We start from the raw sequence: 60,948 nt of genomic DNA, 5'->3' as shown, positions 1-60,948 counted from the left end.
CTGTAGTTGCCCGGATCCTCCTTCTTGTCCTTGAAAACAGGCTTGACAGTTGCTTTCTTGAGTCCTCTGGAACCTTGCCCATGAGCTTAAAACTTTAAAGCATAATTGAGAGTGGCCTCACAATGACAGCGCCAGCTCTCCCAGCACTCATGGTGACATCTCATCAGGTCCCATGGAAGTGTTATTTCCAGTTTGTTTAAAGGTTTCTTAATGTGATCCTCCCTCAGAGTAAATCTTTTTTTGCTCCAGACTTTCCTACTGGTCTCCAGGGCCTGCGATTTCAGAAGGGAGAACAAGTTAAAGAAGGTGCTTTGACGTTTTTCGTATCTTTTTACCAGGTACCCCGCGCCATTCAGCAACAGGCCTGCATTTCCTGAGCCTTCCTTACACTGCTCATATACCTGTACAAGGTATCCTTTTGGCCTTCATATCCCTCACCAGATTCAAGTCCAGGTGGACTTCGGCTTCCCTAACCCCATCCCAGTACACCCAAGTGGTGTTTCTGTATCAGGTGTGTGCACACACTTGATGTGCCCCACTTCACCTCTTTTTTTTTGATTATAAGATCTCTATTGCCCATATCATTCTGCATCCTTGGCTTGCAAACCCTGACCACTACTTCCTCACTCAATTGCAGGTCACCACCGCCCTCTCCCTTTGTTCCTATCTAAGCCTTCCTTTAGTAAATTGACCAGCCTGTTGGTGAAGATGCTCTTACCTCACATAGTGTCAGGTGGATCCTGCTCCCCTCCTCCCCCCCAGTTCTTGATCCTCAAAGGTCCTATGAATGTAAAAGCTTAGTTCCAGCTTTTTAGACAAGCTGCACAACCAGTTGTTGTCCTTGTTGATCTGACTATACGTCCTCAACTCCTTCCCCTTCACCAGCAGGATGAGGGAGACACCACCTGGTCCCCAGGCCTTGGCCCTCATACTCCAAGCAATGTAGTTATGTTTCATATGCTCCTGGTCTCCCCTGACCATATCCATGGTGCCTATATGGAAGAGCAGCTGAGGGTAGTAGTCTGAGGGCCAGGCTACCACCAGCCTGTGTAGTAGCCTATCCATGGTATTTAGGACCCAAGCTTCTGGCAAGCAGCAAACCTTGCCAGGTGACAGGTTGGGCCAGCAAAGGTGCCTCTGTCCCTGCAGCTGGGAGTTTCCCACTACTGTTCCTTGCCCCATCCTGCCTGCATTACCACAGGACTCGGGCACAGCCAGCTCGGAGGTTTCACTGGACAGAGATCCTTGTCTGTGCCTGCAGCCAGGGCTCAGTAGATCAGAGCTGCAAGTGGAGCAGGAGCCGTCCTCCTGGTGCTGAAGCTTGCAAGCTCTCAGGCTTCACCAGACTTGGCATCTCCATGCCCAGCTGAGAAGCTAAGGCTCTGCCTGCGTCTCCTTGGTGCAGTGGGGCTTCCTGTAGCTGCAGGGTTTTGGAGGAGGTCTAGTCCATCTCCTTTTCAGCATCCCTGATGTACAGTCTGCTCACCTCCTCCCACAGCTTGTCTGCTTGATGAGACGGATCCTCCATCAGTGTACGCTTAGAAGGATAAAAATAAAAATGTTTTTCAATTCTAAACCTGCTGGATGCCAAAGCTAACTTACCACAGAGGCACATTAAGAACTGGCAGATTCAGGAGTATAATACGTCATTTATATGTCTAGAGACTGTACATACATATGTAGTCTGTTGTATACATGGTATCAATATACTATGGTGCATACATGCTATATATAGTAAAATTTATAAAGAACAGTAAATACAGGCCTAAAGAGTTTTTATCGTTATCATTAACTTAAAAACAGTTTTAAGGGCAGTGTGTCTGTATTCAGTATGCAACATGGGTTTATAAAACAAGTGTTAGCAAATTTTATGCATATTTAGGATAAAAATAAGCATTTAATACTCTGCTATACTTAAATGGGAACACTGTTGCACTAGAAGACAGCAAACAAAGGGTGATCATAAATAGCGCATTGCAGAAGTATGGAAAAAGGTCAGACAGCTTATTTGGGTGTGATTTTGATTAGAGATCTAGAAAAAGACGACAAGATACTAATGAAATTTGTGGATAATATTAAGGAGTGAAGTTGTGAATGCAAGTGAGGATAGACAAACATGAAATGAGTAAGCAAAACCCCTGGAAACAGAGATATCTGACTGATAATCAAGATTAAATTTCAATGCAAGAAGTAGAAGCTGAAAGGAATGGAAGGAAATCCATCTGAAATGGACAAGTTCCCTGAAGCCCAGAAATCAAGGGAAACTAATGGGTAGGAGAGTAGCTTGGGGTTTATGTATATGTTGCAATATTAAGATACTTAAGTGAAGGCAGCCTGACAAAGTAACAGTAGTAATCCTTCCCTTGAAGGTTCTGCTGAGTAGTGCTCTCAGCTTCTAGTGCTGCGTTTTCATGAAGGTCTGTTCATGAAGCTCTGAAGTGCATACTGTAGGGCTTGGTGGGGTTTCTTCAGTCTAAAACAAAAAAGAACCCAGCACACTGTAAGAATAGAAACCTTGGTGTTTTAAGTGTGATTAAAAACTTAACCTCTTAATGGTCTACATGAAAGTTGTTAGGGTAATTGTTAGGGTAATGTGTTTCCTTTCTCTATTGGTTTGCTATAAATGGCATGAAGGAGGTTTTTAAGCAGGGAAGAATGACAAATTCCTAGGGAAGCTTGTAAAAGTTTTAGCATACAAGCTTTTAAAAAATAATCTTGAAATGTAGTTGGGAGACTGCGATAGATAGGTGGGGTGAAACCTTGTATAATATAAATAATTTCATGTATTTATTTGCTTTGCAACCTGTTTATTTTGATGGGAGACTTCTTTAACGTTTATATCCTTTGCTGCTGCCAGCTGGCTGCCAGTTGCTTGCTTTACCTCTTACTTAATAGTTTTCCCAGGTAGTTGTTTTACTTGCATCTTGATGATAAAAGTTACTTTTTAGCAAGATATAACTAGTTAATGAAATCATAAGCTATTTCTTTGCCTGATACTTGAACAGTGTATGTGAAATGTCTGTAAGTTTTCATTTAATTTCTTAAATCAATAGCTGACAGCTTTTTTCCTGTTTGAATGTATGTGGAAACCTGTAGGTTCCATGATACTAGTTAGTTAATTTACTCTTTTTTTTTAATTATGTCTCTAGGATAATCTTTTCTCCCTGCGTCGTGACAGGTCGTTACCTGTTTATGTTCAATGGGACGACGAATTCACTTTGTGGTTGACCCTCAGGGTTGGTGCTGCATGGGCCTGATTATCTTTGTCTGGCTGTACAATACAATCTTCATTCCAAAAGTCATCCTTTTTCCTCACTATGAAGAGGGACATATTTCAGTTGTGGCAATTTTGTGTAAGTCAATTCAACTTAGCTCTTTTTTTCTACTAGTAAAAATAGTATCTTTGGGCAGTAGTTAACATATATGAGAAAGGTCAGAAAATAAAGAAAAAGGTGAAGAATAAGATAAGGGATAAGAGTACTGGGATGCATCCTACGTTTTTGTGTTCTGAGAAGTTGAGACACTTCGTTAAGTTCAAAGGTGTTAGATGAAACTTGTTTGTGTGGAAACTGGGGAAAAGTATTAATACGGCTTTCAGATCCTGTAGCTAGAACTTGTTGACAAAATTTCAGACCCACAAATCTTAGTGCTTGTCAGGATTTGGGGTGGTAATACTGATGGTTGACAAACTGAGTTTCGTTAGTTTAGTCCTATGTCCCTTGATGGGTCAGCTGATACAAGTTATGCTAATAGGTTTTGCTGGTGAGAAGGCTTGAATGACAACTGGAACCAACTTTAAAGATGGACTGTTGGGAATGTCCTTTCACGTAGAGGCTTTGAGGTGTAGAATGATTTGGGCTTATTTGACAAGACAGTGGAGGAAATTACCAAATACAGTAGTAAGGTCATAGTGACATCCTGCTGGTGCTATCAAAACAGTGTTCACTGCTACCTTTTCCTCCTCCTTTTTAAGACTGGGGAGTACTTAATTTTGTAGACTGTATAGTACCAAAAATATATCTGGAACAGAATGAGAAGGCTGAGTAATTTCCAACTCAGTGTTGGAGCACCTGTATTTTTGATGCACTGTATAGTAGATATTTTGTACACCTGGAAAAAAAATTAACAAATGCTTATTTATATTTTCAGGTTATTACTTCTGCTCATTCTTTTGTATAGCTTCATTACTAAGAGCCTCAGTAGCTGATCCAGGAAAGCTACCTGAAAACCCAAAGATACCAATTATAGGTACATTAAGTTGTTTTGATATAATTGAATAAAAGTTATTTTAATGTTCTCAAAAAATTAGGAGTCAATTTGATGTTGTGAGATTTGATGGAAACCAGGAGCTGTCTGTGCTGAAGTGTATACTGTTAATGAAATTAAAATCGGTATGTCACTGTTTTTAACTTGTAACTTTCTAGAACTTTCCCTTAGATAGACTCAGAACTTGTTTTTCAAAACTTGTATTCCATCAGAAGTTATGTAGAAACTTCTGGTAGGAAGTTTTTCCCTGGGAAGAATTTTTTGGCATTCTAGACTTTCAAACACACTGCATATACTTCTAACTTGATAATATTTAATAAAAATTGTTTAGAGGTGGTTAGTCATTATTATTCTACAGGTTTCTTTCTGAGTAAATTTATAAGATGTTGAAAGTGGTGGTAGGAGGTACTATTATGCTTGTTTTACCTGTGCATTTTTTACAAATTTTTTTTTCAGTGAATTATGTTTGTATGGGCTGTTAACCAAGCAAATGTGATGCTAATTACATTGCATTGCTATAGAGTAGCAGCTTAATAAGTTGAGAATTCCCTTCTGTCCTTGTGAATTCATCCCAGAATTACTGTGTGGTATCTGATGCTTCAAAAATGGGAGGAAATTTGAAACCTTAATAATTCTCTGCAGAGAAAGCCAGTATTTTTATGAACTGTTTGATGCTGTTAAGGTCCTTGTCTCATGCATAGAGATTTTACATACCAGTTTAGAATGAAGTAGGCCTATTAAACAGCATGAGCTTTGTCACGTTAACAGAAAGTACTTTTTGAATGTAAAAAATGCAGTGAGGGGTGAATATTTCAATCTTGTCTTGCAACATGGTGGATGCCAGGAGCAAGATTTTGCTCTCTCTTCCTGGCCTTAGTGAGAATCAAGGATGATGTGTTTGCAGACATGATCTGTTTAGCCTCAGCACTGATGTTACGATGTGCACAAACTAGGCAGCAGATAGTAGGAAGAGATCTATCTCCCTGGGGTTCAGATGTGAAACACCGAAGAAGAAAATCTCATGTTGGTGTTCTTTCTGTTCCTGGTAACTGAGCCTTTGATCCAGTGAAAGGAAAGGTGGCTCAGGCTTGGGTTCTGCAGTCACAAGTTCTTGCTGTGGGAAGAAGAGCATGGATTCTGCAACCTGAGCTGGAGAATGGAGACGCTCAGTACAGTTACAATTACATTTATGACTGAATGCTCATTTACCTGCAAAATACCAGGACCAGTACAAACTCCCTTTGTGCACAAATGTTTCTGTCTCTTTTAAGGGATCCCTTTGAATGGCTCTCCAACTTCTTCATGCTCCATTCATTTCATATGGCAGTGATACTTTATAAATACTTAGGAAGGTGGAACACTTAGGCTTGTCTGTGACAATGATACTATGATTTGATGTGTGCTGTATCAGGGGATTTGTACTTTCTAAAGTAGCACTTCAGTTCTCAGGTGTTCTCTAGGTTAACAGAAACATACTTTTTCGCATGGTATAAATTGTATTAAAAAATGAGGTTGGTGTGTTTCCGAACTCTGCTGGTAGCTACCCTATTAGGGAGTGACACCTTTGTGACACTGAATTTATGGGAACAGATTGTGGATCAGTTTCCATCTGGCATTATTACTAGTTTAATAATGTCAGCTATTGGGCTTCTTTACTTCCACTGTCCAAATGTTATTTTGCAGCAAGAAAGATGAAATGAGAGCTGCCAGCAGGTGGCTCAGAAGTGCTAAATTTAGTTTTACTTTGTTTGCATAGGGACAATGCTTTATTGTATAAAGTTTCAGAATGCCCTCATGTAAAAGCTAAACATAATTTTTTTTTCCACTGGGATTTCAGAAATTTCCCTGCCTCAAAAAAGTTCCATTTATGTAGAAACAGCCAATCAAAGTATGTAAGATTCTTAGTCATGCACCTATTTTCCTTAAAGACAGAAAGTACATGCTTTTGTGAATGGAAGTATTACAGTGTTGGTGTGATTTGTTTCCCATGTGAAGATGAACTTTCTGTATATATAATTTGAATTCTCATTTTCAAAGGCTTCCTCTAATTTGGGTGGTGCAATTTGAGATAAATAATAGCTAAGCTGAGCAGTAGTAGGTCCTGGCATTTTCAGCTACTGAGTATCTCTGGAGATCAGCTTGAAGAATCTCACATTAGGCATCCAAATATAGTGTATATTTTAAAATATTGCCTTATGTGTAAAATTGCATGTGAGATGCATGTCTTAAAATGCTTTGAGATGGAAGACGCTCCTGAAGTGTTCATTGTGTATTTTATTTTAGTTAGCTAGCTTTGACAAATTCACGTAGCAGTGTTTTCTCGGGAGCTTTTGGAATGGCAGGGAGATTGTACAATGGTTCCGTCTATTAGATATGTTTTTTTCACAATAGACATGAAGAGAATAATTGAACTATATGACAGTTTTTGTGCTGTAATAATTACTCCCTAGAAATATGTAGGAGGAGAGAGTATTTTGGAGGTGAAAACTGGCACAGAGTGGCAGTAATATCTTCTGGTTTAAGGTGACAGCGGGGGAAAAAAGTTTTTTTTATATGCTGCTAACCCTTCCCAGATCATAGTAAGATTTTTTTCTCTTTGAATCACTAGCATACAGATTTATCATGTGTGCTGTACTAGTTGAAATCTCTCTAATCTGTCTTTACATTTTCACCTAGAACGAGAATATTGGGAATTATGTAACAAATGCAATATGATGAGACCAAAGCGTTCACACCATTGCAGTCGTTGTGGACATTGTGTGAGGAGGATGGATCACCACTGCCCATGGTAAGACCAAGACATTTGTTCTAACCATCTATTGTTTTAGTGAATCATTTCAAAGTTCATGGTCTTGACCACTGCTCATTTGTCATATTTCTTTCCCAGTAGTGCTTAATCATTTAAATATCTAGAGCAGGGGAAGAACAGCTTTGAGATTTTCTTATGTCTACAAGTAAAACTGACAATAAGAACTGTTGCAGTGTAATATTTACTCATTGTCAAATTGTTATATGCCATATAGTTTTGGAAAATTCACATACTTTAAGAGAATTGGAATTTTTGCTAAAACTGATCTCAACATAATTAATTTGTAAATTGTAGATTTATTTCATTTTTTGAAATTTAGTTTCTGATGCTGGAAAAAATATTTTTAGTGGGGAACTAAACATTATTTATGTTTCTTGGATTGATATAAAACATTACAGTTTCAACATAGGAGGGGGTGCTCTTTATAATAATAAAAGTAGATCATGTTTTTTAGGCAGTTTTTGGTTTTTAGTGTACTGAATGGCCATGCTGAGTAGAAAATGTTACTGACTTAGACTATACACCACTTGTTATAGCCTTTCTGATTTTGTCATGAAATTCCTTATTTTAATGTTCTCTAACCAATTTCAGTCAATATGAGCTAATCTGGCTAAAAAACTCTATTTAAACTGATTGTTTGTGGCTTAAAATGAAAATAAACGTTGTTGTCAGTAGTTCTGAGGTATCATTTCCAGCAAAACATCAGTGATGAACGGCAGAGGACAGAATTGACATCAGGATCCTCCTATGTTGATTTAGCCATTTTTCAAACTACCCTTTTTGTCAATTGCTACTTCAGAAAATAGTGCCAGTATAGTGCTTTTGTGATTATGGTTTAGCTTAGTACTGATGTCTCTGCCAATGTTTGTATGAAATTACACCCCAGCCATGTTTTTGCATCAATATAACTTCTGTGAAGCAGACTAGACCTAGATTTCAAAGATTTTGAATCTCATTCTTAATATTTCGAGAATCCTTGTGATTCGTTTACTCCTTTATATATGTATAAAGTATGCAGAAGTATGCAGAAGGAGTTTCTGAATAGAGATGCCTGTTCTGTCTTCTGTGTCTTAGGCTCCTTCCGAAGTCATGCTTATTTGTCATTGGGGTACCGTGTGATCACATTTATTTCAAACCACTCATTTGCATTTCCAGTTTTTGGACTCTACATAGTTCACAGTCAGTGAAATGTGTTGAGTAGCAGAAGGTAATACATAGCACTGTGAAATTTTGCAGACTTTTAAAAAATAATTTTATTACTCGAGTATTACTTAAAATTGTAGAACTATCTTTGCTATATGAAGATACAGAGAAATGTCTCCTGTTCTCAGCAGTGATCTCAGTAATGCAGCCTACACTTTTAAGTGGCAGTGTAAGGAAACCACTCTTTACAGTAACTGCCATCTCTAGCACAGAGACCATCACTTTGATTAAGAATGGAGTGATTAGTCAGTAGTTTTTGTATTTGCTCCATAAATAACCATAAATTCTCTTATTCACAATATCATAACTGCTGTGTTAAAGTCTGTATTTCTGTCTTTAAATATATACTTTGTTTCTATGCAGGATTAATAATTGTGTTGGTGAAGACAATCATTGGCTATTTTTACAGCTGTGTTTCTACACCCAGATCCTTAGTTCCTATACGCTGATACTCGATTTCTGCCATTACTACTACTTTTTGCCTCTGAAAAAAGAAAACTGGGTAAGAATCTGTTTTCTCTACTAAGTTAATAAATAGCTACTACTGCAATGTAATTTATTTTGGTATCTAGTTATTACATGTTTCTGCTGGCTCGCTTGTTGACAGTGAAGAGAGTTCATCTAGATGTATGTTACCAAGTAAGCAAACTGATTTATGGTAAGTAACAACACACCATTCTAACAGGGTATGTGATTTCTATGTGTTACATTAGTTTTCTTAGAAGTCTGGGAAAGGAGGACAGAAACAGTTAGGTTCCTTTGGATGTGATCAGTGAATACTGGGAAGAAGCAAGGTACCTACTTTAGGTGTTTTCAAATTTCTTTTTACTTTCTCCAAAGTAAATTTATGCAGAGTATATTTTTTCTATCCTAAGTCCCTATTTAAAAATGCTGATATCGCCAGAAAAATGACAAAACGCAAACAATCATTCTAGAAGGAAAAAAAGGAAAATTGAACATTTTGTGTTTCTTTGAAAAGGTCATGTGGGTTAAGGGAGAATTAAGTATGACTTGTTTTACTTGAACTCTATGCCATTATTGTATTTCAACATCTTGTCATCAGTGCAGTTCAACACACAGAGAAAATGGACTTACACATTGCAATAGAGTAAAAACTTACAGATTTTTTTTCCATTATGGAACTGAAGTTGTAAAGTCTTTGTGTAAGCAAAGGTACTGGTGCTCATTTGTGTCTATTATCTGTAATATTCAGAATATTCAAGAAGTTTGCTTGAAAGTTGCTGAATGCTTGAAGGTGCTGTTGTATGCAAAGCTGATACTCTTTCTTTTTGAAGAAAATGTTAGATCTTGTTCATAAAGAAACGTAGAAACTTCTACCCAAAATCTGAAATGCACTTTGTACTGGACTAGAACAAATACAAGCACACTAAAGAGAAAAACCTGGAAAACAAGTTTAAAACATACTCAAAATTAGGTAACATTCCAGATGTGCTAAGTGAAGAGACTAAGACCATCACAGAAATTGGTAATGTGTTCTAAATTTTGTTGAGATTTTTTCTAAGTACTGAAGTGCTGCAGATTTTTTATTCCATGTTGATGTGACACCCCAGCATACTCTCTGCTGGTGATGTCACACGCATCTTTCAAGGCTGCAGGAGACTGGCCTTTGCTTATAGGTAAGGAAAGTCCTGTTTTCCATTTTGTTGAACAACTTAAGTTTGCTATATTATTTTGTATTCTAAATGATATAAAATAAGAATATTAAACTTCCTGAAAAACTGTACTTCTGATAAGAATGTGGCATAGCCTTATAAGCTTCTTACTTGGTCCCATATCAGTCTACAATGGATGTCATGTTCCCAGGAAAGCATATGTGAAGATGGTGTGTCAAAGTAAAGCTGAAAGTATAGGAAGACTGTACTCCTTGGATCATCCAGAACTGATAAAAGTGTTATATTCAAGTTAATAGATACCAACTTTTTATTATGTGGAATGTACCAAAGTTGAGAATTTTTGCAAATCTCTCTTAACTCCTATTCTAAAGGAATTTAATTTTTTATTTTTTTCATCTATATGAATATTTCCATTTAAATGCTTTAAGGGACTCCAGAACTATGGAAAGGAGAAGAATTTGCTGTCTGCTTGGAGCATCTTTCCATAGACACTGTCCTGTAAACTGAGACAAACCTGTAAAATATGTCCCTCAAATTGAGTACTCATATTTTTCCCTCTGTTTCCAGTTTGTTGCAGATGGGCTTTTCATGTTCACCTCAATTTTTTTTAGGCATTGTGAGATTTGAGGGAGCTGTTTCAATTTGTTGTAGCTGCATTCAAGCCAAAAGGTTTAGGAAATTGCAGTCTTTCTGTATTAGCAAAGAAATCTGTTGTTTAAGTAAAATTTCTTATGGATATGTTACATTTTGTGTTGTTGGAAAGTTAATGTTTTTGAAAGGTATCTAAATGTAAATACCTTTGCTTCTAGTTTCAGTAGCTTCGTAAACTTTGTAATTTACAAGCAAAGTTAACCGGCTACATTTCCAGACAGAGTAATCTTATACTTTCTGTATTGCAAAACCTTCCAGTGCGCAGGATTTGCAGGTTTCAAGTGCAACGCAGTGATATTGATCTTAATACAGAATTGGGTATTGCGGTGCTTCTAGAAGGAGTGTTATTTTCCAAAGACAAAATCTTTGTATGAAATTGGTGGTGCTTCTCTAACAGTGTAATTTCATGGTAGAATATTTCCTTTTTATTGTGAAAGTCCCATGAATGCTCTAACTTACTTTAAGTAGATACACTGTGTTTAGATGATGAATCCAAGTTCTGTTTGTTAGCCTTGCTTTTTAAAAGCAGGATGAAAGGGAACTAAAGTATTTGCTTGGAGATGGTCTGTGCAAGAGAGCAAAAGGGGAATCATGATTACTTCAGATAGTTTGCAACCTCTAAAGAGGTAATAAAAAATAGTTATTAATAATAACAGTTCAGAAAATGAATATGTGTAAAACTTTTGTTCTTGATGGTTTAACTGGGTTAATTTCAGGTCTTTTGGAGAGAGGCCTGCTATTAATATCTACCCTCTAGAAGATGTGACAGGTTAGGAGGCAGAATACATATGCAATAATTATTTTAACCCAGTTTAATGTAGTTGCCTGAAGAGTGGATCAGGTTCCCATGTTTGGCTGCCTAAATTTACACAGTCTCATGGAGAAAACGGAGTACTCTGTTCAGTTTAGTTTTGTTCTATTTTAGAGTGGGGTTTTTGGCTTTATCAATTTGCATATGTGGATACTTCAAATGACACTCCTCCTTTTGAAAAAACTGGATCTGTGTTGTAGTCTATAACATCCTATGCCCCAGAGAGATAAATATGTTTACACTGTATAGAAAAAATTAGTAGACAAGGCAAGTTGTGGTCTGTTCAGACCTTTGTTAAGTATAGTATTACACTCAATAGTATTTAGCTTTCTCAGTTTTTCAGCTGCAGGATCATGGGGTGCACACCGAAGTACAGAAAATAAAGAATAATTTGTTTGGCTTTCTAGTCAATATATCTGCCTGGAAGATGCCATCAGAGCCCCATTAAGGAGATTTTTTTTTTTTTAAAGTTTTGCTAAGGATATGATCCCATATAACTTTGTGCCACAGAATAATTTGTCAGAATTACGTAATTTTAACGTGACATGAACGGGACCAGTGAGAAGACTTGCTTACTATTACTTAGGTTTTTAGGCAAACATTGTGCAAGATTATTCTAGTCTTTTTATATCAATTAAAGCTGAAGTAGCACAGCATTCCAGAGACCACATACCCTCTACTTTTCACAGAAGCGGTATTCTTTGTTGAAATTTTGGCTGTAACCAAGAGCTTACATTTTCTGAATTGACAGGGGCTGGTATTTAGCACGGATACAAAAAAAAAGGATAATTTTTTCTAAACAGCCATCTGGAATTAGCTTACTTCCTGCTCATTAAAAATACTTGTGAATTTTTTGGCAGTCGGCCTTCATCTTAATTTTTATCCTTTGGATATAAAATAGTACATAGAAGCTGGAGAATTAAAATTGCTTTTAATACTGTTGTGAAATAATAATTTTATCACCGTACTGTTTAATGCATTATGAAAATATGATCACTGCATGCATGTTAGTATCTCCTTCTAAATGAAAACTTGTGTTTTTATTTTTAAAGGTTGAGTAAGGAAAAAACCAAACATTTTTAATTAAGTTTACTAAGGTAAGGCTGATAGCTTTAAATCTGATGAAGGAAGGTGGAATCTTTCAGCTTCAGGTGTCATAGCAGAAAATTGCTTCATAGCATTCTTGGCTCTTGTAATTGATACACTGGCGGAAAGATGGATTGTGGTTATTGCCTCTGTTTGTCCAGCAGGAGGAGTACAATTCCTGCTAGAAGTGAAGGAAATAAGAATTAAATTGTCTATGTGAGATCCTAACAGGAGAAAAAATACATAATTCAAATAAAACAGTACATGAGTTCCTCTGCTAGCTTTGGTGATTTTCAGAGGCTAAGACTGGAACGTTCTTAATTTTGCACCTTCATTAAAAAACATCAAGGTCAGGAAGTCTCTATCTTTTATGAACTATTCAGTCTTGTGGGTAGTGAGATAAGAATAAATACAAGTCTCCTTGTGACTACATGGTTACTCTCTACATGGCTGTGCTGGCACAGATTCTAGACACAGCTGGTCAAGTCGAAGCAAAAATAAATCCCTTGGCAGTATGTTTTACTGAATTCATAGAAAGCTTTTAATCTTTTCAGCAAAATAAGTTTTGCTGATACATTCTGTTTGCTAGAAATGATGCTAGAATGATTGTCATAGCAAAAAACTCTGACATATAAAAACTTAAACCCTTTTGCTCTGGTTTAGTTTTATTTTGTTTCTCATTCTTCAGTTAGCCATTGTATATTATGAAAATATTGTTACTAACTAATTTTTAAAGTGTTCTGAGCTATATTGCTAGAGGCAGGAGGAAATATTGTGGAGAAAAAATTGTGGCAATACCAGTCTCTCTGTCTGGGACTCAGTTTTCCCAGTTCCAAATAAACAGTGTGGGGAAATATTCTCTGGACTTCATGAGAAGATTATTTACAGTAATATTTATTTCAATATTATGTATTAACTAACATTAATTAAAATCTGGAAATATGTATCATCCAAAGTCCATTTACATTTTGAAGAGAATTTAAAGGAAACCTTTTCTCTCAGGATCATTAAATAACCTACAGGATGTGAGAGTTTATAAAGAAATTAAAATTTTAAAAAAAATTTTAAAAATCAAAATTTTCCTTCTCAGTGTTCTGCAAAAACAAACTAAACCTGCTCTCCTCCTGTTCATATATTATAAAGACATATTTTAATATTGAATTAAGTTTAGAAAGTAAATACATGGTCTGTAGAGAAAAGATGGGAATGACTGAAAAGATAAAATTCTGTTAAAATTTAATATATTGATAGTGTCATTTTTATGTGAAGATTGTATGTCCTTTTCCTAAGTTCTGTTCTAGTCTGAAATTATTTCAGAATAATCACTTTGGATTGAACTCTGTGTAGACAATAATTTTTGGAATCAGAGTGCTATTCTTATTTTCACTTTAAACCAAATCAGTCGTGAATCAGACTTTGGAAAATTGCTCATTTAGTAGACCTTGCTTTACATAAACATTGTTTGTTATTAATAATAAATATCTTTACAAAAGAGCTTATTAGAATGCAGCTCATGTTCTGTGAATTAATTTTTTTGTTTCGTTTTGTTAATGTGAGTGAATTTTCTCCCTCGTACCTCTCCTTCCTCTTTCTTCCTGCAAAACCTGCAGCCTGTGTTTTTTGTTTTGCTTTTTTGAATCCAACAGCCTGGCTTTGTTCTGTATTCTACACTGTTTTTATGATAGCCAAGTTGATAGACTGACTTCATCACCACACTGGGACAGACATCCCAGGCATTTGCAACTGAGAATAGACAAGCAGGTTAGCATGTGTTACATGAGATATCCTTTCCCCAAGAGAAAGATGAAGTATCTTAATGTATGTTCTTAGTATATTAATTTCTGTGTATATTATATTTCAGTAGAGAATCAAGATTGAATAATCTTGCATTGCAAATGAAAATTTATGAAGGTTTTTCACTTTGTCTTTTCTGGAACAGATACAATAGTCCTGTGGTGGTCCTGCTGAAAGCTCTGTTTTTAAAGGAATACTGTAAACCCTTGAAAATAATAACCCAATACTGCAGATGGCAGGGACCTGTTAAATATTTTCGTGTTTAGTTTTTTGGGGTTTTCTTCTTTGTTAGCAGGGTAAAATAAAGTTGGATTTGGAAGCAGTGGTCATGTAATTGATTATGATCTTGATCCGGACCCATAATTTTTTTTGACCTCTCTCCTGTATTATAGTATAAAGCTAAAATAGCTGTTTTCCTAGTCTGTGGTAGCATTCGTTGTCGGGGTCATCCATAACAGCTGACACCAATGAAGACGTGGCGTGCGTTCTGCCATGGGGTTAAGGAAGTCTCGTATGAATCTGTGATGGGGACTGGCTTTCTGTGGAATGCTTTGGTGTTAAGATAAAGATGCCAGATTGCATGGTTTTTAATACATTTCTCAACGTAATGCTACAGACCTACGCTTTGTTTCTTGTTTGTGACAGGTTTCTATTTCCTTTCTATCCACTTTTATAAGTAGCCAAGAATCCTTGCAGTTTGACTGGATGGATAGAAGTAGTGGCTAAAGGGAACTTAAAAACCCATGTAACAGGCAACCACCTGGGGGGGGGGGTGGCACATCTGAGCTGTGTGGGAAATGCTAAGTAGAAAGACAGAAGACAATGGCAGCAACCCATGTGAACTGAAGTTTTGACAGAGCAATTAGGCTGTGATGTTCACAAAAAGGAGAGAAGTGCTACCTGAAGGGCAGGTCTCACATTGTTAAAACTGTACATTAAACATCTGTGCAAAGGCCACCGATGTCAGCTTGGCCCAATGTGGAAAAAAGCTGCTATAGGACAAAACCCTGTTGTGACATGAGAGAGGGTTCATGCATTGGTGATGTTAATTGATGTGTGCTCATGCTTTGCAGCTTTGTTTAGTTCTTTCTCTTAGCACAGACAGCATGATTCTGGAAGTTGCAGGGACAAGCTGTCTCAGTACTTACACTGCACTGAGATTGGTGAGTCCTAAATGGTGTTTGAACAGGAGAATCTATTCAAAATACATTGAAAAAGAGATTGTTTAATTATTGACTAGTCTTGGGGGTTGATTTACTACAGTTTTGATTGGTTTTCTTAGCTGGGAAAAATGGTTTTGACAGTTCTGAGAAGGAATAATAAAAATAAAATGGGTTGAGCTTTATGTAAATCAGCAACATCCTTATTATTACTATTACTACTGTGATTTAAATGGATTTTAAAAAATAATCTTTATTTTCATGGAGTCACATGTTTCTATTTCAATGCAGAATTGTGAAAGTAGCTCTGTTATTCAGGCCTGATTACCAAAAGACCCTATTCCTGCATATACTTTGGTTTTCTATAGAAAAATGCTGTTTTGTTTGTACAGATTGCCCAATATTGATTGTCAGGCCATCATTGCCTCAGAGATTTTGATTCCCCTAGGGTTGTGTAATGGCTGGAAAAAACATTGATGATGTCACCTCTTCTCACTAGTCATTCAACAACCCCCAGTATTTTTGTGGTAAATGCTTTCATCTCTTAGGGAGGATGGAAAGAAGGACAGACAGGTCACTTCAGTGTGAAAAGTGTTTCCTTTTCTGTAGCTTTAGTTTTAACATGGGACAAATGAAAAATGCAGCCTGCCTTCTTTGCGATAAGATTTTCTGTTGTCATGTGTTGGGTGATGTCTCTTTTTCCTGCTGAAGGTGCTGCTTAAGAGAAGGAACTGTTCTAATTAGACTGTTGGGGGTTGCAAAGAGCTGTGTTACAAATGTTTTTCTAACGGGGGAGTGTGATGCTAGATCCAGAACATGACTTCGGTGTTGGCACTCTTCTCTTACATGTCACTGTTTTCTGTTGAATTTGGTTGTGTTAAAACATTTCTGATATAATAATTCAACATACCTGTGAAGATAGGAAAAGAAAGTATTTTAGAGCTAGTAGAACTTGTGTCTTACCTTGTTTTTTTTTTTAAATATTGGTGGACTGGTGGAAAGGGGAATAAAGATTAGTATGAATGCTTTTATTTTGAGTAGATTTAACTTTAAATTAACTCATTAACTGAGTAAGAAGAGTTTAAGAAAAAAGATGAAATTAAGCACATATTTTCTACAGCAGCAAGAAAGGCCAATACTAACAGGAGCTGGCATACCAGTTCAGAAAAGACTGATGGGGTTTGCATTTTGTTTTACATGGTTAAGTAGTGATTTCTACTTGTTCATTAAATACTGTCTTTCTTCACAGCTTTAGTAACCAGTATAAACTTTTTTCATGGGCTTATATTTTGAACCTTCATGGTAATAATTTAAATATAAAATCAGACTTTTTTACTGAATATAATTTGCTTTAACTATTCTCTGTTTAATTAAAACCCAGTATTCCTGAATCTAAGAATTCCTCAACCTTAAGTCCTTGACTGAACATAAAGAAGGAGAGTTCAAAAGCAGTGGTATTTTGTTGTGGGTTTTGGGGTTTTTTTTTGCCATTCAGCTCACTTTTATGTTCTGGTTGTAATTTAAAGTTTACTTGAAAGATTTTAATAGTTGCCTGCTGTGATCTAGTTTTTCTAAGTGGAAAAACAGATGTGTACATTCAAAAGACAGCCTTGAGAACGTAATCGTAACTTATAAATAAGAGAATGGGTGTGTTAACTCATTATCAAAGGGTGAGATGGGGTGTGAACTTGCAGTACATCTACAGTAACTACCATGTACAAATGTTTTCCTGTGATAAAAATAAGGTGTTTTATCCTTTGAAAAAGATCTATAAAACTCTCTTACACTTTTCATATTTTCTGCTGATAAGAGCAGGCTTTCCAGAGCAGCTGATGTAGTAAATTCATATCCTCCTGTAACCTGAGGCAACTTGGTTGTGCACCCATATCCAAAGTTATGATAATCCACTTAAGGCCAAAACGTAAAAGATGAAGATAAGTTTATGTTGGATAATAGAGAGCATTACAGTGGGACCAGTCTGATACAGATACTTGGATTTTGTAGGTACCATCTTCAAGAGTCAAGCTGGTAATGTTGTTATTCTTATTACAAAAGAAGCGATGTTGAAATGAAATTTTCTGTGACTGGAAGCTGAGATACAGGAGCCTTATGTATCAGGCTGTTTAACAGAATGGTTTTCTTATGTTCTTGCGCTTGTGTGTGGCAATCTGACACCATTTGAGATGGAAGATTCGGGAATAACCCATTTGAGCTTGAACCATTCACAAAACTTTAATACTTGAATGAGGTTTTTAACAGTCTAGCAAAAAAACCCAGTTGTTTACATGTATAAATAAAAGATTATTGGTTTACAATTTTAGCACATAAATGATGTGCAATGTAGCTAAAAAATCCAATATTTGCCTTTAGCTGTAAGTTTTTGGGAACAGTTCTTATCTAGTATTTCCACTTGATTCAAAGACTTAAATTAATTTGTAAGTGCTAAAGTCTTTCTCTTCTTTCTGTCTTGTTCTAGGATGTTTTTGTATTTAGACATGAACTTGCTCTCCTAAGAGTATCTGCCTTCATGGGTCTAATAATATTAGGTGGAATAAGTGGACTCTTTTACACTCAGCTAATGGGTATTTTCACTGTAAGTATCTCATTTTAGAAGTATATATTAGTTTTATTTTCAATAAAATTAATAAAAGCAGAAAAGCAGATTGCATTTAAGGGAAGAATAGAGGAACACTTGCGCTATGAGGCAGCTATCTGGTATGTGCTCTGTCAAGACTCTTGTCTCCAAGGAAGCCTTAAGAAGCCTTCTAACACGTGTCTAATAATTCGCCTATCAAGGCAATTTCCTCATTTGTATCGGTAAAATAAAACCATGCATTGCTCTGGAATTGTGCAGTGTACAAGGTATGTATTTGTGGGTTTTGGTTTTTGTTTTTATTTTAAACTCTTCTGTGCCCTGGTCTCAATTATATATTGTGTCAGTAAGGCCCACTGATAAATCGTACATTCTGAGAACACAGACTTTTTGTTAAGTATTTTAATAAATCTGCTTACTTTCATATCTCTTCAGTTGCTAAACTGTGGAGTGGAATAATGTACAATTTACAGGCCAAATGCATATTCTGTATTTAAAGGTACAGAAAAAAAATCCTCTGCATGGAAAAATTTTCCAGCTAAATGAATTTGGTAATGTAATAAATTATCTACAAGAAACAAGCTTTTGTTGCTGTAGCGTCCTGTTCTGTACATTAGAAGTTAATCACTGCAGTAAATTCTTTACAGTTATCTTGAGAATACATAGAAGTGTTTGAAGTACTGCAGTGTTGAACAGAGATTAGGTGGATCTGTACATGTCTGAAAGGGTCTATGATCTGGCCTGCAAAACTTTTTTTAAAAGACAATAACATACACAATGACAGCTTCTTTATTACTACAACTGATTGAGATCTGCCTGAGATTTCATTTTGGGATTATGAGGGTTTACACAGTATTAACGTTTGTAGGTGCATAGTTGAAAACCTCCTAACTGTATTATGTAATTCCTTTGTATGGAATAAAGGACAAATATTACTGTATAGTTTTTCCTTCTCTTAGATAAAACAATAATATTGCTTATTGTTTTTATTGTATTTTATTTATTTACTAACTTTACTGCATTCTGCTGTTTGTGTGACTGTAGCTGTGCTGTGTATTATGTTCGCCATCCTCCAGCTGCTCTGCCAGTCTGCTTTTTATACTTTCTGTCAACCCCGAGGCCTACGGGGGTCTTGCCTTTGCGCCCCTTTACTGTGTGCCTGATTGCTTGCTGATAGGTTCTCACCTGCTAAATGCTGGCACACAACCTTTGTGTCTGCGTGCTCTAGAGCTGGGATTTTTTTCTGATCCAATGCTGTGCCTTGATGAGTATCTAGCTAAAGTGGTGCAGACATCTGAATTCTGCTCACTCTCACTCCCAGTAGCGGGAGAGACAGAAATTCGGGGAGCCTTAGAGTTCAGGTGCTGAGATATGGATGTCTCTCTAGTCTCTGTTAAATGGATATATGAGAAGGAACAAAAAGCCATGTGATCAGTACTACACTATGACAGAGAAATGATACAGAAGAAAACAAGGAACAAAACCTAAGTCTACCATTCTGTTCTGTGTGCTGCCAGAAACTGGACTAAATTTTGGTAGTGGCCATCAGCAGCCATTCAGATACTGTTAGTAGACATGAAATAAAAACTCTCAGACTGAACCTGATTCTGTCAGGTACACTTGAAACTTGGGACATTTCTGTTACCATTTCTGATACCACCTATGCTGCCTCTGCAACAGGCATGAATTCCCTCTATGTTCTTTCACCATTCTGAGTCTTAACAGGCTGCTACCACCACTGCAAACTCTTACAAAGTGCTGTAAAACCGCTTTATTCGATGTCAATTTATAATATACTGTGAAGTACATCCCATTGTACTTGCTGAGCTGGCCACTACCCTGGGGGGTACTGATGACTACCTACCTGACCCTACCACTGTAGGCTAGTAGCATTTTCAAGTCTGACCTCTTTCATGTGTTGAAATCATAATTCTGTGAATCGCTGAGCTGCAGTATGCCTGGATACTCTCTTTTGCCCTCTTTGCCAAACCTGGTGAAACAAACACACCACAGTAATTGTGGGTATGGCTGGTCTATGAGAGGCAGATGCTGGAAAGTACAGATCTTCTGCATAAGGGCCTGTCACTGCACCCTACCTGTAGCAGAGGGACTATTGTGCTTGCCTCATATGGACAAGGTTTTAGGTTTGGGGTTGTTGGCTTGTGATTGCTGAGGAAGTAGAAGCCCATAAATGGGATCTCCGAACTCTTAATTCATTCATACCATGTGGATGCTGATGCATTGACTCTTTGAAGAACATAGGTCATCTAGTCCATCCTCCGCACAAAGCATTTCCGTACTAGCAGCACAATAATCTTCTTTTTCATGCCTTTCTTCACGAGTGCAGAATTGGCAAGAATAAACAACGACGTCATTTTGAGGAAATCTGCTTGAGAACAACTAGCCAGACTTCAAAAGAACAAAGCCAAATCTGTTGGGTGAGGTTGTGCTTAGTCTGCAAGTTTTGTCAGAAGATCTTTCTGTACAAATGGTTTTTGATTGTCAGCATTGTAGTGTGGAGTTTGCGTCCTCCATAATCGCTTAACAACAACTTTGGCTAGCCAGTGGAAAAGGCAGAGGAGAGGGCAGCAGGTGAGTGAGTAGTTACTCTGCAGGCTTCCCAAAGACATGCCTGAGTTGCAAAGAATAGGGAAACAAACTGGGTATATCCACTCAGAGCTCTGAGCACACCCCATGGAAGACATTCAAGCCCTGTAGAAGCAATGAACTGTGATCACCAAGAGAGAGTCATGCTCCTGTGTACTGTGCTGGAGTTAACTGTTCAGCATCTAACCTTCCTCTATAAGCAAAGCAAATTGTATCTGAAATGAGCTTTATTTAAAATAATGAATTAATGATGAAATTAAGTTTAACTGAGTACAAGGTACAGATAAAAATCTATTTAACAGCAGAACACGATCATTGAAGTATAAAAAAATAGCACAGACTTGAGGTTAATTTAAAAACAACTCAAATGCTTGAAGATGTAGATAGGCACAGTTAAAACATTCATGTTATAGTGATTGCTCCATAGCTATTGTTGAGAGCATTAATTTCAGTGGTTGCTGAAGCTGCCCAGAGATGTGTGCTAGAAAGGTAGGCAAGAGCATGGATCTTTTTCAAAAGGTGAAGCAGAGCAGCTCTTATATGGGCTTGTACAAGAAAACAGATAATAAACATTTTCCTAGTTCATGCTCCATGCCTGTGTTCGCAGTTTAACATCAAGCCAAGATTAGTTCTGCACCTCCTAGATAAAAGTTACTAAGTAATGGAGACAATCAGCATTGCTGCTCCATGATCTAAATTTTGACTGATACTTACTGTTGCTGAATGAGTCCAGCAAGTTCAGGTTTGTTGGGGTTTAACATTACTATTTGCCCATATTTCAAATACTGCCAAAATTGTATTTGTGGAACGAAAAATAAACTCAAGATTTATCAAACTTTGACCCTTTTGTAGATAAGCTGCCTGATTCTCCTTAAGGTAAACTTGCTTGACTGTCATTATATAATGTCATATTATATTCCAGAAACCAAGACAATAGTTTCTGTTTCATCTAAGTAGTGTAAAGGTAAGGCCAAGTTTTTCCAGGAATATTGGATGTGCAGATTAAAAAAAATCCCCAGTTCCCCATTTTTCTAGGTACACAGAATGTGCTCTGCTTACTGTCAGTCTCACAGAAGCAATTGGGGATAATGAAGCTGCAGAGTTGTTTGTCCTCCTTTGGCATCATCAGTAATAAGGAACCAGGACCTGAAATGGTAACTTCGTGCTTCATTATTTATGGCTGATTTCCACAATCTGATGGTTCTGCTCAAATATGAATGATTGGAATGTAGCGTGAAGTGTGGTATGTGCCCTAGGTCAGAGCACTCATGCTGAGTCTTCATATTTACAGAAGTTTATCCTTTTGCCACTGCAGCAAGATAGATAAAGTTGGATGTGTGGAATTAATGTGCATTAAGTGGCCTTTGTATACAGCATATTTATAAGCAGACTTGCTCCTTACTAGAATTGAGCTAAGTGATATCTTGACAAGCCATAAGAATGAGCAGAAGTTTTACACAGGATTTTAAAGGGAAATACTGGCATTTTCTCCTCTTCGATAAATTACTTGGAAGTCAAAAATGTTGTCCAGCTGAACATGTAATGGAAAGGATGTCTCTGATGCACTCTGGAATGTTTTTCTGGAACAGGGCAGTAGCTGAAACAGGAAAGCAGAGCGTCTCATTATGAAGTGCAGGTGAAATATTCTACTGTGTGTGCTGGCACTTTCCAAAGTTCAGTGGTGATGTGCAGTTGACTGAAATTCTGTGCCTATCACTGCTAACTCTCATTGGTTGTAACAGTACATCCATTACATAAAAGTTCTTGAAGAAAAAAAATGCATGTAATCTCTGCTTATCCTGTTTCATGTGTGTTCCACAGATAGTAAGATGCCTGAAAAAAAACATGCTTTCTGTTAAAAAGGAAAACTTTCTAACTTGTGTAACTCACATTTGGCTCTTACACAGAGAACGTTCTTAAAGCTGTATTGCTTGATAAGGTGATTAATAGACAAAGTTCCCTAACGTGCAGTAATTTCTCTAAGTAGGTTTAGCACCTCTCTTACTGTGGTATCACTGCTAGGGTATCATTAGCACAAGGCTATTCATATCTCATCTGGAGGTCCAGGAAGCCAAAGAGCAAGGGAGGTGACTTCCTACAATGAGAGGAAAACAGCTGGTTGGTAAAAACTGTCCTTAGAGGAACTTTTGACATGAATTGTTTTGATGAAGAGGGGAGCAGCTGAGGTGGCCTCTGTATATGGGATTAGTGCTTTCTCCCTGGAAACTAGCATATGTGAAACACACTTCTAGCAGAAGGGGCACATGGCTCTTTTCATCTTCCTTCTCCAGCTGCTTTCCCCAAGCTCTGTTTGCCTTTACTGTCATCATCCTGAATTTTAACACGTCTTCCAGCATGTATCTGAGATTGCTCTTGGGGAACTTTTATTTGGATACTTTGGAAATCTAAGTTCTCTTGGAAGTCTCTGAAATAAGGAGAAATTTACAGTCCTAATTTAGGAACTCTAGGGTCCTAAGAAGATACTTTTCTTAAAATCTCAGCATAACAATTAGTCTTCTTACTTATAATTTTCATATTTCTGGAGAACTGGGTGGAAGAAATCAGTTTCACCCATGAAGAAAGTGCCGTCTGATGTAATTTCCAAAATGACTATGCATTTATATTGAAGGCCTGCTTATCTTCAGTGCTTGATGCTTGCTTTTCCAGTCGTCTATTCCCTGTCACTGCTTGTAGTGCAAATTCGAATTTTATATTCTTTAACTGGAAATGAGTCTGTATTCTTGCATTCCCAGGCATCATGATGGTTTTTTAATGACTTTGCTTGAGAAGTAAAAACACGCTTAGCATAAAGCCGTAAGTAAAAAAAAAAAAAAAAAAAATTTTTTGTCAGTTGCATCATAGAAAAAATAGACATACAAGTCTGTATTCTTGCATTCCCAGGCATCATGATGGTTTTTTAATGACTTTGCTTGAGAAGTAAAAACACGCTTAGCATAAAGCCGTAAGTAAAAAAAAAAAAAAAAAAAAATTTTTTGTCAGTTGCATCATAGAAAAACTAGGTGCTCTCCTACTAAGAAATATATTTTTTTTAATTATTGGCACCCTTTACTTCAGACTACTTCTAGTTGGTTCTACTCCTGCAAGCATTTATTCCTCTTTTGCCTGAACCACTACAGGATTAGAAGATAGCTTGAGTAGAGACACTTTCAAACTCCATGAAGATAGAGAGGTGGTTTTTTATTTGGTGGCTTGTCATAAATAGTGAAAATATAGATAAATTATCATTTTGCTTTAGGTAGTTCGATTTCAGAAAGTTTTTAAATTTTCCACAAAACACGTCCAAAACACACTGTCTTGTGCAACGGCTGCCTGTATCGATTAAAGGCATTGTGTTGCAATGGCAAATGCAGAGTATCTAGAGAATAATATTTTGCACTTAACCTAGAAGAAAATCTTACGGACCACATATCTCTGTTACTCAATTTTATTTCCAATTACTTTCTTCTCTAGTTATCCTCATCTCAAATAATAATCTTTAATTGGAAGCTAAATCAAATGGTATCCAGAAACTTCCTTGCTTTCTCAAGACATATTTTCTTGACATGTGTTTTTTAAGATCCTCTCTCATTTGATATTTTTATATGTAACAGACGCTTATTTTCCTAAGAAAAATGCATAACTAGCCTTTTTATTCATTTATTCATGGGAAAAGGCATAAATTCCCCTAAAAAAAAAAAAAGTCTTTTATCAACTACAGATTGCTTCTGACTTATGATTGTAGGAGGTAAAGAGCTGCAATTCAGGCTCTTTTAAAAATGTGGAACAGTCAGGATACTTGTGTGTTTATTAGTACAAGTTTATTAGCCCTGGCATTTGCATTTCTCTCACTCATGTTCCATTTTTGCCTTAAGAAAGTACTTCTGTATGTCTTTCATTTCACTTAAGCAGTTAAATGATCTTAAAAAAGAGTTGGATTGTAAAAAAGAGTAGGTTATGGTTGATCTACAAGGCAGTACTGTTGAACAAATAATAAATAATACGGCAGTTTTAATGCTTGTGTAAACAATGGCTTATCCGATTATTTTGATATTTGTTCATGTCTAGTGAGGTTTTAAATTGCACCAGATACTACTAAGAAGTATTCAGTTTGCTGACCTTTTTTAAGGCATACCTTTTGCCTTAAAATGTGAGGTTTTCTTCCCCTGAAGGTCTATGGTGTTCTTTATTTTGTTGGCTCCCACCTGTCTGAAGTGATAGCCACTTCTTTCTCTTCTTCTGTGCAAAAGGAAAATCCGGTCTTCCCATGGATGGTGTAAGGTAACAGGATAATCAGTTCAGCAGTGATCCTCTGATGTCATTGTGGGAGCCCTGTAAAAGCAGATTATCTGTGACCCAGATAAAATAATTAGAAATTACTTGGGCACTTACAAATAACTGATCTACTAATCTCATTTCCAAAGTTGAAAAAGGCCTGTCTCTCAGCGTAACACTACCAGATGTTTCAGTTAAACAGCATCCTTTGCAGAGACTAATCTGAACCCTAATTTAAAGGATTACCTTTGATTGTTTTTTATTTCAAACACTAAACAGTTAGGGGTTTCATTTTTCCATATGCTCAAACAATGTATTTATATAGAATTAAAGAAAATTTCTTCATTTTTCCACTATAGTCCATGCAATATGTTTTTATGTGAGTATTGTGTGTTAGTGTTGAGACAAAAAGTTTGCATTAAAATTATTTAGTAATTAACTTATTTCTCTGGGGCAGAACTGTGTAATGGAAGGGCTTTTTTGAATTTAATAGATACCATGTGGTCTCTGTGTAAGGTAGTGGATGTTTTGTCATAAACTAAGTGGACAGTGACTTTATTAATTTAATTAATGCTACCAGGGTTTCCTGTTAATTAACTGTTTGAATGGTGTACAGTGATATGCCAATATCCTGGTGCATCCGTACTGTGTGGATATGGTAGAGAGAAATTTCCCTTTATTTACTGTGGGGAGGATGGAAGGGAAAACAGTTTAACAGCTGGTGTTCAACAGTCTGTCTGGTGCACAATATGATGCCTACCACATAAATTTTTCCCCTTAGAAGCATTTTTAAATGTTCGTATTTGCTAGGTGCTATGTTTTATTATTTTTGCAGTTCCTCCTTTTTCACCTTCAAGTAGCAAACATATTTCACTAGCCTTTTTTTGTTGTTCTTACAAACAGATCCATCTCCACATGAACATCTTGAACTTAACTAATTCATATATTTTAACTATTTTGCTTGGTGTGACTGATACTTACAGTAAGCATGTAGTAAGCAACTTTATTCATTTTGCTCAGGGCTTCTTTTCTTCTCAAAAGGACAAAGCTGCCTTTTAAGGAAATTGGAAAAAAGATGGAAATTGTACAAATTAATTTTCTGATATATTTATCCCAAAGGAATATTTTCAAAGAGTTAATTTTCTTTACGATTATAATTTAATTTAATAGTATAATGGAAAAATGATAATCAAACATTAAAAATGCCAATAAAAATTTAAAATTATTTGTGTAATCAGTAAGACAAAATTTTACAAAGGTTGAAATGCAAAATAATGAAAATGTAATTGCAGTTATTCTATTAGTAAAACTAAAGGCTTTTTAATTCTTTGATCCATTGCCATTTTAAAAATAAGTATCTTAAAAATATTTGTAATCATATCTTTAATCAGATAATATATTAAATACTGTTTTGATTAGTGAAATACTAAGGTCTTTTGCTGTTTTTTCAAACATGGCAGAAATGTAATCAAAGAACTATTAATCCTCATAATTAAGTTTAACACAGAAGAAATTAGGACTGGAAGGGGAAATTAGGATTCCCAGGCAAACATATTCTTTATCTGGCTGTAATGAAGTCTAAGATACAAAGAAATTGTAGAGGGAGAGCAAAAGGTGTATAAATTATAAACCCAAATAGTAATTTGAAATTAGAGATGTAATAGAAAATAAGGTCATGTTAATGTTGTCTGTCTGTATCTTCCCCATTAGTCTTACCCCTTCCCCTTTTCCCTGTCTCTACCTTTAATCCATCTGTAGGTAAATCTTCTATTAGAAGCATAAAGTCCTGTGAATTAAATTGTCAGGAATTAGTGATGTCTTGGTCTTTGAATAGGATTTTGTTAACTGTGTAAAGTCTTTTATATCTTTATCTTATTTTTCTCAGATAGACTATCAATTGGTTTTATATTTTTGAATTAATATATCCTGACAGTCTTAAACACCTATTTACCATCAAAATAAAAATTTAGTTTATTTAAAAAAAGCTCCTTCATGAGCTATTTAAAATGTAAGAATAGATTCAAGTGCAAGAAACACTAAGTGGCAAAAGATCTCATCTGTTTTATCTAGATCACTACATGGTTTTAGGTAAAGTGGGAATACTTTTATTGCAATTAATTATTTACAGTATTATTAAGGAAAAGAATAAGTTAGAAAATTTAGACAACGAGCTTTTCTGCTGTGCAGAGAGTCAAAAATACCATGCCAAAATATCCCCTGCTCATCACTCAAGGAAGAAGTCGTTTTACAACTTCAGTTTTTTTTCTAAAAGTAGAGGAATTACCTTAACCAGTTGAAAATAAGTAACTATAATAATGATGTTTGAGTGTTCTGAGGGCTGAGTAAATTTTGTTTAAATGTTGCTTTTCAAATTTAGACAGCAGACCATTAAAATGGCTTCTGTGTGAGGACGGTCAACAGCCTTTCTGAGCATTTTTTCTTAATATTTTTGCTTTAAGAAGGTACTGATAAGTATCAAGACAAATAATAAGTTTTGTCATGTGTCTTGCAATCATGCAGCTGTCTGCACCTAACACACCATGGGTTTTGACTGATGAAAAGAGATGCATTTGTGTCATCTTCTTTGTAGATGTGTTCCTAATTTGTTATCAGAGGTTTTCTTTTCATTGAATCATTTTCTAATATCTGACAAATACACTGGAAATCGGTTTAACTAAATTCGTCAGAGCGTAGACAAGTGTAGGAATATTTCCTACATATAATATAGTGTAACTTCATTTTTCATTTTGCACACAATTCTCAGAATTAGGAATTTGAAGTTAAAACTGAACTAGTAATTTTGGGCTGAAACTAATTGTAGGTGATAAAATTAACCATACTGCCTTATGTGAGAAATCTAGATTAAGAAAACAATGCTAAAAAGTGGGCAAACATAAACCCAAAATATAATTAAAGCCAAAAAGGAAGATTTCTGAAATATGATGTAGTCTTTTTATGATATGTTAGGTATTTTATATTCTTCAGTTGCTCACCTGTCATTTACATGCATACAATGAAAGGGTGTTAGGTAGAAGGAATGAAAAAATGTGTTGTTCATATAGAGGATATGACGTCTTGCACTTTTGGGTAACAGCAATGGCTGCAAATCCAGGAAGGCTTGCAGGTTTTGTTTGTTTTTTCTCTTTCTGCTTTATCGTGTTTTCCTGCTGATTCTTATATACTGAGTATTTGAAAATACTGTATTGGGAAAGCATGGCATCATGCTTACATTATTCTACTGCAGGTATTAAATAGAGCGGTATTGATTACATGTCACTTTAAGCAAACAAAGAGAAAAAACTGAACCCGAGATTGTGGCTGTGTGCTTTGGAGTTAGTCCCGTGAGTCACAAGTTAGAGTTTCTCCTCTGGAAAACATGAATCAGTAAGAGGAAAATAGTCTTGCCATGTGCCTCTTCCATGATAAATTTGTTCGTGATGAATCCCATCCTATAGCACCGTTTGTTAAACGGTGCATATGATCTTTCTAAAAAAACCTGTGTGTTCAGGCAGTTGGTTATGCTAATTAAAAATACAGAAGTGAAAGTTACATTCCTCTTAGTGACTAATGCAGGTGCATTCATTTGCGAATGAATCTTAAGTTGGTCTGCAGGATTTGGTCGGTGCTCTTAATGTACATCTCTCCATTCCTCTCCTAACAGTCTTAGCTGTGGCCGTAACTTAACATCACTGGGAGTAGACAAACTGCCCTTGCAGCAAGTCCTCAAAGCAAAAAAACATTCCTCATACCCTCAGCAGAATCTGAGCCCTTTGCACTTTTCCTCTTGTTTTAAAGTGATACGTTGTTAATGGCTACTGCGTTTATTTCCTCTAATTTCTTTTGCCTTTCTCATCAAGGTATGATTTGTTCTCTAGTTGCCTTGAGATGCTTATCAGTGGGTATGTATCTCTGAGTAACCAGGTGCAGGAACAATAGTTATTTCCAATCCGGATGATGATTTTGGGGGTCCACATGACCCATCATGTGAAATTAATCAGTTGTGGGTTAGTCAATTTCGTCTTGTATGCAATTGTACATTTTGGGGGCTTTTTGGAGATGGACATTACTAGGACTCAATAGATATGCCATGTTTGCTCATTCCAAGTTATTTTCAGCTTTTGGATGCGTGCCTGTTCTCCAAAAGACTGTAACAGCAGCATTAGCTGTGAGTCTGGGAGGGTCAGTAAAAAAATCTCAGCAGTGTTCTATTTGTATTAATAGTAATCCAAGCTGATAGTAGATGCAGACAGCCAAAGCCTCTTAGGCTGAACACAGTAATACTGATGTTGTAGTAAAACCTTGGTATACATCGAATGCATAATTAAGACGGATGATATTCTGGTTGAAAGCCATTCGTGAGACGTGTTAATGAACAGAACACCTTGTCATTCAGAAGAATAGTGGTTATTCTGGTCTTCCTGTCTCCAGAAGAAGAAAAATTCACCTGTCTGAGAAGAAAGCCTTAAATAATGGGCCAAAATTCGACTGTGGCCATCTCTCTTTCCTTCCTCTCCTGTCTCCAGAGAGGCTACCAAGTTTCCTGGGGTGCTGTGAAGTTTCGCTTTCATGTGAAAAGGTAAATTGGTTCATGCTGAAATGAAAGTACATTTCAAATGAGCCCAGCTGTTCGGCAGCAGTGTTGGGGGAGGGAGGCTGTGAGGGAAATTTGGTTTCTTAAGTTCAGTCACCAGCACTTGTTAAGCAGCTGAACTTCAGAGGGAGATGTTTCCTCCCGTTCCCTCCAGCCCTAGTTCACAGCTTTTAAAATATGGCTATAAAGTTTTTTAACTCTGAAAAAGTATCCCAGAAGCAAAGGATTCACTGCTCAGTCCCAATTCCTTTAGTGTAAACCAAAAGTATTCTAAAGTAGATGCTGGCATTTTAGTGGAAGAAGGAAGGAAGGAAGGAAGGAAGGAAGGATTGATTTCCTCTGACTTCCTACCCAACTAAAATTCTTAGTGTGTTTTAAAGGTGTGGAAGCTTGACAGTCTTTTCTTAGAGCCGTTTTCTGTGGTTCCCGTTTTGGTGCTTTCACTTAGTGCATTAATTTGGTGGGTTATATTTTTGAGAGAAGCAAGCCCTGATGAGCATCTTTCAGGTCTTGATAACATGCCATGATAACAACTAAAAGAAATACAACCCCCAGTTCCCAACCTGGGATTTCCTCCAGAACTCTCAAATACAGTATTTCAGGGAGCAGTACAAGTGTATTAATAAATAAACAATGTGGAGAAACATAGCAAAAAACCATATTTAAGGTATTATTTTGTTATGCTGCTTCTGCACCCAAAGCTGTTTGAAGGCTTGTTTTGTGCAATGATAGCATAAATCTTCGACAGCTAGAAAGCAATTATAGTCTGGCCTAGCATGCTACTGTTGGACAAAAAATCATTGGCAATCATTGCTTTCAAACATACCAATATTATTTTGTACTATCAGGTGGACAGCTCTGAGTAGACCAGAAGATAATTCCTAGAGCTGAGATACTTTTACACTTACAGAAGGAGATACAGCACCTCATGCAAAATGCTGCGACAACCTCACTGAAATGTTGGGGAAGTAATATCTGTGTTTGTTTACTCCTTTTTATTCAGAAGGCTGTGTGTGATTTTCTGTGGTCAGAAGAGGTGGTCTTGGTTCTGACAAGACCTGGGCCAAAAGCCCAAGGAGGCAGAAGGTTCCTTGGCCGTGCAGTCAGGCGCTGCCCTAACAAGGAGAACGGCTTGTGTCTTCTGATGCCTTCCTGCCACTGGTGGCAGGTGAGGGGGGAATGCGCTAGACCGGCCCATCAGGTGGAGAGGAGAAGCAGTTCATCTATGGGAATCGAAACAACAGACTACTTAGTCTGCTGCCTCCAGCCCTGGCCTCTCTCCCTGCTGAGCCGTTGTCCAAATCCACCTGATGATGAGGCCAGAATGGTTTATGTCGTCTGCTGTGGGCATGCCTTCTCTGCACAAACAGAGAAGGACTTGTGTGTCCTGGCAGCTTGGCGTGAGAAGAGGAGACTTCTCTCCTTCGCCATAGCGTGTCTGGAATTCAGCTGGGTAGGTCGTGGGCAGAATTAAGATTTTCGCTGTTTAGCATGTGGTACGGGATCCTGTTCCAAAACTCATCAGACCTGGGAAGTGGATTTAGAAGAAGGAAAATTGGGCAAGGGGAGTTGCGGACAGCCATGTCTGGTGAAGCAGGGAAGCAGCTTCCTGTACGTTACTCCCCGCGCATATTTCGCCCTTCCCCTTCAAAGCTTTACGAAAGGTGGTGGCAGAATCCCAGCAGTGCCCGCGCCGAATTGGATGCGCTGGTGGCCAGAACTGTCAGAGAATGCAGTACGGATTTATTGCGAGGCAGTGTTTCCAGATGACAATGAAGCCACAGCCCAATTAAACCGCAGCCCTTGTGTCTCTGTGTGGCTGGGACAATAGAGACTAGCTCTCTGTTTAATTCAAACGCTAGCGTAGTCTGACAGGTGCATTATGTGCATGCCTAAATCAATGAGCAGTAACGGGAAATAGCAAGCTGCCATGAAAAGGAGATGGAACCATCAGAAATATTTCAATTACTGTATTTTGGACCTCATGAGTTATTTTGGGACGTAACAAACTGTTCAATGCGCACTGAAAACACTTATACTGCTGGAACTAAAATTGAAGTGATGCTCATTTACAAAGCAACCTTTTTTTGCTAAATACATAGTGCAAAAGTGAGAAAAAAGTCCTGTTGTTCATAGTTTTAAAAGTTTTATTTGTGGATGATCTAAGCTTAAATGAGTTTGTTAATAATAAAACTGTGACTCATTAAATTAATCATGTTCAGAAAAGTAAAGTATTAATTTACAGTTAGCTGCGCACATTATTTAGTTTTTGTTACATTTTAAGAGAATAATTTTTGTATTTGGTGTTTACCTGTAGAGACTATGGAGACTGATGGTATATTCCTAGTGGTGCTGTTTGCATTATAATACTCATGAAAATAACTATTTTAAAACTTCTTAGTAGCTCCTGATTTTCAAAATATTACATGGTTGCATTGTACTAAGTTTTCCTGTGGTTGTCTCAGTGGACTACTCCAAGTCTGGAATGGGTGCCTGTGAAAAGTATGGCAACAGTGTACCTTATGTACATCACTTCTAAATGTCCCATGAATTAATTGTAGTGTCTGAATTAATTTTAGCTGTAATAATAAGGTTTTGTTGGCATTCTGTGGTATGTGCTGTCACAGTAAAACCACACAGTATAGTTTCACATCATGTTTGTAAAAATCATGTAACAGACTGACTAAATTTGCGCCTATAATCTCACAACTGTCTAAAACTAATATGGCATATGAGTAATATGTAACCTACTGGACAAATGCCAGAGCAGTGTATGCTAAGAATTTATTCCCTGCTTCATTTAGTTGCTTTCAGAATGACATTTTAACAGTTAGGAATGTAAATAAATACTTTTTTCATTGTGTTTTCTTTTCTCCGACAGGACACTACAAGTATAGAAAAAATGTCAAACTGTTGTGAAGACACGTAAGTGCTGAAAAATTTCTACATTTATTTGCTGAAAAGCAAAAGGAGTAGCTGCTTTGTTTTAACTGTGTGTGAGAGAAAAGGAATTGAAGGCACTGTTAGAATTATTTTGTGTGGTACTGTGCCTTGTACTTCCTATGCCTAGCAGCAGCTCACTAATCTTTTAATACCAGTTGTACACAAAGTAGCCTCACATTATTCCCATTCCTTCCAAAACCAGTGGAACTATATTTTCTTTCAAAAGTATAGATCAAAAGACACTTTCTGCTGTGTCTTGACATACACTTCATTGATTCTGAGAGTCTCCTCTGCTTCAAAAGTTGCCTTCAGTTGATTGACGACACAGATAGTTTCTGTTCTCCAAAGTTAAGTCTCAGCTGCGTGCCGTAATGAAAGAAAAGCTGTGTTTGTGATGCTGGGACACAATTCATCAGAGTCCAGTAATGGGTCCCCAGCCAACCTGCATTGTTCTGTCTGACTGAAGTGCACCATGGGCGTGCTGTCTTTCACTAATAATGCTGTCTTCTGTAGATCGAGGCCCCGAAAGCCATGGCAGCAGACCTTCTCAGAAGTTTTTGGCACTCGATGGAAGATCCTGTGGTTTATTCCTTTCAGGCAGAGGCAACCACTGCGAATTCCCTACCACTTTGCCAATCACATCTGAACAGATGGATGGTGGGCACAGATGGGTCCTCCATGCTGGAAGTGCGTTGCAGGTTTTATGATAATAGGACTATGACAGTCTTCAAGTCAATTAAAATCCAGCCACCAGTTGTAGGCATCACAGTGTGCCTCAGGATTTATTTTAATAGAGGTCTTGATTCAGTTCTGAGATTAATACAAGTTGTATGTTTAACTTTACGCGTATTTACTTTCAAATTAACTTTCCAAAGGGATTTCTTTCATCTTTGAGGTAAATACCAAAACCAAATGACTGGAATGCAGTCTTACTCTGTCTGTTTGATACAGACTCTTGATTTTTTTTCTTTGGTAGGAAACACTGAAGTTTACATTGATTGTTAGCTTTCCCACTAAGTGTCTTATTCTGCCTTAAATTTTTTTGAGTGTCTTTATCAGTAGGTCTGTCTAAAGAATATTTATGTCTTTTTTTCTGCCACGTGTATTTAAAATTCCTTGATACTGCCATTTATTTATGATATTCAATAGTAATCCTGCAGCACCACACTATAAAAGGTACCATTTAGAACAGAGGCAGACTTCTTCCTAAACCTTTCTCAGAGAGGTTTTTATAAATAGACGTAAATGTATGTATTTATATAGAGAGATCTTACGTCTTACAGTTATCTTTCTGCATAGATATGATCTTAGTGAAAAACATGTCTTTATGTCAACAAAAGCGATAAAATGTTCCAGGGTAAAATATGCAGATAGATAACGTGTTTTGCCTCTATCCCAAGGATTTCTTTGCAATAATTCAACAAAGAAGTTGTATGGTGCAAATACAAGAATGATTACTTATTAAAAATACAGATTTAATTAGCTAGCGTAATGTACCATAAAGAAGAATATATTGTCAATAAAGCTTTTATATTTACTTCTGTTCAGTCATGATTAGCTGGAATTGGTCTAAATGTTTGTATATGGAAAACAAATGTGAAAATGTTTTAAAATATTTATACATAAATACAGATATTTGCTACTTACAAGTATAGTAAAGTATATTAACTGATTTAATAGGTACTGTGTTGACATACAATAGCTTGTTGTGGGCCCTTTAAGTACGGAAGTAGTTAACCAAAGAAAGCATCCTTAAGATTACATCTGGTAAAATGACAACTATTCCCAGATCGTTGGGGATGGCTCAGCTTTGCTGTATCTGGAAAAAATTGTGTAATTTATTACAACCCTTTGTATCTATACAACTATCAGCATGAGATGTTTGTGATTTTTGAAAGTTTGTGAATTTTTATGAGAAATTCACAGTTTCAGTGTTTTCAGTTATGCTACTTACTGTGGTTGTTGTCTAGTCTAACAGGACTAGGATGCACCTTAAATGACAGCCATGCAACAGGATGATAAAAGGCACAAAATCATAGAACCACAGAACCATAGAATTGTTTGGGTTGGAAGGGACCTTTAAAGGCCATCTAGTCCCATCCCCCTGCAATGAGCAGGGACATCTTCAACTAGACCAGGTTGCTCAGAGCCTCGTCCAACCTGACCTGGAATGTTTCTGGGGCATCTACCACCCCTCTGGGCAGCCTGTGCTGGTGTTTCACCACCCTCATGGTAAAAAATTTCTTCCTTATATCTGGTCTAAGTCTACCCTCAAAAAATCAAGCTGGAATATATGTTGGTTGAGTTTGGCGAGAGTGATAGTTTGTGAACAGTTCATTCAAGAAGAAGGGCTAGATCTGTCATGAGTGGTATTCATAATGAATTTCTAGATCAGCTTTTTTGAAATCTTAACAGAGTCACTGCCAATGTTGGGTGTCCCTTTATTGAATTACCGGATTTCGATCATCCATTGAAAATTCCCAAAGGTGCATCTTAAAAATCATTTCAATTTTAAACTTTTGTAAACTTCTAACATTTGACCCAACCTTACTTTCCCCCTCCTTTTGAAATTGGAGCAATATTTTCTTAATTTAAATTTCAAGCCTAATGTTCAACCATTTTTTTTTTATGGCGTTTTTAGACATGAGTTTAGACTTTCTTTAAGATCGTATTGGCAGCAATATTTAAACAAAGCTTGAAGAAAGTGGATGGAAAGATTGGAGCAGAGCTTGAAATTAAAAGGAGTGTGCATATACATTATGAAGTAGTGGCTGTATTCTCTCTTTTCTTAAGGAATTGCGCTATTATTGTCCCTGTGAAATACACAGGGGAATAATACTAGCAGTTTTAAGTGCCAATAATTAAATTTGTTTCATGAGCAAAACATAGCAGTTTGTAAAAAGTTTTTCAGGCTAATCAATTATAATAGTTAGCAGATCATACAGTTCTGAAGCTTATTAAGAAAGAGGGTCAAGAATGTGATTGTTCTTGATACGTTCACCATGGGGTCATAAAGTTACTCTTTCTGTTTTCTGTTTTGGGGGTTGGACGAGATGACCTTTAGAGGTCCCTTCCAACCCAAACTCTCCTGCGATGATTCTATGATCGTTTCCATTCCTGTAACCGTGCGTGGGGAACCAAGTCTGCAACACAGAATCTGCGTGACGGCAGAAGCCTTAAAGAGTGTATTTAATTTTTGTACAGGCTCTACAATGAAGTAATGGGACCACTAAGTTTTGCCTGCTTCGTGGGGATAAAAATCCACAGGCAGCCCAAATGCCCTACGTGTGCGGTAATGCCGGTATTCTCAAACGAGAGGAGGTACCAGCCATGAGAAGCCAGTGCTGACATGGCACAGATTTGGGGCTAAACATGCGCGGAACGTGCTACACCCCGCAGGCACCGGCGTCCGCGATTTATCGCTGACGCGGGTGGAGGCGCTACGCCGATCCCTCAGAGCGGGCGGTGGCGCGTGCTCCCTCGCGCTCCACGCGCCCTCTGTCGGCCGCCTTTGCGCAGCGTCGTTATGACGCAATGGTCGGTGTGATTTGGGCCTGCGTGCGTGCCGGTGGTGGGGCTAGGGTGCAGTTTAAGTGAGCGGACCCCGGTGGGAGTGCAGCGTGCCTCGTTTGTCTAGAAAATCGTCAGAGCCCTTCGACTTCCCTGTCAAAGCAACAATTACAGATTAAAAATTAAAAATATGTTAATTCTAAGGCGCTTACTTAAATGACCAAAAGAGGAACCTTGAGGCTGAAGTATCTGGTATACATTTAAGTAAATGATGTCAGTAAAAATCTTTCCTGATTCTCAAACAAAAATGATAATGCCACGGATTCACAATTTCTCAAATTATTTTCAGATTGTTGGATTTTTTTTGGTAAATACATTTTTTTGTCTGTATCCCATTTATCCTTAACATTAGGAATCAATATGTAATATGATTAAGGCAGCTACTTTATTTTTTATCCCATTCTAATTATGTGAAGGAGAGAAGGGAGAATTTGGAGGGGCTTCATTTTTAGGAGGCACTGAGCTTTACTCTTTGAATGGGAGGCCTCTAGAAGTGTAAAAGTAAACACAGTGTTTTTTTAAATTTTAGTCAGTGACCCTATCATGTTGTTAGTTTATTGGAGTAATGTTTCTGAAACGGATTCTCAGAAAGAGGTTTTCCAGCAGAAGATCAGGTAGACTTTTATCATCTAATTTGAAATTCTTTAGACCTTGAAATCCTTTGAACCTTTACTTTGAAATCCCCACTTCTTTCTCTCCAGCTCTCCTTCGTGATTTTTTATTTTAGTAGAAGCCGCATTCTTAGGACTAAATAGCACTTGTCATTGTTATTAATTTAAAAAATCTTATGGACAGTATTAATGAATTTCATCCTAATGTAATGTCAAAACTACACGTGCTTTATTTGGCACAGTGGATATTAGCTGTGAACTTAACAGTATTTGATTTCCTGAGAGGTACAAAGGCAAGTCAAAGCACTAATGAAAAATACCTGAAAGCATTTGAAAATAACAGGTTTATTTGCAGTATGGGATAGCTCTTGGTAGGACTGAACAATGCTATCTTGCTATTTTCTCATAATATCAGAGATTTGAAATTTCATTTGAAAAGTACTGGTATCTAAAATAAGAGTCTGCACTGAATAATGTTTAGCAACCTATCCTCTCCTCTGCTGGTTTGAAGGACAGGTTCCATCGAACAGCTGGTGGAGTAGCTGAGGTATGCAATCATTTTCCGTCTTGAGGAGGATTCACAAGTAAGAAACTGTCTGAGAACCGAGTGGTAGGATAGATTTTGAACTAGACAGCTTCCTCCTTGTTTTGAATCTAAAGTGGGATAACGTGAAGGGAAGATTCATAAAAGCACAGAGAAACTGTAGATGGGGCCAGAAGAATTGTTTTGATTCTTTATCAGATTTTATCAGTGAAGTGAGATTGCAAAGAGCAGGAGTGATGCAGTTAAATACACATGCCGTCATTACACGATGTGTTTCCATATTCATCTTACAGTTGTCCAATTTTATTCAGTAAATGTTACTTTTCAGAATTACGAATTCAAAAGGAATATTAAGTGGCAAAGACAGCATTTCTGCAGTACTATGAAATAGAATCTTTTTCATGTCAACTTTGCATTCAGATGAGGCATATGATAGTAAGATAAGTTTTCTGGTAACCTGAAACTGTTACTTAAAACACTTTTTTTGTAATGCACTGTTTACTGCATTTGGCCAGACTTCCTGCCAGCCGTACATCACTTATAGCAGAGTTTCTGTCAGATATTTGAGGATGCTGTCACTTAGGTGTATTATTTAACTTGGCTATCTATATCTAGCCTTTGTCTTCACCACACACTCAATTTTGCTGCAGCTCACAAACAAGAAGCCAATGTAGCTTTGTTGGAACAATCATATCACAAAGACAAATACTATTGACTGTCTCTTCTCAATACCCTGACTGGAAATATCATTGCATTCCTTAAAAGTGTTTTCTTTGTATGGTGGAGTCTTGAATTTTCTGGGCAAAAAATGTTGCTTACTCTACATATATTCCCATGAACAATACTGTATTAGCACTTCTGCACTATTCCTAAAATAAAAACTAAATGTACTTTCTGAAGAATAAGAGTTGCATAAAATAATGTGGATCTTAATTAATATCATGTAGTATTTCTCACTCAATCCTGTACTTCTACAGTTGTGTTATGTGTGCAAGCATAATAAATTGTGGGTTTTAGCATTGTGTATAAGAAATACACTTTTATTGATAGTCTTGTAACCAACTGAAAGTTAAATGTTAGAAGACAAAGGTACTGTTCTGGTTTTTGCACTTCAAGAAATTGCTAGCTTTTGTTTAGCCACAAAATCTCATATCTGATGCTAAAGTCTGTGGACAAAGGTTTGAGTCTAATGAAGTCATCTGACTGACCATTGTAGCTGTTCAGCAGCACTGATAAAAGTAATCTTAGACAGGTTTGTATATACATAGCACAAGCCCAATGTATACATTTCTCAGGGCTTGTCCCTTCCCAGTGACATCATTTCTCTCTGAAAGGATTTTTCTTTTCTGCCGTCAGTATAAATTGCTGTTAGTCATACCTGATAGCCACTTCATAGCTCTGTGTTAGCTCTTAACTAGGTTGAATGAGTGGTGGGCACATGGTGTGATTTTCCACATCCTGATAGTGGTCAGGTAAGAGGTGGAGGCTCATTTTATCACCCTTTGACATTATCCCTTCATAGCCCTTAGATTTTTGTGGTGTGCTTGCTAGCGTGAATCCTTGTAGGACCTTTGGAACAAGAGGTTCCAGGTCTCTAGAAGCTTACTTTGCACTTTGTTATAAGCAGATGACTAGCTTAAGTTTGGCTAACTTAGTTTTCCTGCTCAGTAGCTGATTCTTGGCATTAATGACGTGATGAATTTTTGTATTTGAAAAAGAGGGAGTTAGATTTAAAAATAACCTCAGTTGATGACTCAGTTGATGAGGTTGAAACTGCCGATAGTGTCTCCCATAAAATCAGGACGATAATGACTTCGCATCCAGCTCTGGATCTTTTGTCCAAAGTATTTGCTGTTTGACACTCAGTTTTTCAGTAATACATCTACATAGGGACCCCAGTAGCAAGGGTCAATACAGAGTGCAAAAGAGGATGTTTTCAAGAAGCATTTCCTTAACCTGGGAAGAAATTCTGCTTGTGAGCAATTACCATTGTGATATATGTGAGAGGTCAGACCTTTCTTGGCTGTAATTGAGTCTTACTTACCCAGACAAAATCACTTCTGTTGTCATGAATTCACTACCATAGCAAAGTTACTACCTTGAATGAGTTCTGTTCATTCCTTTGTTCACTTTCAGCTTTGATGGCTCTTTTCCTGTCTGCTGACTGAGCACACAGCAGCATCGGGTACTCCTACCTGCAGTCATCTTCATATCGTCTTAGCCAGAATAGACACCGTGGTAGAGTAGCCTGGGAAGGTGTGGCGATACAGAGTATTGATTTGATTTTTTAAAAAGTTAAATACAATTTTTATATGCAAATTTTCTGGTTCTATTTGGGCTTGGGTTGAAAGCAAGCAGTCAAGTGCTTGAGAGATTTGAAATCTGTTATGGATTCCATATGCTGAAATACGCAGAAAGAACTTGCCACACCTCTTTATGGGCTTTGAACAAGTGCTGCCTTTTTTTTCTGTAATGAAGCACAGCTGGGGCTTTTTGTAACCTTAAGCATTATTTTGTATATAATTCAAGTTGTTTTTACCTTGTTGTTGCCTGAGTCAGTATCTCCTGACCTAAGCCAGTGCATGCAATGTTCTGGTGCTGCCACAGGTACATTTAGCAGCTAGAGATCCATGGCTCTTGTGTCAAGAAAAAAAAAAACTTTTTGAAATTGGTCCTATTGCAAGACTTGAATTCTCACATACTTGGAATTTTAAGAATAATTCTAATCCCCTATGGATCAGTCTTTATTAACAGACATAACTGTTTTAAAATTTATGTTCTGAGCTGTTCTTCAGGTATTCCTGATAATTAATTTTTACTCATTACTTGGATTAATGGTTGGACTTGATGATCTTAAAGGTCCTTTCCAACCTAGTGATTCTGTGATTCTGTGATAAACACATGGTTAATAAAACAGCAAGTGGGATGTCATGACAAATCACATTGTCATTCATATTCAGGATAATTCAGGATTCACATTGATGTGAATTATCATGTTTAGGATAAAACAACTAATGATATTGATATGGCAATTGAAATATAGATGCAATCTTTTGCTTTACAGTCATTAAGAAGTTATATATGTAAAGTATAATAGTAGAAATATTTGTCTATACAAATTATTAAAAATCTTTGAATAAGCGAGCGTACTTATTTGACAATACACAGGCATTACAAAGGATTATTTCAGTGCTGTTTAAAGTTATTTAAAGCAGATGAAATGTGACAAATGCCTGCTTGGTATGCTGTTTATATCAAAATGTAATTACCATTTTTAGCACTACACAGTGTGTCAGGCACTTAATTTGCATGTTGACTATTTGATATATATGTTTTTTAAGGTTACTAGTTTTAACAGTTAAGAGTGCAGAAAATATACTGGGAATTGTCTCCTGCATTAGCAAAGATAAATTTAATTATTTCTTTTACACTAGTAAGTTGAATCTAATTTTAAATTAGTCAAAATATCAGGACTTCCAAACTGTCTGAGTGATGGCAAGTGATGCTAGTGATTGCTTTTGGGAAGAATTGGTACTTCTAAACACAGTGTCCGCACTTACGCAAAACACTGCATGACTGAATAGTTCAGAAATCATTGTTCTTCAACAGATTTTTTTACTACTTTCTCAGTGATGGAGCATTTGAACTTCAAGATTCGTTGAAGTACTTGTATCTGTGAGATGCATTAGGCTTAGGACTTCAGTTCTGCTGAAATTGCTCAATGGCATCTTGTGTCTTGCCAAATATAGTGGAGTGATTAAAGTCAGTTAAGTATTGCCTGTATAACTGTATTTACAGTAGAACACATACTTTTTCGAGTTAGAAACTATGAAACTTAAATTGTAATTTATGTGCGTGTCTGGGTGAATAAGTATTTCTATGCACGTTCCCAAGACTGATATACTGTAGATCACAGTGTAATTTATAGATAGAAAATTATCAGTGTCTGTGCTGGTTTTGGCTGGGATAGAGTTAATTTTCTTCACAGTAGCTATGATGGGGCTATGTTTTGGATTTGTGCTGAAAACCGTGTTTATGATATAGAGATGTTTTTGTTATTTCTGAGCAGTGCTTACACAGAGCCAAGGCCTTTTCTGCTTCTCACACCACCCCACCAACAAGTAGGAAGTTAGGAGAGGACACAGCCGAGACAGCTGACCCCAAATGACCACAGGGATATTCCATACCATATGACGTCATGCTTAGCATATAAAGCTGGAGAAAGAAGGAAGGGGGGGATGTTCAGAGTTACAGCATTTGTCTTCCCAAGTAACCGTTACACGTGGTGGAGCCCTGCTTTCCTGGAGTTGGCTGAACACCTGCCTGCTGATGGGAAGTGGTGAATGAATTCCTTGTTTGGCTTTGCTTGCATCTGCGGCTTTTGCTTTAAATATTAAACTGTCTTAATCTCAACCCATGAGTCTTCTCACTTTTGCTCTTCCAATTCTCTCCCTCATCCCGCTGTTGGGGAGTGAGCAGCCATGTGGTGTTTAGTGGCTTAGTTAAACCATGATAGTCCTTTTTGGCAGACAACATAGGGCTTGTAGGGTTCAAGATAAAGACAGATTGGATTGAAACATGCTAGATCAAATCTATAGCTGTTACTGCTGTTCAGCTATTAAATTGCCAGGCTCCTGTGCTTGCCATGGGGCTTGCTTGCCTTATTGTACATTAGAGTCTAATGCTCGTTAGTGGCTGCTTTTTGCTTTCGCTGCTTGATGTGCTGCTGTACTGCTTATCATCTTACTCTGCTGGGCCTGGGAACACTCTGATAACAGCAATGGCGATGCGCCTGGGCTGGCAGGTGGCCAAGGCATCACTGCTGTTTCTGTGCTATTGTACTGGACAGGCTGGAACTCCAGTGTGAGCTCCCTTTAGAGTCAAAGGGACGGTGACCTGTGGATGAGTCCATGTGGGAGCAGGACACCCCGAAGCATCTGTGTCCGTGAATAAGTACACACCAGAGCAGGTGTATCTCAAAGCATCTGTGGCCATGGTTATGTCTGTGCCACGGCAGGTATACCTCTGATGGGATTGTGACACAAGGATAAGTCCATGCTGGAGAAGGTACACCTCAGGGCATCTGTGGCTGTGCATGAGGTCATGCTGGAGCACCTCAAAGCATGTGGTCATGGATAAGCCCATGACAGATCAGGTACAGCCCTAGAGGGACTGCAGCCACGGGTAAGGCCATGTTGGAACAGATGTATCTCTGAAGGCATTGGGACGCAGGGAGAAGGCCATGCTGGAACAGGTGCACCTCAAAGTGACTGTGGCTGTGGATAAGGCTATGCCACAGCAGCTATAAGCTATACCCCTAGACAGACTGTGGTGCATAGAAAAGGCTCCACTTGGAGCAGGTACAACCCTAAGGGACTACAGTCTGTGGACAAATCCAAGCTGGAGCAAGGGCAAGGGGAGGAGTTCATTGCAATGTTAAACCCTATAACCTGACCCAAAGAGACCAGGAGTGGAGATTGTAATGGAAATACATTTAAATTGTAACCCATGATCTGAGTTGCATATTGTAGGAATTACTGTAGCAGGAACCACCTGAACTGGTTGAGGACAAGCCCCACAAGAAGCAGTGCAAGTGCAGCAATGACCTGACCTGAGCTGGCTTTGGTGCCCAGTAGCTCCACACAACGCACCACCTCTCCTGTCCTGAGCCTTGGGGAGGAGTGGCTAGAGAGCAACCTGGCGGAAAGGGACCTGGGGATGCTGCTTGACAGCCGGCTGAATATGAGCCAAGAAGGCAAACAGCGTCCTGGCCTGTATCAGAAATAGTGTGGCCAGCAGGAGCAGGGAAGTGATTGTGCCCCTGTACTCGGCCCTGGTGAGGCCGCAGCTTGAATCCTGTGTTCAGTTTTGGGCCCCTCACTACAAGAAGGATGTTGAGGTGCTGGAGCGTGTCCAGAGAAGGGCAACGAAGCTGGTGAGGGGTCTGGAGCACAAGTCTTATGAGGAGCAGCTGAGGGAACTGGGGTTGTTTAGTCTGGAGAAGAGGAGGCTGAGGGGAGACCTTATTGCTCTCTACAACTACCTGAAAGGGGGTTGTGGCGACGAGGGTGTTGGTCTCTTCTCCCAAGTAACTAGCGATAGGGCAAGAGGAAATGGCCTCAAGTTGCGCCAGGGGAGGTTTAGATTGGATATTAGGAAAAATTTCTTCACCAAGAGAGTGGTCAGGCATTGGAAGGTGGGATGGAGGTGGTGGAGTCGCCATCTCTGGAAGTGTTCAAAAAACGTGTGGATGTGGCACTTTGGGACATGGTTTAGGGGACATGGTGGCGCTGGTTTAATGGTTGGACTTGATGATCTTGAAGGTCCTTTCCAACTTAGTGATTCTGTGATTCTGACGGACCACCATAACAGATGGAGCCCAAAGTCATGGGCTAAATTAACTCAATGGACATTTTACGGGCATTTTATGGACATTTTCCAGAGGTGGTCCATAGTGATAATCTATAATGATATCTGGTCCATAATGATATCTGTGTATTAGATCAAAGTATGGGAAGGCAGGAGTGTGTGTGTGTGTGGTTAATGAGGTTGTATTGGATAGTGTGGGACCTGAGCATGACATAAATGGTATGGAATAAGGGGTGGAGAACGTGCCACAACACTGTCTCTTTAACAGCTCCAATCTAAGTGACAGGTAGCAAAATAATACTGATTTATGCACATTAGCATTCTGAATTTTGTAGTTCACACATGGGCATGTGATTGTGTTTTACTAATTTGTTCTTTATTTGATCTTGACTGTTTTCAAACAATGCTGAATAATGTTTGTACTGGACTTGTTGAGAATTGCAAGGTCTAACACTGGTTATGCTTGAATGGGTAATGTGTGAGGTGAATGGCTGGATAATATCAAAACAGGGAAACTCACTCTGGTATTCTTCTAATCAAATCTAAAAGTGCAAGAGTATGTCCAGTTGAGAAACAATGTATTGTCTTTTATTTATCTCTATTTTATTCATGTAATATTTCTGGTTTTTACTTTTTCATTAAGTTATAGATTATTTTTTCATTCCTACTGAGATTTCTTATGTACTGTATCTTTTATAAATCTTATTTTTAAATTAAAAAGAGTAAAGATTTATTTTCTCCTCTGTGTTTCTTTTACATTGGTTTAAAGTTGTGTAAATACTTTGCTAATATTTTTGAAATCTTTTTTTAGATTTTTCTATTTCTTTTATAAACTATTCTCATCCCTCAGTATTTTTTATTGTGACAAGATTAAGATATAATCCCAAATGATCGTTTTGGAAAACTGAACTGTGAAAAATCACTGAATAGTTAGTGAGGTACTTATTATCTGAGTTTTGTTGCTTGGTTTTAACAGTAAAACTGAGTGTTGGTGGAAGCATTGAAAACTTTCTGTTAGGAGTATCTATTGGTATAACAACACTAGTTACAGTATTGGTTACATTTCTTGCCTAAATAATCAAATTATGTGTATCCACACAACTCTCTCCCTCCCTCCCTCTCCCCCCTGCCCCTCCTTTTTTTTTTACTTTCTACTCTTGTTATGTAAGCTAAAAATAATCAAATCTCTAAACTGGGCAGATCAGGGGGTACAAGCACAGGAGACCCAGGTATCTTCTGCCATATTTATGCTGAGACAGAGTTCACAGTTCTCCATAACCCCTACCAGAGTAGGAACCTCTGATGTAGGTATAAACTAGAAGTTATATAAATTGCCATTTTTCAAATTGCAAAAATAGAGGTTGTTTTTTTTTAAATCTTTGGCTTGTATGTTTTTATACAATTAGATCATTCTTAATAATTCTTGGGACACTTTTTGAGAGAGTTAAATGGATCTGAATAAGAAACTCTTCTGTTTTGCGTACATGCGAACTTATGTCAGTTTTCGATGCAGAGAGGTTTCATGCATTTTGGTCTCTTTAAAATGAGATACTGGGTTTAGACATAGAAAGAAGTGCGGAAGTATCAATGGCCACAGAAAAATGAAGCAGAGAGGAATACAGTAGAAGCTGTGGGGTATGGTGTGAGCAGTTGTCTCAGCTGCAGAAGAAGTAAAGGGAAGGTTTTAGACACCTGGGAAGGTCCACCGCAAGAACAGTGAGTCAAAGAAAAACGCCAGTCGTTATGCCTGCAAGGAAATTATTAAAATGGCTGAATTGTGGCACTTCATGAATAAGGGAGCACAAACCACATGGTGATGGTTTGTGGCACAGGACTTGCGTTTTCTGTTTCAACCCAAGAACCGGATTCTGATAATAACAGTAATAAAAATCACTTCCATACTGATCCTTCCACAACAGCGTAAAACCAACCTGTAAAATTCTGTGTTCTGTGTGTATTCCAGAAAAAGCCGTTCTCGCCTGCTGCCAACAATTTCAATTTCTCTTGTCTGGAATTTCAATGGGCCTCTTTTCCCCACATAGTAATTTCAAATTTAGTTAATCTCTGCTATGAAATTTATTTAGTTTATTATTTATAAATTAGATACAACTGACTCGCGTGAGTGTGTGCCTTCTTTTTGATGTGTGGAAACAGACATGTATTCCCACTTGCCCGTAAAAATAATTTTAATGTGCACGCTACAGTATTTTCAATGCCTAAAGCTCCTGGAAGTATTTCTTCATGTGTTTTATAAACGGAATGAAACAAAGTATTCAGCAGTACTTTGAGTCTATAAATTCATTTTAAGAGGCTGCCAGGTAATGCAGATGAACAAATGCATGCACACACTGCTGTAGGCTGACCAATTACCCATATGAGCTACAATTATATTTGCGTGCAAGGGCAATTGGAGGGAAAATTAAACCCTGTGGACATCCAGCTGAGTAAACAGGCTTGAGGAAGGATGGAGGATATGTTCGTCTGAATAAAATACAGCTAGGCTAATTTGAAAAAAAACAGGCCAGAATTGGTATCAGTCACAGCACATTCTTTGTATGTCCTCTAGTTTCACAATATTTTTCTCGTTAGACTTCCCCTCTCAAGAACATTCCCTTTGCTGAAGGATTACTTTAAGGTCAGACACGTGTGGCAATGGGCTTTGTATGCAGTAAGCCAAAAAGCTGTATTTCAGTCGCACAGAGCTGAACATAAAATGAACAGGACAGGTGCTGCTGAGGAGTAACGACTCTTTCAAGCCTAAGTGATGTTTTATCCTCAAATATAACACAAGCTTGCTGTTGAGGGTATGCTCCACAACCTCACTTTTTTATCCCATGAAGCTAGGACGTTGCTGTAGCTGCAGCCAAAATCCCCACTTCTGCGGTCTGTTGGCTGCCATTTGGGTGACAGGCTCCTCTTTTTTTCCCCAAGCGGCCTAAGTGCAGACAATGCAGTGATCTGTGCCTTGGGTAGGCGAAATCTGGTTGTTCATTTCGGTAGCTGGCGGATGCTCACCCCCCGGGTTAGGCCGCACGCCGGGGGCTCAGAAGGTGTGCCCTCCGTCCTCGGCGTGGGCCGCGGCTTGTCTCGGCAAAGACACCCGGGTGCCTGTGACGCGAGTTGGGTGGAGCTGCAATGCCGAAGCGGGGAAGCCGCGAGCCCCCGCTGGAGCACCGTTGTGCGTCCCGCCGCGCCCCGTCGCTCCGCCGCCGAGGCCGTAATCCCGCGGGGGATTCCCAGAGCGCCCAGGACCTCCAGAGCGAGGCGTCCCCACTGCCCGGCCCGGGCTGCCTCTGCCTGCGGAGCCACCGGCTTGCTTCCCTGCTGCAGGCTGCGGGGACGCTCCCTCCGGGCCTTCGCGTGGTGCAGCCTCAACAGAGCCGGGGCGGCTGTTGTGGCTGGAGCAAGCGGTCGCGCATCTCTCCCGGGGGGAGCGGCAGCCGGTTCCAGCACATCGCGGGGGCTTGCAGCTGCCGCGCTCCACGGTTGCCCAGCTCCCACGGTGTCTTCACTGGAGGTCAAAACTCCGGTTTTCGCTGCTGTGACACCCTTTTCAAAGGATCAGTTAGCGGGGCTGTATTGCATCCGGTCTCCCTTCCTTTTTGCCTGTATGGCTGGTGCAGAATATCCTGTCGGTGCTTTCTGCCTCAGAGTTATGCTACAGATAATATTGTTAAAAGCCATAAAAGGTCTGGTGCTGTAATTTTTATTTTTTTATTTCCACAAAATATTCTGACAAAGGAGATGTGAAGTTTTCTGAATGATGCTGAAAATGAGAGGTGTTGAAGATAACTTTCAACTGTGTAAGGTTGCAAACTTGATACCTGCTAACGTTTGCAATATTGTGATAAGTATGAAAGAAATTTAAGGTCTGCAATGGCAGACCTTAATCGTTACACTTGGAGAAGTACGAAGCTGTGTAACAAAGACCTTCCAGCTTTAGAGTGAGTGAAACTACATCATGAAAAAAGAAAAAGAGATTTATTGTCCCATATGTTTATGTCTGATGAGGCTTTGTCATGTAATAATGCTTCTGCACTGAAGCTAGAGAGAGAAGCAAAGAATTCAGTAAGTTGTTCTGTATAACTGACTTTCTTTTTCTAACATTATTTCCATTTGAGTCAGGTCACCAAATGTCTGCTAATCATAAAATAATTTTACTTTCTACCCTTGAACTGCCAAAAGGAAGTTAGAAAGATCAGAAAATTAATTTCCTCCTTTTTCCCACTTCATTAAAAACTAATGATTTGTCTCTTAAAGAGGAAGTGGGTTTGAGTGTATTTTAACAAGACAATGCGTAATACACTTCTCAGAAAATTTTACACTGCAGCTCTCTGGCGGCAGTGTCTGATTTAAATGAACAAGGACGAACCAATCAGGAAAAGTATACTTTGGCGACATGGATTTTAAGTAAAAATGCAAATATCATGCTTTTTGCCTTGAGTTAAATATTAAATGCACGTGATATCTGCAAGTCCTATTGCACATACGTTAGCTTTCTACATACTGTGGATAAGTAAGTTCGACTTACTATGCTGATGTTGATCAGATTTCTAAATCAGACTGTTTTACTACAAAATTCGGGGTTGAGGGGTCTGACTAGGGACTCTAACACTCATTTTTGCTGGGCTTTCTAAAGACCAAGATTTCTCCAGGCTCTGAGTTGGTACTCAATAATCTGATGGATGTGTAAATGTCTTAGAGAATAATTTTCCACAATATCTGTGAATATAAGTAGCCAGGTGTACAATTTTAGAAGTATCATAACTGAAGGACAGATGGCAATGCAAGTGGACCTTACTTACCTCTGGAGAGGTACAAGGGAAACCGTATGTGAGAGATGTCACCAATGAAGCTAGTCCCAGAATTATTTCTGTCTTGCGGCTTTTTGCCTTTTAAAAAATTATTTTTTACCTAATCTGGGGCTGTAAAATTTATGCCGTCTATACAGAAGCATAAAATTGCAAAATTATGTTCTGGGAAGATGGAATCACACTTTTTTAAGTCGCTTTGGAAGTGCTTTTAATAAACAAAAATAACCCTACTCCAAAGAAAAAGATCTCCTTTATTTTTGGAATGGCTTTGTCTTCTGAGGCATACTTCTTGAGGTGTGACTGTAGAAAGGGAAATGTTGGTGAAGACGGGTACATTTCTTTTTTAATTCCTGAAAGTTTATTTTACTGTGCAAATAATAGCTGTAAAACCTTGAGCTTCCTGCATTTCTGTCACTCTTCATTCTTCATGCCTTCTTTTCTTTTTAGACTTGGCAAATGCCTGAATAACTACACACATATCTTAATTAATCTTTTTATATTTTGCTGTGTTTAAAACAAAACTTTTGAAGCCTAGAAAAAGTTATTTTCAAACACTGTAATTACAGAAAGTATTTTGAGTAAGTTTTCCCAATTTATTCACTTCATATAATGTCTTTATTGTTCTTAGGTAGTAAAATCAGAAATTATTGGAGTGATTTAAAAAAGAATGTTCTGTAAAACATATGTCTGTTCTGATTGCTAAACAAAAAGGGGAGAAGACTGTTGGGAGAGATAAATCTTGCTTTGAAGGGAAAGGCAGAGCTTTTATATAAAGCAAGCACACTGTGGTGCTGCAAAGAGAGGAACAGTGGAAGCATTGTACCCCCAGCCTTACTGGCAACTCTCATGCTAACCATAGGTAAAGAATAGAATAGAATAGAATAGAATAGAATAGAATAGAATAGAATAGAATAGAATAGAATAGAATAGAATAGAATAGAATAGAATAGAATAGAATAGAATAGAATAGAATAGAATAGAATAGAATAGAATAGAATAGAATAGAATAGAATAGAATAGAATATTTTAAAGAGGCAGGGGGAGTCTTTTTGTAAGAGAAAATAAAGTACAATTTGTGCAGGCAGTGAAGAGGAAGTTTGCTGGTGGGTTTGGCAGGGTCTGGCTGGCAGGTACACACATGCCACCAGCAGAAAGAGGGACGTTCGAGGGGGTAAGGTGTGCGCTCAAGTGCAGCAGCTGATGACACTGAAGAGTAAACAGTACCACCTGAAAGCACTCATCAGCTCTTTTTTCCAGCAGTGCATATGTAGGAGCATTTAAAGAGGGGAGGAGGGGAGCTGTCTTTTGTTAATAATTGTGTAGGATTTCATGTGTTTAGCTTATTGACACCAAAAAAGACATTCAAGTAGCATGTGTGCTGTTTCACATGCACAGAGTGGAACACTGCGATCTTAGAAGACAAAAGTTTGTTTAATGTACTGTGTATTTGTTGCTGAGAAGTTGTTTTTCTCTAAATAATTCATTTATACTCTTTATTGACAGAAATGTATCTTCTCCCTCCCACCCTAGTTAGTTGCATCATAGATCTGTAAGGAGTTGATATTCTTTGGAGATAGGGGGAGAGAAAATAAAATGTGGAAATCAATCATAGTACAGACAACTGTTTTTCTGAGATAACTGTAGAATTTCTACTCTCTCTAGGTTTTTTTCCTTTCAAGAACTCAGGTTGGTGGACCAATAACCTAGAGTGCATCTGTTCAGACATCAAAGCTGCATTTGCAGCATCTCGCATAACTTCTTTCTGGAAATAACTTTTTATAGTCTTCACTCACCTGTCACAACAGATGCATAAATATGCTGTAAGTTCAAGATCTTCACCAGGCTTGTGAAAAATAGACCATATAATTTCATTCAGCTCCTGTGCAGTCTCCTAGAAGAGTATTCTTGAAGGTGTCAAAAAAGTGGAAGTCCATCACTTACCGTGGGAGCCTGATCCTTCAGTTAGTTTATCACTTTTTTCCATTCCCAGTTTTTCACTCTCCTCTTTTCCAACTAGAAATTGTAAGCTTTTCCTTTGAATGTATTGGACTTGTGCTGTTCTTTCTAACTGGAAGAATTCTTGAGCAGTCAGCATTTTCTTTACCTAAACTTACTTGTAAAATAAAATTAAGTTGCCTTTCAGCCATGTACTTACTTGATAAACTAGGTGAACATGCACTTACAGTCTTGCTGAAGGGCATTACTGAATAAGTAGTTTTATTTCCGTGTGATGGCATTTGAAAGAAAGTTACAAATACAGACATGATATTTCATTAAGAGCTTTACTGTGGTCAGTGCCACCCACAGATGTAAAACAGTCTTCCTACTTAAGCTTGATCTGCCAGTTATTCACTCAATGATTGTATTAGTCTTTTTTTGGTGCAACATCATTCTGGGATTTTGGCCACTACATTTTAAATTCAAGATATGGTTCTCCATTCTTTGTTTTACCCATACAGTTAGCTGCATTTTCGTTCCCACATGTAACTTTGCACTTAACTCTAACAAGGCAAATATACTTTTGAGTTAGGTTCAGCTTATTAACTGTATCAGCCTTTATCCCTGTGGTCAGCAAATTTTACTAGCAAATTATTATTTTTTAGAGTGCATTGGTGCATGTGTTTGGTGATATGAATCCTTATACTGCTTCTTATGAGGCCACATTAGCACTGTCCCCATTCAGTTATGATTCCTTACAGAACGCTGCTTTTTGTGATCTCTTAGCCTGGCTTTAAACCTAGTACTGATGCTGAGAAACTATTAGGAGAAGGCAGTGCAGAGTATCTCCCAAAATATAAGCAGATTAGAACTGTGCAATAATTTTTGTTATAAATCTTCTGTTCTCATCTGAGAATGAAATTAGGTGAGCAAATATTTGTATTTATGTTGCCGTTTACATAGAACAAGTGCTGTAGTGAATCCTTTCATTCATGATTGATTGAATCACCTCTTCCTCTCACTTTTCTTGGGATTAAAGTCAGCCTGTGACCACCCAGGATCACTCTACCATTGCTCTTTCATACTGTCACTCTCCAGGTTTCCTGGCACTCTGTTGCTGCTCAGTATCAGCAGGTCAGCAAACTTGTCAGGCAACTTTTTACAGACTTTTTCTTGAAAATTATTTAGTGTGGTAGCATTCAAACTGTGGTTAGGTGTTGGCATTTGTCTTAGTCACTGATAAACCCTCTGCTCTTTGTCCCAGTGGTCAGCCCCTGGGGTCAGTGGCAAGGGACAGCAGATTTTGAAGGCCCAGCACCAGATTGCCTAGAAGCAGGGAAAGGTGAAGAGTAATGCCAGTACTTTTCGCTCTTACAGATGCCTGAGGGTGGTCGGGACAATGGCATGGGGCCAGCAAGTTCAACACAGGATTTATGGGATACCACTCCTCTCTGGATCAGCAGCTGGAAGTCAGGCAGGGTAGTGAGAGCACCTGAAGTGACAGAAGTTGAGGCAGCAACCTCACGCCCCTACACTCGCGTTCCTCCTCTGGCTGAGGGTAACACCCGTGTTGGCTGTGCAGTCCCAGCTCATCTCAGAAATGGATGCAAACTGTGGCATCGAGGCCCCTGACAATGAGCAGTACTCGCATTAAGGACTCTTGATTGTTAATCTTGCTCTCTGAGTTACTGCATGCTGAATGCTTTTCAAATACTGTCCCTTCCCTTACATCATATTATCCAGGTCACAGAAGCCTCGATAATACAGGAGAAAGAAACAGCCATATCCCACAGGTCAGACAGGGGATATGGGCTGCCTTAACATCCAGGAGTGCATAGGTGACTAACATGAAGTATATGTATTTTTCAACTCGTGCTGATAAACATTTTGGATACACTGATGATGCACATCTGCACCAAGGAGAAAGGTCATATAAGAAACTGTATTTAGTTTTCTGCCTTTGAATTTGGATTAATAAAAGATGAGCATACCTTAGGTGATCACACTAAGATTTAATTTTTGTTTTGTTTTGTTTTCAGATATTGGAGTTTTATGTATGTACCTTTACTATAGAAACATCTTGTAGGGATATTGAAAATACCTTTCTGCATCCAATCTGGCTGCTCTAAAGAGATGCATATTTAGGGCATATTTCTGCCAAAAAACCCCATACATGCAGCATGTGTATGGGTGGGGAGGAATTCTGGTTATTCATCACTAACAGCCAGTACTGGAAATTTTAATCGTATGTCTCTTCAATCAACAGTAGTACATCATCTTCTGCAAACAGAGAGAGCAAAAATTCTTCTGGGCAAGCCTTTAAAGATCAGCTGTTCAGCTTTACTTCAAGTTATTAAATCCTAGCACTGAAAAATGAGGTTATGGTTTCCCTGTCCTCCTATCGTAATACTCCCAGAACACAACAGCTGAGAATTCTTCTTTTTTCCAAACTAGTCAAATAATCTCACACTGATAACTCTGGAAAAATAGTCTTACAGAGGCAAATACAACAGGTGCTATCTTCATATCCTTGGGTAGGGAGAAGCCACAGCAACATGTATGGACTGGGAAAGGAGATGTGTTGTGGTTTAGCTGAAACCAGGACAAGATGCAATGCGTTTTCCACCAGTCCAAGTGTTCTTTGTTTTGCATCTTGAAGAGTCAGGAACTTCATTTGAGGGATAAAGCGCTTTTTTTAACCCAGTGTTGTTTTCAGGTAGAGGCAGTTACAGCAGTGTCAGCCACAGCACACCAGGCAGGGATGGGGCTGTGGAGGAGTCTGCGTGTGGCTCTGCACCCTTTCTTCCTTCTTGCTCGCTCTTTTGTACCAACAGAGAGCTCTAGCACCAGCCTCCATACCTCCGAGCAGCATCTCCTCGTAGGTGGGAGGGGGCCTCATAAAGTCAGGGAGATAAAATTTGGCACCACCATAGTAACTACAGAGGAAGCAGCCGGGCCATGAAGTGTGGTGGAGCTGGTTCCTATGCTGGTAGCGGGGAGGGAGAAGGTGGCTCTGCATGCAGCGGGAGTAGCACAGGTGGGAATTGTTTTCCCTTTAGGAAGCTTGGGCACCGGTCTGCTCCCCCAGGTGAGATCCCTGAGCAGGAGTTTCTCTTTTCTCTGACAGACTCTGTAAACACCTCTCAGGCCAAAGGACTCTTAAGTTTTGTCATTGAAACAAATGGTTGATGTCAAATGAACCTCAAGCACTCCACGTTTCTGTCACCTTCCAGTTAGGCAGCGGCTTGGCAGATACAAAGACAAGGAAGAGTTGGTAACTGAAGGATTGTAAAATCCTTCCTGAAAGAGCTGCTTTTCTACAAGATTGGCATAAAACCTAAACTATGAAATCCTAACACATTTTTGCTGATGTTCTTCTGAGTACCTGGATAGAGAAGTCCTACAGGGTCAATTCAACAACCTGTATAGCTTCTCAGAAAAAGATAAAGGAGAACAAATGTGACCGTGTGAGCAACATATACTGTTTCAATGAGAACTTAGAACTAACTGGGCATCTCAGCAGCATAGTGTCTCTCTGAGTATCTATCTGCTGCATAAACACAACTTTACTTGCAGCTCTCCGGGGTAAAGATATGTCTGAACCTCAGTAAGTGAATATGAGGAGATGCACACATTGAATTAAATAAAGAGTTTTCAGGACCTGATTTATGACCATTCAATGAAATCAGAATGCCGTTGAATATCTAATTTTGGGCTGATTAGCTCGAGATGGAAAGTATAAACAATAGGCTTTTTCATTAGAAAATGACAGCTTAAATTGGACTTTTTTTACAAGAAAATGTTTGGTTTTGAAGAAGTTTTCAACACAATGACTATAGTCACAGGGATACTGAAAGCTACTCAGTCCATCTAGTGCTTGTGTTGGGAAAACTCAACTCTCCCCTCTGGCAGGAGACAGATAACTGCTTGATGTCCAATGATCCTGCATTTAGGCCTGCACCAAAACTCCAGGCAAAATATTGACATTGACACTTGCCCACCTGGCTTGCCTACCACAGGCTCAAACCTGAGGAATAATGATCTAAATTCAGCACATCTATTAGGATGGTACCAATCTACGAGCTGCCAACCAGAACTGAGGGAATGTGTTGGTGCCCACTCCGTTGAAGGGGGCATCATGGCAGGTGCAAACCTTCTAACAACTGGACAGACACTCTGGCACAGAAAGACCTGCTAAAATATCACAAGCAAAATTCATATACAGAGATTGCTCCTATATCTTCTGCACAGGACTAATAGTGGTGATCTTCTGGAGGACTAAAAAGCAATCGTCCCAATGCTGAAGAAGACGTATGCTCAGTTCCTGCATAGCACAACCTCTGCAACTGTCTGCAGCCATAAAGACTCACAGTGCTGAGAATAACACTGAGCACTTTTTTAAAGCCTCTGTGCTTCCTGTCTTCCTGCAGCTTGGAGGTCATCCAGGTAGTGTGTTAGCATCCCCCACAGGGTAGTGCTGGGCCTGGCTCAGCACGGTGCCGAGTGAAGTCAGAAGTCTTGCCTGGTGTCTGGAGGGGATTATGATTACTATCAGCACAAGATAAGGAGGATCCCTTTTGCTGGAAGATGCTGTCAGGAACACCAATCTCTCCAGAGGAGTTATCAGGAAATGGAGCTCCTAGATCTTTCACATATGGAATTTTCTTCCAGCCCTGACCTGTTCTTCCCTTTTTCTCACCTTACTTATGTAATATAACTGGGTGAGATCAATTGCAATGCCAAACACTACCTAGCAGCTTAACCCATCCGTCTGTAGTTTTCTCTTTACAAGCAAAACAGGCTTTTGGACTGTGAACTGCAGGAGGATGTGAAAGAGCACGAATATGCTCATCATGGGGAAATCATTAACCATTAGTCCCCAAGCAGCCAGGTGGAATGAAGGTAATCATAAGTCTTAATCAGAGATAAGCCAGTGGCTACACTGATACCCCTAGGTTATTCTGAGCAACACATGATGCCCTCAAAACCAAGGAGACTTTATTATCTGTGCCTCATGTCTAACTAATAACAAACCCATTTTATGTCATTTCAGCAAAAGCATTGGTATGAATATTCTTGGAAATATTCTTGGAAGAAACCAGCTGGAACAATGTCTTCCCCTTTCTCTGCCATTTGTTTCCTGAGGAGTTTTGTTTCATCAGGTAAAATTCATAGAGACCATATTCCCTGCTTCAGCTGTGCCCTCTCCAGTCCCTGCAGAGCACTCAAACCAAGGCAGGCACCATGCCCTGTCCTTCTGCCCTGGGAACATCAAACATTTGCTGTCAGGGCCTGGATCTGGTGTTCAGCTACATGGGAATATCCCTGTCCCTCAGCCAGTTGCCCATCATGTTCTTCCCATCCCGAGTATGGTCTGCCATACTGGGAGGTTACCTCCCTAGCTAAGGAGCAATGATTGCTAGTCCTGAATCAACTCCCACATCTCCTTACCCAAGAATAAACAGTCCTCACACCTAACCAGCTGATAGAAGAAAAGCAGCCTACTCATCGTATGTGGTGACTATGGGTTCAGGGTTCATAGGTTAAAGCAATGCTTGCTTTAGGGATAGTGGCCCCAGAAGCCCCCACACAATTGCAAAATCAATAACAAGGTTCTTAAGTAACTCTATCAAACTGGGAGCAAAAGGTTGCCACCTCTGACTGGTTACAACCAAAGGGAACACTTGAGTTAAAAGGGAAGAAAAGGCAGTGAAGGTCTTGGGGCAAGCCTCCCTTCATGTCAAACCACCACTTATGCTAAAAGTAGAAAGATATATTGGGAACAATTAAACCTGTGAAGATGAATGCAAAATGGAACTAAAATGCAATAGGAATGTGTCAAAGTGGAAGTGTTCAAAAAACATGTGAATGTGGCACTTCGGGACGTGGTTTAGTGGGCATCATGCTGTTGGGTTGATGGTTGAACTTGATGATCTTGAAGGTCTTTTCCAACCTTAATGATTCTGTGATTCTGTGAAAGCAAGAAGAAAATCTCTCAATCTACTTTTTTTCTAAGGTTATTGATTTCCAAGGCATATAAAATAAAGGAACACCATCTAGACTTTGCAACAGCATTTAGTATGTTTAGTAACAAACTAAGTTATGCTGGAGAAGTCAAGACCTGATTAAAAACTGTGAGAAGTGCAAGAAACAGGGTAGAGCTTGTTGAGAGAACAGGAGCAGCTGCGCCAGCTGGGAACTGAGATACGCGTGGCATATATGGTTTCTGAATAGGACAAGTGGCATGCTTGCCCCAGAGGCGGGTGCTGGCTTTGAGGGGCAACAACATCCCCATCGTCCTGGCCCACCTCGGGTGCGCTTGGCGTGGCTGTGAGGGCACAGCGTGACATTCCTGTCTTTGGGCACTGCTGTGCAAAGGGGACAGCTATGCAGAGAAATGGCAAGGAGTTGCTGCTGAGGACCGCATTTGGCTGCCAAACCTTTATTGCTTTATGGTGCCCTAGGAAAAGGGAACAATCAGCTTTGCTCTTTTTTCTTTTGCTTTTGGCCAGCGTTGCAGTGAAGTCTGGGGGAAGAACACAGATTTCCCTGGGAGCCCTCTGCGTTGTACTGCTGTTCGTGCCAGTGCGCAGTGAGCAACAAGTAGGTGTTCTGGTCCTGGCAGACAAGGCTGTTTCGGCAGGCCCCGAACCGGAGATGTGCTGTAAGCAAAGTGCTTGCTCCACACCCTGTTACAAAAGTGTAGTGTATTTGATGAAGCCCATCAGTATGCCCCTCTCTTCAAAGAGAAGGTGAAAAGAATCCGTCCCTTCTTCTAGGGAGATTGTGAACAAGCAGCATAATGACTTCCATTTATTACTGGGCTTCTAGCACTGAATCTCAGGGGTTACAATTCAGATTGCTGTGATTCTCGCATGGCTCAGAGGGATGAAATCCAATCCAACACATGAGATGGATGGAGTATTATCCTGTACTGAACACTAGCAGCCACCCTCCTCATGAAACAGAGCACTTAGTGAATAAAGAACACTTGTGTGAGACACATAATTCTTAAACATCAAACAAATTTTCCCTGAAAATGGTGAGTGTAAGCCAACCTCCGTCTCTGAATAATGGTTTTCCTTGGGGTAAATTTTTTAGAAATTAAAAAGGTCACACACTGCATTGCATAAACTTTTTTTAAAATAAATTTAAGAGAATGCTGGAATTTTAACATTTCAATTTATTGTGCATTGGCCCCATTATTGTGCATGAATTATTTCAATTGAAATAATGCAAATGTAGCATTTTCTGGGGCTGGTTTAGAACGTATGATTGAACCCTCCAGTTCTGTGCATGTCTCCACCACTGGCTGTCTCTTGCCCAGCTTGCAAGTTATAGCACACAGGTGTATACACAAGCTGCAGCAGTTCTGTGGACATATTGGAATTGTTTCATCACTAGTTTTTCAAGTTAAACCATCGTATTTGCCTCGGACTTTGACTGATACGTACTTTTAAAAACAGTAGTTTTCACTTTACTGCTTTTGCCATATCGTCTTTCCTAGTTGGCACTCAACATTTATTACTTTAAAAAGTTACTTGCAAACAATAGTTTAGAATTATTTTCTTTCCTGAATGTCATCAGCCTGGTGACTGGGTCTACAGCCTTTTGGAAGCCAGCTTGTCTACCCCCAGGTGGCACCTGCCACCGTCCACTTTCTGCCTGTCCCAAAAAATGCTGTGCTCCGCCTGAAGAAATCAGGCACTTGGGATGGGTGCAAAAGGAGGGATGTTGGAAAGACGCTACCAGTCAGCCTCCACATCAGCCACCTTCATCACATTCGGTGAAGCCACTGCTGCTGGTGGTGGCTCCTCTTAGCCAGGACTGTCTGTTACTTCAGTGTGGAGCTCTCTACATTCCTGGAGGTACCCTGCCACTTCTTGGGCATCCTCGAGCTCCAGAAGAGAGGACGTATGTCTACCCGCAAGAAAGAAAATGCTAAGGTAGAAGTGTCTGGTTATAAAATGCTCGGTAAAGTACTTGGTAAGAATGCTGGCTTTCACCACTCTGGCAGTCAGCAAAGGTGTTTCTCGGGGAAAATGCTACCATGGTTTGATTTTTTTTTTTTTTTTAATAAAAAGCCTTGTCTCTCTATTAATATCAAATGAGAAAAGACAGAAAGGCTAAGCAAAGTGAATAGCAATTATTCACCACCACCACCAATGCCACATTATGAAGGAACCATCGAATTTATATTTTATAGAGGACATAACTCAGTTGAAAACAGTGGATTGTCAGTACAATCCACTTTATGGTCCTGGTACCATAAAGGACCTCTCTGTGTGAGTTTATGTGAATGGCTTCTGTAGGTGCCAATGACTATGGATGGAAAATATTTACCAGAAAACAGCAGGGGAAAGAGGAGAAGTACAAGCTGAGGGCAATGTGTGAAAGTCTCCCAAGAGCTGTTAGATTCTGGAGACCAGCAGTCCTTTTGGGTTCCCATGAAGGGCTGAGGCAGGGCTGTACATGCAGCTGGTGAAACAAAGGAGCACTGGAGGGGCTTTCCAAACACCTACCTAAAAGCCTCTGCTGTGTCAGTGCAACATCCCACGTCTGAGGAAACAGCTGGGGCTGGTCTCCCAGCTTCAGCCCTGTAGCAATGAGTGTGTGCAAATGTGCACAGGCATGTGTGTGAGAACTTTGGGAGGCAGTACATAAACGTGATCTGTGGCTAGGTGTCTGCTATTAATATCAACGTTTTGGCTCCAATAATGGCTGGGTTAATAAAAGGTTTCCTAGGAAATATGAGCTGTGATCTGTGTCTGCCTACAGGCCTATTGACTGTCATGGAAAGGGAGTTACCAAGGCTGGAAGGGTCTCTACACGCTGTGGATAGCCTCAGGACACTAGGCTGTCTCTACCCACCAGTGAAAAAAATGCTGCTCTAGACTTACAGTAAGAGGAGTTTTTCAGAATCACTGGGGTTTTTCTCCTTCCAAAGACAATCAAGGACTTTTCTTGTAGCAAAGGGGAAAAAAAAGACTTCAAGATCATCCCAAAATCTGAACATTGATTTTGTTCTCTGTAATTACTTAAATCTACAATACTGGTTTGCATCTCTCTGTGCCAGCACTGTTTATCCTCCAGAGCAGTGTACTGAGAGTTCTTTGTTTGAGCCTCTCTATTAGTAGGTGTTGGGGCCTTATGGAAAGAAACTAATTGATTCCTGAGGGCTTATTATGAGTAGTGGTCTTCATTAGCTCCCTCCTGGATATGAAATGGGAACGTCCCCTTGAGTAGAGTCAAAAGCAGAGCCAGCCTGGAGAAAAACTTACCAAAAAATGAAAACCTTGGGGAAAAGTCAGGCTGGCAATTATTTTCTCAATGTGTTAGGAAGACAGGTATCTAGAAATGGATGAACTTTCTTGCATCTTATTTCACTTAAATAAGGACCAGATTTTTGTTCTACCACATTTTATATTTTGATGCCTTCTTTTGTTCCTTTGAAAATGTGGAAAAAGATGTCTGGACAAAAAGAAATTGGGGTCAGTCAGATTAATTTGAAAAATTCACTTGAAAATTCCAGCACACTTGAACAATGTTAAGGTATTCCAGTCAAAAAAAATACCCTTCTAACAACAAGTCTGAATAACCTTGAAATGCATTGCTGTTACGTAACAAGTAATACCACATGCTTTTCTCATAAATCTGCCTTTTCCTGAAAGGAAAAAAAGATCATCTGAAAAACTTTGTCCAGTTATATATTTCTCCCTGTGTTGTGTATGACTGTATCTTCAAGCAGCATAGGAAATGAGATCTCTTCCTGCATATTACAGCATTTTAAAAATCCCATCTGCAAAACAGGCATGGCTGGGAGAAGGACAGACCTCCCAGCAGGCGGGAGGAGGCACGGGAGCAGCACGTGCGTGGGAAGCATACACTGACCAGCGCTGCAGGCGTAGCTTTTCTGGGTGCCAGAAATCCCCATCCTGCCCTCAGCTAATGCAAGAAGGCAGCAGGCAGTGGCAGAAGAGAGGCTTATCGTTAACTCTGTCTTTCCTGGCTGCACAAAAGTGAATATCCCTGTGGTGCTTATGCCTACAGGAGATGCATAGTCTTCAGGAGTTGTGTTCCTCTGGGATGGAGCAACTCCACTGGTCACAGGGAGCTTGGTAGAAGAGGGTGCTGTAAAATTGGATGTCCTGTGGGCTGGACATCTGAGAGCAGCCTGAGATCCCTCAGCTAGCTGTAGTGTGATAAAACTTTTATCCTCTTTTAAGCACAGTGAACTGGCTGATTACCTAAAGTGTGGGCTCCCACTCCCAGCCGTCACAGAGCTGCTGGGGATTTGTGAATTGCCCTAGTAAAGCAGATTAGTGGCGGAAGCAGTTGGTCTCTTCACCTGTGATCAGACTTCAGTGGGTGGGAAACTGCAGAAAATCTACCTCTTCACGTTAGTCCCAGGCTCCCTGGCTCTGGGCAGTACGTTTGTTAGCTGAGGTTAGGGGCTGGGTGTGGAAACGAGCAGTAGCATCCTTCTTCTTGTCCGAGGTTTATCTCACACCTGCAGCTGACTGCTGTGTGCAGTCCCACCATGATGATGAGCCTGCCAGTGAAGGCCGTGGGAGAGGCAGAGGCTGGGACCACGTGGGACCTCTGGTTGTACACTGCCTACCGACACCTGGATAAAACTGCTGCTGGTGCTCTCCGTGCCCTGTAACGCTTCTCAGAAAGCC

At 38.9% G+C, this 60,948-nt stretch overlaps 1 protein-coding gene across 1 annotated transcript; it reads left to right on the top strand.

The window, feature by feature from the left end:
* Positions 1-3,190: 3,190 nt before the first annotated feature.
* On the top strand, positions 3,191-33,066 carry ZDHHC21 (zDHHC palmitoyltransferase 21; the record flags this gene model as incomplete). Its single annotated transcript, XM_082013294.1, has 7 exons — positions 3,191-3,353; positions 4,150-4,248; positions 6,943-7,054; positions 8,642-8,780; positions 17,891-18,007; positions 32,359-32,402; positions 32,934-33,066. The coding sequence occupies exons 1-7, from the start codon at positions 3,200-3,202 to the stop codon at positions 33,064-33,066; spliced, it is 798 nt and encodes a 265-aa protein (XP_081869420.1). The 5' UTR covers positions 3,191-3,199.
* Between the last annotated feature and the right edge of the window lie 27,882 nt (positions 33,067-60,948).

Source organism: Phaethon aethereus (genome assembly GCF_964289735.1).
Source record: "Phaethon aethereus genome assembly, chromosome: Z".
NCBI classification, from domain to species: Eukaryota; Metazoa; Chordata; class Aves; order Phaethontiformes; family Phaethontidae; genus Phaethon; species Phaethon aethereus.
This window is presented reverse-complemented; position numbering and strand designations above follow the sequence as displayed.